The 72,089-nt window shown below is 40.9% G+C and overlaps 1 protein-coding gene across 6 annotated transcripts; it reads left to right on the top strand.

Annotated features, from left to right (window-relative positions):
- Positions 1 to 19,917: 19,917 nt before the first annotated feature.
- Positions 19,918 to 54,152, top strand: pax2b (paired box 2b). Of its 6 annotated transcripts, none has more exons than XM_017717875.2 (10): positions 19,918 to 20,612; positions 22,561 to 22,726; positions 24,913 to 25,110; positions 29,594 to 29,673; positions 30,288 to 30,407; positions 39,723 to 39,898; positions 42,917 to 43,031; positions 48,713 to 48,814; positions 49,885 to 49,971; positions 51,628 to 54,152. In XM_017717875.2, exons 1-10 carry the CDS (start codon positions 20,570 to 20,572, stop codon positions 51,744 to 51,746), a joined length of 1,206 nt encoding a protein of 401 aa, XP_017573364.1. In that variant the 5' UTR covers positions 19,918 to 20,569; the 3' UTR covers positions 51,747 to 54,152. The 6 variants fall into 6 exon arrangements, with proteins under 6 accessions (XP_017573364.1, XP_017573365.1, XP_037399870.1 ...); XM_017717876.2 differs by having other exon boundaries at positions 51,609 to 54,152; XM_037543973.1 differs by having other exon boundaries at positions 22,546 to 22,726.
- The last annotated feature ends 17,937 nt before the right edge of the window (positions 54,153 to 72,089 follow it).

The raw sequence follows: 72,089 nt of genomic DNA, 5'->3' as shown, positions 1-72,089 counted from the left end.
GTGTCATCGTTAGCACCCAATCACAGAGACATGTTTATGATTAGCTGCGTGGGCCCACCATAAGCACAGGAGTCAGTAAAACCTGGCCGTCGTAGGCTACGGTGGAGGGGACAGATTTACCCCCGACCTTGAAAGGAAAGCCGCTCAGACAGGGAGACAGAGTATAACACCTCACTCTGCTGCCATCATTCTTTTCGTCCCAGCACGTCTTCCTACAGAGACACGAGCTCAGATTGTAGGCACTCTCACAAACGAAAGTTCTACCAAGAGTTTGTCTTTAGCTGCAGTTGAAGCTCTATTTAATGTGTCTGTCCTCTGAATTTCGATGAGGCTCTTCATACGCACACATCTCATTTACAAGAATGGTTCTTTGTAGAACGATCCGCTGAAAGGTTCTTTAAGGAACCTTTGTTCCAACCAAGCGGGAACACACATGAGTAGTCAGTTTTCAAAAAGAGTTGATCAGATGTGCTTCGCTGGAATGAAAACAGGCAACCACACCAACCGAACTTAAACTCTAACTACAAACCAAAGAATCCTTTATGGCACCTTTTTTAAGAATTTATGCCAAATTCACTGTAGATTTCTCCAAATCTCTGTCTTAGTGATGCAAAGCCCACACTGGTTTCTGAAATGATGTGCAAATGCTTGAAAACCCCAAGTCAAAGTACATTTTTGTTGATTTTTCTAAGTGAGAAATTTAAACATTTTTATACACTGTTCTATTTCTAACACATTGGGGAAATGTTCCATCTAGAACACGTGTGCTTATTTTCTCATAGAAAAGCAATAGAAACATGTAAAATGATATGCAATATGACATTAAGGAAAAAAGTGCCACAGAGAGTTCTTTGAGCAATGCTACTGACCACTTTTCGTCCGTAAAGATTTGTAGGAGTGACGAGCCTTTTAAAGGTCTGAAGAACCTTACATTATGAGAATTAAGGATTTGTCTTAAAACATTTACATTATGGGGTTCTATAAACGTTGAAAGGGTTCTTTACACTCACCAGTGGCTGCTCTACGTCTAAGGATGTTCAGTGTTTAAGGCCTAATTTTACATTTGAATTTAATGTCAAGTGGCAAAAACTGAAGTGCTGAAAAAGGAACCAAGGATTTAAAACTTAACTTAAAATTTGTTTTTTTTTTTTGTTTTATCACTTTCAACTCAAGCATTTCCTTGAGATTTTATGCACTTCACTAGAGATAAAAGTAAAAATGTAAGGCCAAAATTCATTTAAAACATTTTATGCAAGTGACCACAGAGAAACAGCAATAGCCAGAACAAGCGTGCGGTCACTAAGCTCATCTAATGGAAATGCCTGGCTAAGGGCTCCGGCTCCTGTTTTGTCATCTGTAAGAATTCACTGAGCCTCACTTTTCTGCTAATCTGGCTTGCCTTTAAATTTGAATGGCAAACACCTGACCAAATTGCATGCCCCCCACCCCCCCCACCCCACACTGACATCATCAAATATAATTCAATACATCGAGCGCCCACTGCATGACTGTAAACGCCACAGTCTTCAATTTAAATATACAGCTGGTCCACAGGAGAAGTGCTGTGCACATTTTTAATAACCTATTAAGTTACGGCTTCAATTTCATTCTTCTGAACATTTTCCTTGGGGAGCGCAGCCATCAGCGCCGAAAGATAGAAATTTAAAAAAGATAAATAGTGCCATTAATCCTGAGCGTTTCTCTTCCATTATCCTTGAAAACGAGGAGTTATTTTTCGCTGAGAGCTACTCGTGATTAGCTCCCTGCACGTGATCCACTAGCCAGAAAATGACCATGTATAGAAAATTAAAAATGTGTCATTAAGCGGGATTTAACGTAATATCATTTGTCTTTATATATTCCTCGGCTGTCAAGCCGTAGTCGTGGATGTTGATGGGCCTTTGTGCTGAATGCTTATGGCGAATGACATGGCGAAGAAGAAAAGCAGCTAAATGCTTGCTGGATAATGGGCAACCATCCACTCTCTCTCTCTGACTCTTCCACATTTACACTACATCATGAGTTGAATTTAGAACAGACACTCATATCTGAGTGTTAATTCTACTTCTACTTAAAAAAATCTAACAAAAATAAGCCCTAATCTATTACGTCATATGTGTTTCACCTGCATTCAGAGAGGACACGATACCAAAGTAAACACGAAAACTACACAATCAGTTGCCATCAAGTGATGACAGACGAGGTCCATTTAGAGAGCAGCTTCAGTTCTTTAATGCCCTTAAAGGAGATTTTTGCCATCACTGCAAAAAAAGCGGAGAGGGTGTAGTGCATATACAACGTCCCAAGATCTGCTGCAATTTAAAACATAATGCCCGCATTAAGCCTCAGAGCAGAGAGTCATTAATCAAAGAATAACTCCAATCAGATAATATTTTTCAGTGCAGTTTTAAAAGCAGTGGCATAAATTTGTCTTTCGATATAATTAGTCAGTATCAGTGAAAGGCTGAGAGAGGAAATGGAGTGTGAAGCAAAGCACAGTGTTAGCGCTCACTGTCACTTATTGAGCTGATACAGTATTTGCAGTCACATTTTGCTGAATCAGCGGGGAAAAAAAAAAAAAAAACTTTTATTCCTCCAGCCTAAAGTAATGATGTAGACGGTGCCAAGACAATCCAATCAAATAAAACACTCTAAATGAGTTTTAAGCAAAGTTATTGTTAGTGACTTTATGCTGCTCGATAATTATAGTTAGAAATTGCTTCCATTGGATCTAAATGACAGTCCACCATGTATTTGGATAGAGACTTTACATGTGTGCACTCTATATTGAATATTCTCATTATAAAGTGTCTGCATTCTGCATTTTCCTGTTGTTTATTTATTTATTGTACCCGAGAATGCGTGTTTATGTACCAAAGAGAGCGACAGTTCAATTTTCCATGACATTTGTCTACACTCAGAATTAAATAGACTGTATCTTTAAGAATTATATCATCTAAGTGTTCTCTGCTCTGATTGGCCGCCCTCTATTGTGCCCCAGTGAAAAAGCAGTGAGAGCTGAAAGGCTGTAGCTTCAGGATGAAAGAGTGGACTTCAACTGCTGGAGGCCGAATAAGCTGATATGTATATGTACTGGTTCCTGTAGCACCGCAAAAACAATGCACACAAAACAGGCTGTTTTTGCAGCTTAATTTCCTTTGAAGGACTGGTGTGCACATGCTTCATCAAACGCTTTAGCCTTTTAAAATATAAAGTAATACGGGCAAAGTTAAATCTATGGGGTAGTTCCATTTAAGCAGGTACTAATAGCGTGTGCCAGGTTTTTGCTCACATTCTGTGGCTGTTTGAGAGAAATACAGGTGTAGACTTTCCTCCGACAAAAACACAGCAGGTTGTCCATTAGATTTTAATTGATCATCAGAATGAATGGAGGGAGAAATGGAAGTTAAAATGAGTGTGGAGCCATTCGCTACGACTCTCATTACTGAGTAACTGCATCCATATTCAGTTATTACTCTCCTGTGACTGTGAAAACAAAAGGGAAGTGCTGCAGACTTCAGTGTAACTTACACACCGTCGACCTGCTTCAGAGCTTCGGAGCTTTTAATTCCGCCGGCCCAGCATTACAGAGTGATACTGCCACTAAATGATCTCGGTCTACCTCACATCCACTCCTTTCCTACCATTCCCTCTTCGTAAAAAGCTCATAATGCAGCCTAGTGTCTGTGCTAATGGCTCCAGAGAGTGAAATATCAGAGTGAAATGGTGATCTGTGTTCGACCTTGGCTGGCAACTCGCTTCTCTCTTCATACATCTACGTTATTCCCTCTGAAACGGTTAAAAGGAGAAACTGGACAATTGAGACCTATTCACATCATTTTTGAGCTGTTTCAGATTTTTTTCCTATGTTTTCTCCCCTTTTCATTCCTTGAGACACGATGACAGCCATTCTGAGACCCCAGTGAAGCATCCTCTAATGTTTTGCGAGGTCAGTTTGTAAAAAGAATGAAACTTAAAAGAGAAAAAAGGCTTCGGAAGTGAAGTAGGATTTTTCTAAATTTGACACTCTCTTAACAACGTTATTAACCATCACTGCAATATTGCAGTGATCTGCAGTCTCTACAGACAGAAATAAAGGTTCTGTGCAGGTACATTTCTCATTCATCAATCTATAAACAATGTAAATGTACCCTCAAGGGTACAACAGTAATTTTAAGGTCCAATTGTGAACCTTAAATACGTTTTTCCAGGTGAAAAATAGATATTTATATCTTTTCGGAATCTACATTTTTAAAACAGAACAATAAAATAAAAGCCTGGAGGCGAAATGGGGTGTAGAGTCAACACAACTTAGAACATATAACTACAGTGGATTATGGTTCAGTTATGTTCCCTGACCAATGGTACTGAGATGTAACCTTGAGGATACCACCCCAGTGACAAGAGGGGCACTGCCCCAGTGACAGTTTACTACCCTTTTTCCTCTCAAGAAGATGGTACCACAGAAGGTTATTTAAGCAATGCCACAGAACCACTTTTGGCTCTTTAAAGAACCATGTTTAAGAAAGTGATGTGTGACATGAGGAACCTTTTAAATATGTAAAGAACATTCACATAATATAGGGTTCTGTACCAGTTTCAGGCTTCTTCCTCACCATTACGTGGTCCATTGTGAGGTTCATTTAAGGCCTGTATTTCATTTTTTCCCCTGACGTCTTCTTTTGTCTTTGTAAGTGTATGTATCAAAAACACACATCATTTTTACATGACCATTTCACAAACTCACTGCACCTCAGAATTAAACAGGCGGCGGTCCAGCTGGTGGTCCAGCTGAAACACTCCTCATAACTTCAACGTGAATGGGTGGAGCTAAATTGGTGTAGGCTGTTGGCAGATATATGTGAATGCATTGGTTTCACGACATGACATTATTAAGAAAAATGTTAAATCATTCAGTGAAATGTTCATTAGGCAACCAAGAATGTTTTTCTATGACTTCAGTCCAAAGAACTCTTTTTAGTTTTTAAGTTTTTAATAACTCTTTTTAATTTTAAGTATATATATCATGAAGACAGGAAGAGGTGTGTGTGCATATGTGCTGGTTTTCCAACATTTTCTGGACAAAAGGAAAAACAGGCAAAACCTATAATGTCAGGCCCAACAAAACAACTACATCTTTGTAAGCTCCGTGTTTTATTTTTCAATCCAAAAAATGCAAAAACGGTTTATTTTTGGTTTTGAGCTTAAGGTTATAGTTAGGTTTACGGTTAGGGTAATTTTACTAAACTAGTTCAGAGTTCAAAACACATTTCAGACTTGGACTAAAATGCTTTTGCTTTGAGTGACCCTGTAACGTATGTTTATTTTATTTGGAATACATGACTAAACATTCCATTCTTTCACTAATAAACAGTCATAACACCACTGAAACTTTCCCAAAAGTTGCGGTAGTGAATATTTTGGCTATTTTTGAGCATAACTAACTTGACCAGATGTGCATACACAAAATCATAATATCTTTCATTAAAGCACAAAAAGTAGACTGAACTGAAGTTCTGATCATTCTTAATGTTACATACTGATTTCTTGACTATACATTTCATTTAAAACAGTGGGAACTAACTGCTTACCATGTGGTGCTGAGGGACAGGGATGCAGTCTCACTTTCTGCTCTACAATGCAGGGGTGTGGCTTAAATAAGACTTCGCCTATGGACTAAAACTCTTTGTGTGTCTGTAGTGATATGAAAACATGGAACAGCATTTAAAAAAAGTCTGTATTTAAGACAATAAGTCATGGTAAATCTACATTTTTAAAATTCACTTTTAAAATAAATTTAAAAAGTCTTTAACCAACATTAAAAATATGCAAAATAGAGTTATTTTCAAAAGCTGCTTACTAATTAGCTGTGGCTGATACAGGACCAGGAAGACAGGAGCAGCTGCAGAGCATGTGATGGATCCAAGTATAAGAGCGAAGGCAAAAGAGTCGCAGACACTGAGTGAGTGAGGGATGTAAATATCATTAAATGGCATTTTCAGACCACAACCAAGTCCTCACAACTTCACACACACACACACACACACACACACACACACACACACACACACACACACACACACACACACACACACACACACACACACACACACACTATATTTATTTCCTAGTGGACTTTGCATGTGTACCTCAGCATTAATACTGTTATTTTAAAAGCTGTACCTAATCTTTAACGTTTAGTTTTTCAGGTAAAGGCCTCCACTCCCCTGAATTCTGACATGCTTAATGTCCCCACAATGTCTAAAGTTTTGTTATTTTGTCATCATGAGGACATTTGGTCCCCACAAGGTGAGTAAAACACAGCACACACAAACATACACCACACATTCACAGCCTGAAGCTAATTAGCATTTTTATGTCATTTTAACTAAATGCTCTTTCAGTAAACAGCTTTGTAATTAATTTATCCTTCAAACCTGCCTTTGAGAGCTATAGTGATGTTTTGTGTTACTACTGTGTCTTTCTTGCACAACTAATGTTTAAACATTAATTCCAGCTTTCTTGAGTGTGAGCTTTTATATATATATATATATATATATATATATATATATATATATATATATATGTGTGTGTGTGTGTGTGTGTGTGTGTATGCACACATACATATATATATATATCGCTGCTTTCAGAACAAAACCTTGTATGCCCATTTTTGTCATTTTTCAGTGTTTGACTTAATTTGAAAATGCCTGTTGCCCTTTACATTGTGTGTAAATTTCATGATGAATGGACCCAAAGAAACAGCCCAAAATGACTTGGAAAGACGTCTGGCTCCATTGACTTACATTAAAAATAAAGTAGGTTTTATCCTTCTCCTGTAAAGTGACCATTTTGGAGATACAAGGTTTTCATCTGACAACAGCAAGATATATCAAAACCTCATATCTCCAAAAAGGTCAATGGAACCAGACGTCTTTCCAAGTTATTTTGGGCCGTTTCTTTTAGTCCGTTCATCATCAGATTTACAGACAATGTAATAAGCAAAAGGTATTTTCAAATTATGTCAGAAACTGAAAAACAACAAAAACGGAGATACGAGGTTTTGTTCCGACAGCAGTGATATATAAGCTGTATGCGGAACCTTTGGCCAACTTTCATGTTTTACTAATTTTACAGTTACCGTTTGCTGAATTTAATATTTTAGGGACAAACACAACATAAAATATGGCTTGTGCATTTTATTTTTTGTTTTATTTGACCAATATCTTAAACACATTTCTTTTTCCGTAAGCTGGTGGTCCCTTGATGTGCCCAGGCACTACACAGATTTTTTAAATTCCATCTTCAGTACATGGGACAAAAATACTGGGCATGCTTGAGCAGAGGCTTGGATAAACATGGACATAAAGTTATAAATTAACATAAGCAAAAGCCCTACTTATAGTATAATTATTATACGGTTATGTAATATTGGTGTTTTTCTTAATAAATAAGTGCTTATTTTTTGTTTTGTAATTCTAAATTTCTCAGTGCATAAAACTTTTGCACAGTACTGTAAATAAAATATACAAACACACTCATATGTACATTTTCCGATATTAAAGTAATTGACGGTGCAGAACAACCACAGCACTATGATCAACATGCGGCGACTTGTAAGTCTCCATGTCATCTTCCCATTAAACAGTGTGATAAAATAACCCACAGATCCCACAGTTTTGTGGCTAAGCTGCTTGAGCTAAAAATCAAAGAGAGAATGGTAATAAATTTAAGACCACACAGGAACACACTCTGCTCAGCGGTGTGTGTATGCACTCAGCCACAGACGGCGTTGTGGGCGTTTTGAGGAGCTCCTGTCTGAATACTAAAGCTGTCCCTGTTCTGGCCTGTTCTCTTCTCTGAGAGAGACATCTATCTCACTTTAGAGCCTCAGACACAGGGCTGGATGTGAGGGATGTGTGTGCTGCTGCAGAGAGATGATGCCTATTCTTCAAATCCTGCTCACTTCTCACACATGAGCAACTGTGTGTGCTCTGTGCTGAAACATGTAGCCAACGGCGCAAGAGAAAATGGAAATACTGTATCGGGCTTTATTTGGCAAATGAATAGGCTTTTAAAAGCACTTGTTAGATATGATTCCCTTTTAATGCATTACACTCAAACAGAACTAAGCACAATACAGTACTGTGCAAAAGTCAGAGACCACCTATTTCTTTCATGAATCACAAGTTTTTCATTTGGCAGGAGATATATCTGAGGAGATACTGGATATAAGATATTTCACCTGTATGATGAAGAGGAAATTCGAGGGGAAACAAAAAGTTTGAGACGGGGTTAAAAGGGTTATTAAAAACTTTTGAGAAAACAGGACTCCTGTCAACCTGACAAGCCCTAGAAGACCACCAGAACTGTCACCATTGGATAAACAGTGCTTAAAGTTTTCATCTTGGTGAGAAAATCAAGCTCCACTCCTGCTTCATGTCTGGAAAGTTCCACAGGGGTTTCTGTCTGTCCTTCCACTGTGAGAAGACAACTAGCTCAAAGCTATGGGTCTGAAAGAATGTGCAGTGTTCACACACACACACACATTTTCTAAGCTGCTTCTCCCTCAGGGTCGCGGGGGGTGCTGGAGCTAATCCTAGTGGTCACCGGGCGGAAGGCAGGAAACACTGTGGACAGATCGCCAGTCCATTGCAGGGCAGACAGACAGACATACACAATCACACTCACACCTAAGGGCAATTTACCATGTCCAATTTGCCTGAGTGCATGTCTTTGGACTGTATGTCTTTTGGACTTTGGACCGGAGAACCTGGAGGAAACCCACGCAGACACGGGGAGAACATGCAAACTCCACACAGGAAAGACCCTGGTGCAGTGTTCAGATATTTGTTATTAGAAAAAAAAATAAGAAGACAAAATAGATGAAAATGTGCAAACCAAAGACGCTGCTGGTGCTTTCATAACAATGGACTGACCATCCTGGAGTCCAGACATCAACAGCACTGCGTATGTTTGATATGGCTCGGATTGTGAGCAGCAGAAAATACACCTAACTTCTAAGTCTGAACGTTGACGGTGCGGAAAATGATCCCTGCAGATTCCTTTGAAAAACTGAAAGACTCCTGAAAACAATGGAAGTTGTAATGAAGTCAAAGAACTACACTATATATTAGTATGTTTAGTTGTTCTGCCTTCTGTGTAATTCTCTATTAATTGTATGTTTTCTACTTTTTCCTGACACTGAACAATTAATAAGTTGTTCTTGAAAGCTGTTTTGACCGGAAATTAAACACATGAAGGGTGGGCTTATATGCTGTTGTATTTTCTTCTGTCATTCCTGTACTTCACTTATAGCTCATAGTTTGGTACTGAGGACACACACACATACACATACACACCCTCACACCCACATGGTCTCAGTGGGACAGTGATACATTTAAGGCCCTGTGGAGACAGAGAGACTCTGTGCAGCACATCATACCAAATCAATAATGTTAGTAGAACAGGACAGCCAGATAATCTTCTAACACACACACACACACACACACTTAGTTTCACTTGGCCAAACTCACACACAGCCTGAACCACACACATTCTCGCATGGAAAACACACACATGCCCACACAAAGATCCACAGAGTCTCATCTCAGTCATCTAAGGTACAAAGCAGTACAGTTTACTGTTATCAGTGACCAAGTGGACATACGTACACCAAAAGACCATGAACAGCCTTAGAATGGTCCAGAGCACAAGACTGACCATGTTAGCTACATTCCAAGATAGCGTCCCATTGACTACTTTCGCTTTGTCACTCATTTTATCTTTGCTATCTTTATTAATGAATCAACAATTATGTTAATATTCAGTTGTGTGAAAGTGACTTTGGTTCATTTTCTGTCTTTAATGGCAATAAGAGGTTGATAAAAGTGGGACACCTAATGAGTGAGTGGAACAGACAGACAGACAGACGTCTAGTGTCCACACTAGATTTTTAACCACCGTTGCTATCCACCAGAATCCATCTGCAAACACAGAACGACATTCAGCTTTTGAGGACAATGCCATGTAACGTTGTGCATTTTACCATCGGTCGCAGGTTAATAGGCTAGTGGACAGAACGAGGGTCAAGAGCTTGAGGAAAAATTGGTCTTGTCAGTGGGTGAAGATAAGGCACATTAATACAAACACAAAAGTGAGACCCATTCAATATAATATGATGAATGGAACTCAATTTAAATACAGACCTACATCTATACATCTTACATACATCTACAGATGTTCAAATTGCTAAGCCATATGGTGAACTGCGATTCTCAACAGTGTTGTGGTCATGGTTAGGCTCAGCTCCAAGGAGAAGGCTGGGCTTAGGTTTTAGGTTTAGACTGAGATTAAGGTTAGGGTTACTGTTGGACATAGGCCCAATCCCATTTCACCCCTTGCCCCTACCACTTAACCCTGACCCCTTCGTTTTGCATGTTCCCATGTAGGAGTAAGGTGTCCTGATTCTTGATGAGATTCAAACGGAGGTTTTTCAGAGGTGTTATGAGAAAAAAGCAAGACGGCTATGCGAGCGACCAAAGAAACCCACAAATGTGAGAAGTTTCTCTGTCAAAAAAATTACAATAACCGTTGTATCTTTAGTTTGATGTCTTTTCCGTGTAATATGGTGCTTTTCTTCATAACAGGCACAAAACATCACTAATAGTATACTGATATCTCAGTAGCTGGCTAGCTAACTTTCCTGTTTCACCTTAAGTTCCATGATTTAAGGTGAAATAGGAAGGTTTGAACAAGAAGCAGGCAATTAGCCGATTTCAGCTTCATATCACTAAAGAATTAGGGGTGGCCTATTATAAACAGATTCCCCCAAGTTAACTAAAGACCAGCATTGAGGTTGCTGAACTTTAGCCTCTTCTGCTAAACCTGCAGACTGGCCAAAGACAAGAGAAAGCAGGGTCGCCGACAGAGCACCACTATTTACTATTATTAATACAGTAAATATATTAATGTTTTTCTTTTTTATTATTTACTGGGTTCCATAGGGGCAAGGTGACTCTCAATAACAAGGGGTAAGGGTAAAATTAAGAAATGGGATTGGGCCTTAATGTAAGATTTTGGGTTAGGGAAAGTGAACTGATCAGACAAGAATAAGCTCTGACTAGAACAGCGAGCCAAAATGTTGAGAAGTAAATGAATTATGATATCCTGCTGAGCTTGTTGGCTAGCTGGCACAATCGGACACAAGGCAGGACACAGCACTGCTGTGGTTAGAACGTGTACACTGCGTTAGCTGCTTTTCCGTATCGACACCACAGCGCTGCAGGCAGGTATCCTTGTTGTGTAAAGGCTGGCAGATTGTTTGGGGGAAGAAAAATCTTCAGGCTTCTCTTACAGGGTGATGCTTGATGAAGTCACTGATGACCTTCCTGCAGGCTGGCAGGCTGGTTGCTGTTCCTCGGCCCCGTGTGCGTGTTAATGACTGCAGCCGTGCCACGCGCCGCCCCGCACTCACCTGCGCACAACTGCACCTGAGGCCGCGCCCGCTGAGCACAGGCCAGCACAGCGACAGATGTTTATCAAGCACAGAGAGAGCCGATTGAACTCTTGGGCTCTGAGGGGCTGAAACAGGGCATTATGAGACCACTAGAGCTACTGCCCTGTCTAAACTACCCACGCTGCACACAGACACACTGCAGTTAGCCTTTACTGAGAAAGGTAAGAGATAATATCCAGTCAATGTGTGTTTCATGGCCACAATGCACTGGAACAAACTGGCTTTTTGCAAAGGGTAAACAAAAAAACATTCCGTCTATACATATAAGTCTTCAGACCAAGGATTATGCAAGGATCTGTACAAAATCATCATGTATAGGGTGCCTCCTATGGAGAGGTTACTGTCCCAAACCCTAACTCCTAAATTTAAACTTGTGAAAATAGTGATTACATTTATTTGTATTTTGTTTTTGATTTACTTTAAAGTGAGGATGGAATATTTAGATTTATTGTGAGTTTAATTTAAAAAGAAAAAAATCCAATGTTTTCATGTCACTACCGAAACACTACAGTTCTAGTCCATAGGTGGAGCTTTATTTTAGCCACACCCCTGCATTTTAGGGCAGTAAGTGAGACGGCATCCCGTCCCTCATGGCCACATGGTGAGCAGTTGGATCCCACCGTTTTGAAGTGAATATATGCCAAATTCTGAAAATCAGTGTGTAACATTAAGAATTGTCACTACTGTTTTAACGAATTCTGATTTTAGTGTGTACAACTGATCAAAGCTGTGTGTGCTAATCATTTCCTGGGTAGTGCTTCAGAGTTATGCTCAAAACCAGCTTAAACTGTCGATTCCGCAACATTTGGTAATGCTTCAGTAGTGCTTAAATAAAAACAGGTATTTTAATGAAATTAACAGAGTTAAGGTGCAGAGCTCTTAGTCTGAAATGAGTTCTTGACTCTGAACTAATTCATAAGAATAATTCATGTATCATTGCTGTAATATCAAAGACATGTATCTATTCTTTAAACTTGGCAGCTGCTCTTTATGTTATTTCATAGTAAATTGATCCATAGAAATTATTCAACATTGCTTGTAATAAATCAGTCATAGTTATTTTATAATTTAAGAACATTCTTGTCTTTTCCTGTAAAGTTACCATTTTGCAGACACGTGATTTTGATAGTACAGAAACAACATAATAATTTCATAAAATACTATATTAACAGGGCAATGTTGACATGCAGAACTATATAGTTGAGTTTTAATAGAGTAGTAATTATTTGTAATGATACATAACTAGTCTATTTTAACATGTGAATTATATGATTTTTTTTTCATAAATGAGTGAAATATTGCTGTTGTTGCAAAATCAAGCGCATCCAAAAATGCATCTCTCTCTCCATCGCTTCTTTTTTCTATGTGCAGTGTGAATGGTTTGCGAGATGATGGCACCATATGACACTATAATCATTTGGTAATTAAACCTTTGCAGGTTTCAATATGCCAACCTGGCGAGGGGGCGGTCACACACAGGCTGGACCTCACATGAGTGACCTGCAGATTCTCAGCATTTCCCCTTTTTTTTCCTCTCACTGGACACATTTATTCTTTTAAAAAAAACTTCTAGAAACAGTAAGCCCAAAGAAAAGAACATGCTGAATTTATAATTATCATGAAAATAAAGTGTCATTCTTGTCCTGCATCATCGAATTTTATTTTGCTGGCAGAAACTTCAGTAAAACTGATCAAAATAGAGCCTTCTTGACTTTAAGTGTGATGTTGAATCTGGTTACCCAAACAGCAGAGAGAGAGAGAGAGAGAGAGAGAGAGAGAGAGAGAGAGAGAGAGAGAGAGACGGAGGGGCTGAGAGATAGAGAGAGATGGAGCGAGTGAGAGAGAGAGAGAGAGAGAGAGAGAGAGAGAGAGAGAGAGATGGAGGGGGTGAGAGAGAGAGAGAGATGGAGGGAGTGAGAGAGAGAGGGAGAGAGAAAGAGAGAGAGAGAGAGGGAGAGAGTGAGAGAGATGGAGGGAGTGAGAGAGAGAGAGAGAGAGAGAGAGAGAGAGAGAGAGAGAGACGGAGGGGGAGAGAGAGAGTGAGAGAGAGAGGACAAAGGGAGAGAGAGAGAGAGAGAGAGAGGGAAGAGAAAGAGAGGGGGTGAGAGAGAGAGAGAGATGGAGGGAGTGAGAGAGAGAGGGAGAGAGAAAGAGAGAGAGAGAGAGAGAGAGAGAGAGAGAGAAAGAAAGAGAGAGAATAAGAGGGAGGGAATGTTTGCACATTTACAAAAAATGGTTCTTTAATGAAACCTCCATCCAAAGGCTACAATTTTTGGCACCCTTAGATCTGAGAGTTGGATGTAGGACAGAGTTCCCACATTTGCCACAAAAACCAGACATTTACCGATCATTGGTGAGGTTTACACATGTTCGTACACACACACACACACACACACACACACACACACACACACACACACACACACACACACACCACTCTCACAAGCTTACATGCAGTACTCATTATGGCCAGCCTTTAGCCAGGAGGGATCTGAGAAACAAGAGCAGAGCTCAAAAGGCTGATGTATGATCAGTCTATTAGCATAACTATGGGCTAGCAGGGGTGGTCTCGTACGCCACAGGGCCAAACAGAGAGAGAAGGCTGTACGCCTAAGGCTCAGAAACAGGAGGACTGATTCCCATATTGCAGCAATGTGAGGAAAAGCTGTTCCCCGTCCACTTGCAGGTTCCTTTCAGGACACACAATGACACACACTCACACACATTTGTTTTTATACGTTGTCAGGACATGGGGTCTCATATATGTGTATATATATGACATATTTTTATTTTTATTATTATTAATAATAATGATAATAATAATATTAATAATAATAATGTCCCATTATCCAATAATAATGATAATAATAATAATAATAATAATAATAATATATCCAAAGTGTTTTAACTATAATTACTAATATGAAACAATAACATGTCCTAAACATGAACAGACCAGAAGAAACTGTCTAAAATTACTTGGAAAAATGTCTTTTCACATTAACCTCCAATACAATTTTAGAATGTATTTCCTTTTTCTCAGTTTTATAAAATGAAACATGATACTTTTGTAAAATGTACTTCAACTTGTAAGGACCACTTTGCTGGGCCTCACACTGTAGCCCTGTTTGGTGCTTCAGAGGAGCTCAGTTATTTTTGTCCTCAGAAAGCATGAAAACAAATACAGCCACTCTATAATTCTTTCATTTCTACTTCTGAGATTTATCTTGTTTTTCTTTAGACAGCGTGTGAGAGGATGCCAGTAAGACTGCTTTAGCAGGATGGCGTTCGTTTGCCTTCAAAAACTTATAACAGAGAAACAGAAGCAAATGTCCAAACTCCATTCAGCAGAGCTCACCTTAACATCCATCCATCCATTTTCTAAGCCGCTTCTCCCTCAGGGGGGGTGCTGGAGCCTATCCCAGTGGTCATCGGGCAGAAGGCAGGATACACCCTGGACAGGTCGCCAGTCCATTGCAGGGCAGACAGACAGACAGACAGTCACTCACACCCAGGGGCAATTTAGCATGTCCAATTGTCCTGACTGCATGTCTTTGGACTGTGGGAGGAAACCGGAGAACCCGGAGGAAACCCACGCAGACACAGGGAGAACATGCAAACTCCACACAGAGAAGACCCCAGTCACCCGGCCGGGGAACCGAACCCAGGCCCTCCTCGCTGTGAGGCAACAGCGCTACCCGGCGTGCCACCGTGCCGCCCTCACAACCTAAACAGCTCAGAATTATGAAAAACATGCAAACTGCAGGGCCTATGGGGTCCTGTAGGTTCACTTCAGTTCCTTGGTGTGTGGAAGTGGAACTGATTACCTCATCACAGCAGGGTAAATGGAGTGAGGAGACATGTGGAGGTGAAACAGCCTGTGAGTGAAGGTAAGATGTTACTTTTACACGTGTGTAAGAAACAAAAATAACACAGCTTACTGTTTAAAAATGGCACAAAACACATCTAAAATATTACTGTACAAAGAATGAACCGCAAAAACGAATCAGTGGCATTGGTGGGCTGGTACTCTCAAACAGGGTGTACTCAATAATAACAGGGCTTGTGTCACAATTATCATAAAAAAGTGTCATAAAAAGGTGCTTTTCTTAACGAGACACACTTGTTTCATGTGCTTTTAACACACTAGTTTTGAGAGTGTCATAAAAACTGTGGTGGAAAAAAACATCATTAATAATAATAATAATAACAACAACAACAATCTGATCTAAGTTAATATGTCTATATTATTTGAAATTACGAACAGCCAGTAATTCTAGAGATATATTTATTCTGCTACTGTGTGTGTGTGTGTGTGTGTGTGTGTGTGTGTGTGTGTGTGTGTGTGTGATATCAGCCCACTGCCTCACAAATTCAGTTCTAAGCTGTCAGCTCACGTGTGAAATATCCTCTGAAATATCCTCATTTCAATGTTTAGCCTAATTTATCTTTTCAGGGTGTTGCATTTTATGGCAGCAGTCACAGAAGCATATTTCTGCGGTATTAATTTTATTATCTAAAATAGTGGCCCAACAGCTGTAAAAGTTAAATACTTGAAATTCATGCAACTTTTAATGCAGTAAAGACTCCAAATGGCCAGAAGCAGCTCAGTGCACAAAGTGAACTGCTTCACTCAGCCATTCAAATCATGCACATATGAAAGTGTATACACTTATACATACATATACATATATATATATATCCAGTATAAAAAACCCTTTGCAGGCCCATATGTGCATAAATGTGTGTAAGTACTTGTATGTATGTATGAATGTATGTACATATGCATGTTGGGGGGGGGGGGGTAAGGCAGGCTACCCCTCTGTGCAGAGAAAACACGCATCCAGTGAAGAGCTAACTGATTCACCTTTTAATTTTGGCCCTAAATGGTAAGATCAATGGAAAACAGTTGTAATGATCTAATTAATTATGTCGAAATTAAAGGCGCGCGCGAAATCAATCTGTGGCGGCGTCACGCGCCCTCCATCTGTTCCCTCATGAGCGCACAACCGCACACTCCACATGCTCCACGCACTTCACACACAGACACACACACACACACACACCACACGCCTTCCCACAGATCCTACACACTCCACACACTGATGACGGAGCTGCTCCACCCTCATTACACCTGAGACTATTATTACATCCTTATAAACTGTTTTTGTGTTGTCACAATACGACGCCGTTAATACGGTAAAAATGTGTGATTTGTACCTGATCGTTTGGAAAATTGCAACAATAACAACAATTATTATTATTATTATTATTATTCGTGGTATTATTATTATTGTTATTACTATTATTATTATTATTCGTGGTATTATTATTATTGTTATTACTATTATTATTATTAGTGGTATTATTATTATTATTATTATTATTATTATTATTATTGTCAACAACGTTTTATTTGTTTTATTGTTTAATACTACTACTACTACTACTACTACTACTACTAATAATAATAATAATAATAATATTAATGCTAGTCATCATTAGACAGAGAAGCAGGACAGTTCCTTCGTTCTAAACTAGAGTTCTGGACAGGTTTATCGATCGGTCTGGTCGTTCTAGTAAAACTGAAAATGTTGCTTTTAACGCGAGAAACTAAACTGAGATGAAATCTGCCCCCATGGATAAAGTCTGCAGTGGGAGAGCAAAAATACTAAAAACTGGAAGGGAAAAAAGTCATAAACACGTGAAACAGCGCAACTGAAAGAAATGCAAAAAAAGAAAGAAAAAAGAAAATGTGCGCACCCGCAGAGCATCACGGACAGCAGGACAGGTCCACCACATTTCACATTTCAGCACAGCCTTTATTCACCAGACCAGCGCTGCATGACCGGTATTACTGTCCTATAGACGGGTCTGTGCCCTGGACAAGGACTAAGCCTAGTCCTAGACCCCACAGCGTTCAGAACAGAGATGCTCCGTTGACAGGAGACGCAGCCCAGGACTGGCCTTACCCCCTGTCCAGGAAACAGACCCCATGTCTGTGACAATCGTCCTACTGCACTGTTCCTCAGAGTGAACAGTGAACCTGCACTGGCTTGTGAAATGCGCTTGGCTCCTCCTGCTCCCGGTGATGCTCCGGAGCGCCTCATCGATCGGTGACGGAGCCTTTAGGGGTATTAGAGGTGGCGGAGGGGGAGAGTTCACCTCCTCTGACTGATACAGCGCACTCCGCGAGCAGGAGGAGCAGTGCGCTCCGGTGGAGCTCGCACAGCCGCTGCTCTCGCGCTCCCTATCATATTCACAGACAGGTCCACAGAGAGCCCACAGTCCACGGAGGGGTTCAGCAGACCCTCTGCCACCAGCTTCACTTTAAATTAGAGAAGCTGGAGCCGCTTCTACTGAAAACGCCGCAGAAAAACGGTCCAAACCGCCCAGTGGAGCAGCGCGAGGGCCAGAGCAAGCTCGGCGCCACACTCAGCGGCGATGCGCTGCTTCCCGCCTCTGCGCTAATTTAAATAGTTTTTAAGGAGGACACGAGCCGCTGTAATTGCCCGCGCGCTCAAAGCAGGTGCTCAGTGACCCTGCGCGGGGTGCACGCGCCACCCAGGGGTGGGCAAGGGTGGAGGTTTGGTGGGCCGGGAGTAAATAAAGCGCTGATTCACTCAGTTTGTTTCCAAACAGTTGTAGAGTTTCTCTATAAAACAACAACAACGCCAAGAAAAAGAAAAACACGCCACCGCTTAATTCTCGCGCACAAAGAGGCAAAACGCGCAGAGCACAAGGGCAAGTGGAGGAAGCCCGAGGAGGGGAGGGGCGGGAGAGGAAGAGGGGAGGGGGGCTTCAGACAAGAAAAATGTAGCTTTGGGCTAAGTGTGCAGCGGAGGGTGAAATTGCAGCCCAGAGTGCTGCATATTGTAGCAGAAGCCCCTCCAAAATCATCCTCTAACCCAACCAGGAGGCACATCGGCACGCAGGCCTGCCCCCCTCCCAAACACCCAAACACCCGGGCCCCGAGACACGGGCGACCACCTCACCGGCCCTTCTTGCTTTGTGGGCACTAAAGTTCGCAAAGCGCGCTGATCTCGAGACGCGCTGAACAGGCCTAGGTCGTTTTTCAGTCTGCGGTGTTTTGAGGCAGACAGCGGTGTTTTGAGGCAGACAGCGGCGTTTTGAGGCAGACAGCGGTGTTTTGAGGCAGACAGCGGTGTTTTGAGGCAGACAGCGGCGTTTCATCCCGACTTATTTTTTACGCAGTCTCATTTTGAGGGTCACTAAAGCTCAGCTTAACTGGACGCAGTAAAATGACCAGATATTTGATATTTGTACCCGTTTTTCCACACTTTGCATTGTTGTTTTCTGAAGATCATTTGCATAATTTATTTATTTTCTTTGTTAGATTTTTTTTGTTGTTGCTGTTGTTGCACGAAATCTTTGCCATTTCCACTATTTATTTATTTATTTTGATATATTAAAGATTTCAAGATGTTTATTCAGTGTGTGTGTGTGTATATATATATATATATATATATATATATATATATATATATATATTACAAATTATTAACAATTATATATAAACAAAATAATAATACTTAAATATATAAATATATATATATATATGTATATAATTTTTTTTTAATAGGTCTTCATTAAAACAGGCCTGTATCCGGTTGTTGGAGGATAACAGGAGAATAGACCAGTTTGCAGGTATCGGGCTGGGGAGGGGGAGGGGGAGGGGTAGGTGGAGGGGGAGGGGAGGAGGGGGGGGGGGGTTATCAGGCCCTTTATATCCGCAGCGCTCGTGGCATCATCCTTCAAATTCTTCATCACTGGAATAATCAACTCACTGAAAAGAGGCGGAAACACGTCAGACATTAGCGGAATCAGCAGCTCCTGTCAGCCGCAGCCGCGGCGGATTCACCCAGCGCTGATTACTGACATCAGGCCGAACCCGCCGGGAAGTTTTTAACCTTTTCCCTCTTTTCTTTTCTTTCTTTCCTGGCGGCTGGGTGCAAACTGCACAGCGCCATCTACAGCGGGCTCGCGCGCCACCGGCCAGGAGAAGAAAGGAAGAAATCAAAGCGAGAGGGAGAAATAAAAGCGGGAAAGAACGCGTGACGGGCAGAGACGCGGGTTCCATCAGTGATACAGTACAATTACAACAGCGTCGATAACAGCGGCTGACGTCACTGAGCACACACCGCTTAGTAAACACACCAGGTACAAACACAGCGATGACTTCACACGCCCGCGTGCTTTAGAGGAGGCGCGCGAGGCTGAAAGCCGAAGGTAGAAATAATCACGCAGAAAAAAAGAAAAAGAAAAAAAAGATAAAGACCACCTGAACTTCTCGGCTTTGCCTTCTCGCTGGATTCCTCGTAAACTCCGTCGCCCCCCCCCCCTCCTCCTCCCCCCTCCCCCTTTGGAGTGACAGGCGGAGGGCCCTCCTCGCTGCAGCTGCTCCTCTTTACGCTGGCGAATCACACACCCGCTGGAGTCTCCTGCCTTTTGTCCCACAGCTCATCCATATAAGCAAAGCAAGGAAGCCGCAGCTCCGTACACACACCTACACCCACAGCCCAGGCCCGGGGCTGCTCTCCGGCCAGCCCGCGCGCAGCGCCTCTCCAAACGGCAACGGGGAACGTCCACCTGCGCCTCCTCCACGCACCGGCCGCTGACCGCGGCTACCGACCAAGGCCACCGGGGATTTAGGACACACCGATGGCACGAGCGACCGGCATTTTTTAATACAAGCATTTTTTTATTTATAAACATTGACGACCACCAGCTCCGGTCATGGTCGACACCTGAGCGAGCGCAGGGTCGACTGCAGGCTTTTGTTGTTGTTTTGTTTGTTTGTTGTCTTTTCCTCCCACGTGAGGGAACTCGCTGAAGTTTGCCCGCGGTGTCCGGTCGGAGCTCGGAGGGAGCCGCGCTCTGCCGCCGCCACTTCGCTCTCGTTTCTCTGCTACTATTATTATTATTATTATTATTATTATTATTGTTGTCATTATTTTTCTCCGTAATTATCCACACAAAGAAAGCGAGACGGCGGCTTCAGCTGATTACCTGTCCCTGCTCTGCTGCCCCATGGACATCCACTGCAAAGCAGACCCCTTCTCCGCCATGCACAGTGAGTCCTCAACCCGAACCAGCACCACCCACTCACACCTCCACACATCCACAGCAGAGCCACGGCGCGCCGGAACGGGCCTGCGTGCGGCAGCGGCAGCACCACTCCGCACTAAACACAGAGACGAGCTCCGGCTCAGCCGAACGGCGCGGTAACGACTCCTGTTACTTCACTCCCACGTCTCGAGGATTTCTAAAACAGAGAGAAACGAGCGACACCGCATTCATATTAAATTAAATATTATATTATATTACTATAGAAATACATGCTCGTTCATTCTGGTCTAATTTAAATAGGGATGTGTAACATCGGCGTTTTCCAAAATAATAATAATAATAATAATAATATCAATAATAAAAATATGTTGCACATTTTTACCGTTAAAGATTCCATAAAAGCACAAAAGAGCAACGTGTTATAGAAATGTGTGAACAGTGTGGAAATATGAAATATTATTTCAATCTGTGAGTTAAAATAACCTTCGGTTCCCCAGCGCTTTACACAGACCAACCGACGTAGGATTATATATTTACATCTTATATTTCAGGAGCGAACTGTCTTCAGTGATGTGCAGCGTGAGCGACTGGAAGTCTGAACGGGCTCTAATTACGAACTGAGCCTAAAATAATCGGGCTAATCAGGAGGAGCGCCGGCTGGTCAGGGAGGAGAGGAGAACACGGCTGGAGAGCGCGCCATCATGTCACGAAGGGAATCCGATTTTCGGGAAGTCTTGGAAAGCAAATAAATAAACAAACCAATAAATAAATAAACAAATAAATAAACGGTGTTCATTATTTTTATTTATTTATTTGTTTGTTTATTTTACCACAATCAGGGCGGACCAGACCGTTATCGCATGACCCAATAACAGCTGGGCCCATTTTCATTTTTAATAGTCTTGAAAATAAGATCTGGCTTCTAGAAATAAATCAATAAATAAACAACAACAACAATATAATAATAATAATAATAATAATAATAATAATAGCAATGATCTGTGCTCAGGTAGTTGCCAAAAACAGGCGGGAAAATAAAATCAAAATTGGACTTTAATTTAAAGTTGACTTGACAAAAGTGGGAAAAAAATATTTTAGTACAAAAATATGATATATATGATATTCTAGCGTCTTTATTCAAAACACACACACACACACACACACACACACACACACACACACACACACACACACACACACACACACACCGTTTAATGACCACTTTCAACTTTCTACACTGCTTAAAAAAATAAACACGTTTATATAATAAAATAATAATGAATTTGAGGGAGAAAAAAAAGTAAAGCAAAAAAACCTACAATAATATTGAAATGACTGAAGCCATAGAGAGTTCACTGTGCTCAGATTAAGGCCTTGAATTGAAAAGAAAACAGTAAATCCTTAATAATAATAATAATAATAATAATAATAATAATAATAATAATAATAATAATAATAATAATAATAATGAGAATCAATGCAATAATAGTGAAATTAAACCGCGGTGTTCTGAACGGTTTAAATCGCGATTGAAGCGTCCGATACATCAGTAAACCTGTTTTAGTGTTACAGGTTTGTTTCCACGCTGACAGCGAGCCACCCTTCTCTTTTTCCGCGTGCAGCCCTTGTTCGGGAGTAGGGCACGTGGTGCTCAATTCATTCATGTAATTATTAATGTAATATTTTCTCTGGTATATTTACCTGGACGCCTCTTGTTTATGGCATAAGACAGTGCAGCCTCATGTTCTACCAGGCTTCACTGCTCTTGTCTGTCCTATAGCGCTCATGGACGTGAAGCGGCCTGTGATGGTCCACTTTCTGCTATCATCTGCTGATAGACTCTGAAGTTGGGTTTCCCTGCTCTGCGGTGGTCTCTCCTGTAGGGCACGGCGCAGTCAACCAGCTTGTGTAATGTTATTTTTTTTCCTCTACTGCTGTTGTGTCCCCTGTAGGGCAAGGCGGAGTGAACCAGCTAGGTGGGGTGTTCGTGAACGGCAGACCGCTACCTGACGTCGTGCGCCAGAGGATAGTAGAGCTGGCCCACCAGGGGGTCAGACCCTGTGACATATCGCGACAACTGCGGGTCAGCCACGGCTGCGTGAGCAAGATCCTGGGCAGGTGAGAGAGAGAGAGAGAGAGAGAGAGAGAGAGAGAGAGAGTGAGAGAGAGAGTGAGTGAGAGAGAGAGAGAGCGAGAGAGAGAGAGAGAGAGAGAGAGAGAGTTGTGCTAGTGCATCTCTATACTTGCAATAAGAAGAGTAAGTTTAATTAAACCATCAAACAAGCCACGAGAAGGTTTGTAAAATGCGTTAAAACCTGCGTTCAGCGCGTCATTAAGAACGCCGGTCCTACAGTCACCAGCAGAATCAGCTGTAACGCCGGTGTAACTGAAGCTGACTGGGCCTGAAATACTGCACGTCTTTCAGCCGTTGACGCGGTTTACTAATTGTGCAAATTGTGCGTTTACGTGCATGATTTTGGACCCTGGGCCAGGATGTGGGCAGAGGAAAACGGACCTTTAATAATATTAATATTAATAATAATTCACTTGCTTCTTGCTGCGCTCACGGTATAAAAGCTTACAGAAGAGGCCATTTTCGCTTCAATTTAAATGGCTTTAATAAATAAATAAATAAATAAATAAACAAACAATCTTTATGACATAACACTGAGCCTATTTGGTACCATTCTCCTCAGACTGAAGATGTTCTAAAAGACAAGCCAAGCCCGGCAAAACGAGCAGAGCTGACTCATAACTGTACTGTCTGACTCATAACCATATACTGTCTGATTTATAACCATACTGCCTGATTTATAAATGTATGGTCTGATTTATAACTGTACTGACATATAACTGTACTGTCTGACTCATAACCGTGCTGTCTGACTCATAACCATATACTGTCTGATTTATAACCATACTACCTGATTTATAAATGTATGGTCTGATTTATAACTGTACTGACTTATTACTGTACTGTCTGACTCATAACTGTACTGTCTGACTCATAACCGTGCTGTCTGACTCATAACTGTACTGTCTGATTTATAACCATAGGACCGGTTTTATAAATGTATGGTCTGATTTATAACTGTACTGACTTATAACTGTACTGTCTGACTCATAACCGTGCTGTCTGATTTATAACCATAGGACCGGTTTTATAAATGTATGGTCTGATTTATAACTGTACTGTCTGACTCATAACCGTGCTGTCTGACTCATAACCGTATTCTGTCTGATTTATAACCATACTACCTGATTTATAAATGTATGGTCTGATTTATAACTGTACTGACTTATAACTGTACTGTCTGACTAATAACCATACTGTCTGATTTATAACCATACTGTCTGATTTATAACCGTACTGTCTGACTCATAACCATGTTGTCTGACTCATAACCGTCCTGTCTGACTCATAACCATACTGTTTGATTTATAACTGCATTGTCTGACTCATAACCTACTCTCTGACTCATAACCGTGTTGTCTGACTCATAACTGTACTTTCTGACTCATAACCATACTGTCTGACTTATAAATGTATGGTCTGATTTATAACCATACTGTCTGACTCATAACCGTACTGTCTGACTCATAACCGTACTGTCTGATTTATAACCCTACTGTCTGACTCATAACTGTACTGTCTGATTTATAACCCTACTGTCTGACTCATAATCGTACTGTCTGATTTATAACCCTACTGTCTGACTCATAACCCTACTGTCTGACTTGTAAATGTATGGTCCGATTTATAACCCTACTGTCTGACTCATAATCGTACTGTCTGATTTATAACCCTACTGTCTGACTCATAATCGTACTGTCTGATTTATAACCCTACTGTCTGACTCATAACCGTACTGTCTGATTTATAACCCTACTGTCTGACTCATAACCGTACTGTCTGACTCATAACCATACTGTCTGACTTGTAAATGTATGGTCCGATTTATAACCGTACTGTCTGATTTATAACCCTACTGTCTGACTCATAACCGTACTGTCTGATTTATAACCGTGCTGTCTGATTTATAACCGTACTGTCTGATTTATAACCCTACTGTCTGACTCATAACCGTACTGTCTGATTTATAACCCTACTGTCTGACTCATAACCGTACTGTCTGATTTATAACCCTACTGTCTGACTCATAACCGTACTATCTGATTTATAACCCTACTGTCTGATTTATAACCGTGCTGTCTGATTTATAACCCTACTGTCTGACTCATAACCGTACTGTCTGATTTATAAATGTGTTGTAATGTGCTTGTTGTGTGCACCGTGGCTGTAGGTACTATGAGACGGGCAGTATAAAGCCTGGAGTAATCGGAGGCTCCAAGCCAAAGGTCGCTACACCCAAAGTGGTGGATAAGATCGCGGACTATAAGAGACAGAACCCCACCATGTTCGCCTGGGAGATCCGGGACAGGCTGCTGGCGGAGGGCATCTGCGACAACGACACCGTCCCCAGCGTCTCCTCCATAAACAGGTAGGAAACACGGCGAGACTCAGCGCTGAACGCGGAGACGCGCAGAATCAGAGAGGCCTGTGACCGCGGAGTCGCATCTCAGCCTCGCCGTGCAGGACACGCACCCAGCGAGGAAGAGGAGTAATAAAAAGATGAAGTCGGTGAATAAATGAGCAAACAGAACAGAAAGAAAGGCAGAAGGTGGTGGGGGGTGGGGGGGGGGGGGGGGTGGGTAACATGTGGGGGTAACAGTGGTTTAACAGGCTGTTGTTTGGTTCTCTGTATTAAACGCCTCGTTTTGCTGCGATCGGACTCTGAGCGTCGTTCATGTGTTGGCGTGAAGCGGCTCGCGCCTCCGCGCTGCCAGAAGACCCCCACCGGGGCAACAGAGCGCGCGACAGAGCGATTGTTCCTCACGAGCCTGATGGGAGATATATAAAATGAAATAAAGACTATTTATTTACTTAACCGTCCAAACAGACAGACAACCAGCCAGACAGACAGCCAGCCAGCCAGCCAGCCAAACAGACAGATATGCAAATGAATAAAAAAATAAACGGCACGATAACAAACAGACAAAATGAGAAAACAATCAATCAATAAATAAATAAATAAATAAATAAATAACGCCCTGCGTCAGTAATCCTCAACTAACAAATAAGGGGCAGTAGTTGTTCGCAGGGGACGATGCACTGTCCCTGTTTAGCAGCGCAGGCTGGTCAGATACAAGCGAGTCTACCACAAACTACTCAACCAATAATTCAGCACCCAACACTGATCAGTCTAGAACTAAAAGTCCAGCGACTGGGCCGAGGCTCTGCATGCGGAGGTGGTCACTGATGAGGAGCAAAAACGTGGTGGTGTAGACGCAGTAAAAGATGGAGAGAGAGGAGGGGAAGGCGCACTCTTCCATAAAGCCAGCCACTGCGTTACATTTTAATGAGGCCACGCCGAAGAATAGAGCAGTCTAGCACAAGAACAGAGAAAAGCACGAAAAAAGCCTTCATTTCATGCCCCGTGGTCGCCCAAGAAGACCCATCTGAGCAGCTTTTCACACAAATGTATGAGAAATTCTACATGTAGGCCACATTAATATAATTAAAGGCGGCTCCTTAAACCTTGATGAATTTTGATTGAATTTGAGCTGGTTATTTAGAAGTGAGGGACTAAGTCTTTGATTAGGAGTAAAAATGAAAATGTGACTGTAAGGTAATGTGATTGTGCAGCTGTAACCGAGCTGTGATTAACTCCATTATTCTTCAGAAGGCAGAGAGAGAGGGGGAGCTTCCTAACTGATGAAACACAGAGCTCATTCCAATTCTGTGTCTATATTTTTAATAATAATAAGAAAACTTGGTTGGTTCATTCATGCATGGAGGTAGAGAGAGAGAGACAGAGAGAGAGAGAGAAAGCAAAAAACAAACAAAAAAAGAAAGAAAGGGACATACCATGTTTCTTTCTTTTCTGCTTGTACCATTAAAAGCATCAGCTATATATATATATATATATATATATATATGTGTGTGTGTGTGTGTGTGTGTATGTATATATACATACACACACACATATATACACACATATATATATATATATATATATATATATATATATATATATACATATGTATTATATGTCTATATATGTATCCATCTATTAGTGCTGTTGGAAGAAAACCTTATATTTCCATTTTTGGCATTTTCAGTTTTTGACATAATGTGAAAGTGCCTGTTGCCCTTTACATGGTGTGTAAATTACATGATGAATGGACTGAAACAAACAGCCCAGAACGACTTGGTAAAAATTCTGGTTCCACTGACTTACATTAAACGTAAAGTAGGTTTTTTCCTTCTCCTGTAAAGTTGCCATTTTGGAGATACGAGGTTTTCTTTCGACAGCAGCGATTCACATATAGCTTCACATATTGCACTGCACTGAATCCAGTTAAACATGCCTAATTATATTTTTTTTTACAAAGAAACATGCAGCTGGTGAGGGTTCCTTAAGCACTGACGACATCCACGATGCTCAGAAAAGCATATTGTGCTATGATTTATCACAATGATGATAACTTCAACTTAAGTTTTACATCATTCGTTTATATTACGCATCTTTCACAAAGAAGGACACTGCAGCCGCTGTGCCTGTTTCACTGGCGTGTGGGTTCAGAAAGCCGAGCTTGTTCCTGCTGATAGTGAGAGGACGTTTTAGCTTTAAGCACTTTTCTTTGGCATGCATTATTAACTCTTGCTGAGGTCCTGTTGCACTGAGGTGTCTGCTCCTCTAGCAGCCACACACAGCACTGACCACAAGACATCCAAACAAACCTCAACGGCACTCAATATTATTGATTCACATGTAAGGCAATTTTAATATTTCTTCAGGGGATTTTCAGCTGTGGCTGTGTCATTAATTCATTCTCTCAAATTACTTCTTCAATAACAGCAACACGGATCCTGTACAAAGCTGCTGGATTTACACAGCCCACTGCAGTCAGGGGGTCAAATTACTCTCGTGGAGAAAAAGAGAGAGGAGGAAAAAGAGAACAAGAAGCTAGGAATAAATATTGATACGTGATCACTGCTGAAGCGATGGCCCAAGGCCCAAATTTTAGCTACAACTGTACAAATTTCATCCAATGTCAATATGAGCCCAGCCATCATTTTAATGGGTACACTCTTGACTTTTGAATAAGACGACCGCAACACAAATATTACAAGGCAGCCGCCAAAATAAATTAGAAAAGGTTTTTGTGATCAATATTATCTATGGGCTAGGAAATGAAAAATACTTAAGCATGTAAATGGTCTGGAGGGCTATAGGTAAACATCTGCAAAACAAGAGCAAACAACGAGTCTCATTCACCAACCGTTCATACGAAGACATGTCTTCTTAAAACCCACTTAAGCAGTTTTTATGACGATTCTGACATTCACTACTGTTTTCTTATGTGGGATTTGTTCCTAGGTGAGAACAGAATCTACGTACACTCAAGAGCACAAAGGTGTGAACAACTCCGCAGTTTAAGAGCACGTCACGAATCTGACAGGCTTTTTCTTAGGACCTTTCACAAGAACAAATTTAAGGAGAAAACTTAGGAAGACGTTTGATGAATGAGGCCCGCTGTCTGTATAATCCTACAGTGCAATTAGTTTTCTTACTACATGCGTAATAATAATATATTTATATTAATAATAAGCAGTCTTACATGGTTCTTGGCTGGGATGTTCAGAACAGTTCAGAACCTTTACGATTATATGGGAGCTCTTTAAAGTCCACACAACCAAATGCGCAAAGTTTAAAGAACCTTTTATGGCATCGCTCCAAAGTTTTTTGGCAGTGTACACTATCGGGAAAAAAAGGCCATTTTTTGTTTACGAAGGTATAAACAGTGAAAATGTACCTTAAAACATTCAACAATGATTTTAAGGTCAAATTGTGTGTTAAATTAGTTTTAACATTCAGTTTCCTAGGAAAAAGGTGGACAGTTGAGCCTTTTATACCATTTTATAAACATTTTATAGAACAAATGTATGTAACCAAAAAAAAAAAAAAACTGCTATAGAACAATTGTTTCCTAACTAAAGGCATTAAAGACCCCAGTCACATGAAGAGTACCACCCCAGGGACAGTTGAGTGCCTTTTTCCCCCCTAATACAGACAGTGTGTGGCGTAGTTCAAATACTGGCCAAAGGAAAAAAAGAAATAAAAAAAAAGATTTTTTACCAATAGAAATGCGGCAAAATGACTTAAAATAAATAAAGTAATAAATAAAAGAATATTTTATTTATGCGGATACGACATGCAACAACCTCATTTCTGAGCCCATTTTTGCATATTTGAGTTACAACAGACACAGTGTCTCTGATGATGAATGAAGCGTAAGTTTACAAACGAGCGTGACGGCCTCCTCTCTCCCCAAAGTGCCTCTCGGATTAAAGGAATCAGATGCTGGTGTAAGCTTGTGCAAGAGCACTGAGGAACTATTGCTTTCCTGTCACATGTAATTTATAGCCTTCTATTTGCATCCGTTTGCCCATGTGGCTAATCCAGAACTTTTTATTCCTGAGTTTGGATCAATAAAACCTCATCCACACCAGCTCTGAGGTTTTCCTGGAGAAAGAGAGGGTGTAGAGAGAGGGGGTGTTTGTATGTGTGTGTGTATGAGAGAGAGAGAGAGAGAGAGAGAGAGATGATTAGTGCAGGGCAGGTAAGGATAGTGAAGTCGATCATTGAGGTGAATTGATGTGATTTCATGCTTTGTTTGCAAGATCACCCAAAGCCAAAGTGCAGCTCGAGCTTTTCTCAACCTCTCGCTTTAAAAGGTACATCGACTCCATTTCTAGCTTGGCCAAAAACTGCACACGCCTTTGCGGATGCCTGCTCCATCAGACTGCCTCTGCTACCTAGAGAGCCTCCCGACAGCCTGAAAGAAGCTGATAATGTGCAGTTACCAGAGAGGAGCGTTCAGACTGCATGTCTAACCCGTGCTGTCTTCACTCCGCAGGATCATTCGGACTAAAGTTCAGCAGCAGTACCACCCTTCACCTGACGGAACATCCCTCTCGACGCCAGGACACACTATAGGTGAGCTCGGATTGCTATAGTTTTGTATACTGGTTCTAGACTTAATATGACCCTCAAAATAAAGTTCTACTTTGGAGATGAGGTGTCATCTGTGTCCTGTAAACTCTCTCTGTCATCTGACTGTATCAGATTTGGATTAGAGCTTGCGTGACATCTTGGTCACCTCTTTTTCCTCGCTTTTTATTTCAGCTTTATTTTTAAACTGCATTTGAGAAGAAAGAAATGGTCCAGAATTACTTGGAACAAATCACGTTAATTCACGTAAATGAAGTTTCTTATAAAGTCGACATTTTGAAGAGGCTAACTCTAACCCTAACCCTAACCCTATTAATAAAAGAATTTACCAGCTTGATTCAAATACAATATTAGACCTTAGAACCACAGTTACACAAGAGCAATGAAGATTTTTGTCATTGAGTCAATAAAAGCTCAGTTTGCATAGATTATAAAACTGAAACTCTGCTGATGTTAAACTGACAGATGCAACCAGTTGAGGCTCAGTATGAAGAAAAGGTAATAGAGCACTGTTGAGTTGAGTGGACATGCCTAAATCTACAGGTCCTTTTCAGGCATTTAAATGTCCCTCAGTTTATCCCTCTCCCCTCCCTCTACAGTGCCCAGTACGGCATCCCCTCCAGTCTCAAGTGGATCCGGCGATCCTGTAGGCTCCTACTCCATCAACGGCATCCTGGGCATCCCTCGCTCCAACGGAGAGAAGAGGAAAAGAGATGACGGTAAGCATGCGGGGTTCCTCTTTTCTAAAACTGGCTGCTTTAGATATAACTGCGAGTCTTTGTCCCTGATTTCCTTTTTCATTTTCCCAGTTATTCAAGACTTATTTGTAGGGATTCTGACCTGACGCTGAAAGAGTTGCTCGCAGTCTGACCTTTAGTGAGAGCTGTTGTACTGTGTAAGGAACTGAGGTGTGAAGACGGTTTTTTCCTATTCTACTGTTAAATTACGCAAAGACCCCAGTGACATGATGAGTCTATGATCCTGTTTTCTAATAACAAAGTAAAAGGAAATGGAATTAGTGCAGTCACACGTTCTGTGCTGCACCTTAAGACTGTTAGCCCATGCTGATTTATTATTGGCATTAATTCCAATTCTAAATCACGTGAGCCCAGTGTTCCCACTCCGTCTGTGTTTCCATTGGTCTAAAAGTATGAGGAAAGGTGACGTAATCCAGTGTTTTGGTTGTGACGCCGTGACCTGGTGTCCCTATGGTTAATCTACTCTGCTGTGATTAAGAGCGCTTCAGTAATTACGTGTCAGACTGATGCAGCCAACTAGCTAACTCAGTGAAACAAGACAGTAGAGGCGGTCTCAGGAAGACGTTCAGCACAAGGGTCCCCTCATTTCCTCCTGTCCTTCTGTATTTTACAGGACATATACACACTTGAAGCACTTCTTCTGTATCCTATTAAAGGGTACCCTTTTAAGGGGTGATATAACCCTCTCTGTGCAGAGGCATTGCAAGAATCTGGAGCAGGATTAGACCCCTTGGAATGGATGAAAATCACCCCAGATGATAATGATATATAAGCCTAATGACTAATTTGAGCACTGCAGAAGTAACTGTGGTTTGCATTTGACCATGGTGCACCCACAACTGCATTCTTTCACACAAACGGTTTGACAAGCTGTGCAGAATGTTAGAAACAAATCCCATTCAGTGAGAAATGATCCATCAGAGTAATGAATGCGCTCGTAATGTTGCATTTTCCAGTTAAAATGCTACATTACAAGCATATTGATGACAACTATAGGGAATTTACCACCATGTTATTGTTCATAACAAAAGTTCAATAATCCAATTAAACAACATTCAAATATACAAAAATACTATTATTCTAAAAGTGTGCCATTTACATATACATGCAATATTGTTATGCATACTAATATATATATATATATATATATATATATATATATATATATATATATATAAGCATACTGTAGATGTCATGAAATTTTTATATATTTATTATTATATTTATTAACTCTTCCGATATTTTTTAGGGCTTGACAGCCTCTTTCCACCATTCATTTTAGTTTAGATGCTCATATTTATGTGCTTAGTCTTGAAAACTCATCTTGTTCAAATAGCAGAATTGAATAATGCTGAATTAATTTCATTTGCATTGATTTCTCAGACGTTTTAGTGATTGTTTCAACTGACCCCTCAGTCACCACCTATGTGGTAAATGGTAACATTTGCCTTTCCAGGACATAACAGGAAACAAAAGCTTGCATAAAATTATAAAATATATTATTCTTGCTCAAATACTGTAAAAAATGATTTAGCAAAAAGCTAGATGTGTTAGATTGTGCCTGACTTCCCCCTGAAAGCTTGTGCAGCCTCACAATAATCCTATGACGGAAAACAATTGTGAGTGGACAGAAGCTCGAACTCTTTCTTTCTATGAAGTCACCATTTATGCAACGTTCAAATGGTGCAATGTGGAAGTGACATTCTGATGTTTGGCTGGTAAGGGGGTAAATGTACAGGGGGTAAATGGCTTACTGTATGTAGCCCATAGCTGCTAAATCACCTCACAGAAAAGGACAGCACTCAGTGTGAAGCTGATACATACAACAAATGCATTTAGTAGGCATATGGTACAAAGCTCTGCGTAAGGGGGTCATTCGCCTGCTTAGAGAATCAGTCACCATGGGTTACTTCCATTTGTTCTGTCTCAGTTGGGCACGGCAAGGGCACAGCACCACATTATAGCTGAACCAAGAAAATGATGGGAGCTCGGAGACTGAAGATTCGTGTGTGTGTGTGTGTGTGTGGTCTGCGCTCTCCAAGATGACTGACTGTTTCAGGGGTTTTCCTCCCTCTGAAATGACCCTCCTGATGGGAGGCTATTTTCGTGATTTAAGTGTCGGAACTGGGGAGATGCAGGGATGGAGGGAAAGAGAGATGGGATGGGAGCATAGAGAAAGAGAGGACAGAAGGTCCAGGGGGTTTTATGCACTCTTACATCAATGGATGTGACACAACCTACATACACATATATCATGCATAAAGTAAGTTCAGGGAAATAAATGAGGCGTGTTTTTTCTTTGTCAGGTGAATATCTGGTCACGCAAATACAAATAAAGCCATTCAATCACTCACTCAAACACATACACGGTCTCTAAACAGACTGAACAGGTACTACTGTCCTGCATTACTACATTACTCAGCATTGTTTTTAGAAAAGCTATAAAAGTGATCAGTGTTTTACTGGAATAAAGGTTGTTTTGATTACTTGATTTTAAAAACTTGAATAAAAAATGAATCAGCTTAGTTATCACTTTGCAACTTGAATGATAAAAGGGGAAGGTTATCATAAACCCATGTTGAGTAGTCTGAAGATTCTCCACAAGGGGGAGCTAGCAGGAACTCACAAAAACACACATGTTTATAGTTACACATTTCAAGGACATGGCATAAAATGAAAAGTTGTGGTTATAAGTTGCTTGTGTGTGCTTATTCGATTCATCGTTAAAATGATCAATAAATCATTCAATAACTAATAAACACACTAGTGACAGCCCTAATTTGAATACAGATATACTTGTCCATGTCAAGCTTTGTCCATGCCATGAGCAGAGAGCATGCAAATTTCTGTTTTCTGCAATTTATGAAAGCCTCTTTTGGATTCTTTCATGAATGATTCGTTCTGACCACAGGAATTAGTTAGATGTTGTAGCCTAGATAAATGCATTTGCAACTGTTTGATAGCATTTGACCTGTTTCTGACCACAAAGCAGACCCAGGCTGCGCTTTATTGCCTATATATGCAAGCAGAGCCAAACACAGCTAAAGCAGAGCAGACTGTATATCAACAATGTGCAGCGCTGCGAATGCTATTTACAGAAGGCTTGTGCTTAAGGGTTGAGTATATAAGCAATTCAGAAGAAAAACGATCATATTTATTTGATAAGAACATCCTTTTACAACCTTGCACTATGCATAACAATGAGAGCTCAGATACACAGTTATGTACTTATACATGTATGCATATTTTTCATAATTCAACACATATTTCTAAGAGCGATTATGTACACTAATGCACTGTGACCAGCGAGTCCTGCTGTCAGAAACAGGTTGTTCTTTAAAGAAACCAGTAACAACTTCTGCACCTCAATTAAGGTCAGTTCAAGACATGGTTACACTGGTGGGCCTTTTTAGGACCATTTAAGAAAGATGATGTGTTTTCTGCTCACTTATTACAGCACTAATGATTTAAATGTGTCTTTCTACTTAGGTAAAGTGCTTTAATTTTCTCCTCACTCCTCACATTATGCATGCTAACAAGTACTTGTGGTGTGTTTTGAACTCTGTACATGGGTCATAGCCCTGCAATATTTAAGGGACATATGTTTAAAAAAAACTTTGAATGCTGAAATTCGTTGTGCGCCTGGAGGGAAACTGCATTAGGATCAGCATTCTTGCACAGCGATGCTGCACACACACAAACTTGATGTATAGTCAGAGTTGTCATTGCCTATATAACTATAGGAGAACATCAGCAGAACAAGTAGAGAACTCAGCACACAAGTAAGGGCCTTTTCAAAGTGGAAGGAAGGGAAAAAACTGTGAGCAGTACTCAGAGAAAACCCCGGCGAGGGTTAAGAGCTGCCGTGTCAGCGACACCATAATAGATGGTCTTAGCAGTGGCGGGGGTTTGTTTTCAGGTTGCGCTGTGGCCACACGCCAGCTAGGGCCATCAGCTGCTACTGCTGCAGCCCCCCTACAGCATGGCTGGATCAGCAGCAGGGTCCGATACTGCTCCCCTTACACATGGAGCAGGAGATAATGCACCGTGACACGCGTTATGTACACCACAGCTCCACCAGGGACAGCCACAGGGACACAGGTGTCACCTCGGCTATTAATCTGCCACCACCACTGTATTACTGCAAATTAAAACCACTGAGATAGAGTCAGAGAGAGAGAGAGAGAGAGATTGGTGGTGTCTCGGCACCCATGACTGTCCGAGCAGCGAGGTGGAAGTGACATTTAAGGGAATTTGCAATTCCGCCGAGAAAAGCAATTACCTCACAAATTAACATCTACCATCCATACTGCACCCCCACCAACTCCCCATAACCCCTCCACCAGCACCTCATATCAGAGCTATTACTTTAGCCCTGTCTCATACGCTCGGGCTATTAAGGAGATGAAAGATCACACCGGTCACCCTCATGCACGGCCCAGCGCTGGACCGCAGACTCAAATGCTGCTCAAGTGCTCTACTGTTCTGATACTGGCTCGACATAAACTCAGCAAGCATAAGGTCAAGGTTGGATTCACTACTGCTATGTCAAGTTCGTTCAAAGAGAGAGGAGCAACAAATCATCTGGATTCATTGGCTGAACCACATGAAGGCAATCAATTGATATTCATAATGATATCATTTTCTCATTTGTAAGAATTTCAAAGCTCCTCCAGTTCATCAACAAATACATAAAAATGCTACCAACAAAAGGACAGACATGCAATACATGAATCCACTTTAGGGAGCTTTAAATGAAACAATGAACAAGCCATGTAGCTTGTACATCAGGTACACGTGCTTTTTCCAACCAGCTATGATGTAAAGGACCTTTCACTAGGAATTCAATTGAAACCATTCAGTTGAAAAGTTCATATGGAAGGGGCATATATCAACAATAGAAAACACAAAATATAAACAATATTATTAACAAGTGGACAGTTCGTAGAGTAGATAATCAATCAGGTAATGCTTATACAAATAAAGGTAGTGAAATTAGCTGTAAGGCTACCTGCTTCTCTAAGCGCTGCTGCACACTGACAGACTTTTTTTTGGCATAGCTCAGTGTGCACACAGTGCATTTTCACTTATGCAGTTTCTCCCTGTAACTTGTAATGACATGCAATATGACTGGTGTGGAAGATAAGAGAAAACTCAAGTAGAGGGGACATGTCCAAATCACCCACCCCTAAATTTGCACCAATGTCAGAAACTACATAAATACGTATATTTTAAGGACGCACAATAAAATGGCTTTGGACAGATGTTTAGATTTGACCAATATTTCAACAATGATATTTCATGATGACATGTATGTAAAGAATATAGGATGTTCGCATTGGCCAAAAATTTCACTATCTGTGCACCCCAAATATTTTATTTACCAACAAATTGACGTCATTTGAGGCAACTATGTTGCTCTTCCACCCCTGACTTTGCACCAATGTATGGACCCGTTTTTGGCATTTGTTTTTCAGCCTACGTGCCATATAAACTAACTAAATGAGAACCCAGCAGTGCTTGGTTGGGTATGTGTAGGCCTACAAAGTGTCCACAGATGATCTGCTAAGACTGCTTTGACTATACAGCACTTGAACCGACATTTTGAGACTTTTTGGTTTTACCGTGATGCTATGAGACCAAATCAAAGCCTCCCACTGTGTTGAAGACACCTCTTTGGCATTCCTATCACTCTCAATCCTTTTCCACTCAATTCTGCCGCATTCTTCCTATCACAATCTTTTGCCCCATTCTATTATCATCTCTCTTCCTCTTTACCCTCCTGTCTCTCTCAGGGGGGTCATGACCTGTGGGTGTGCATGCCGCAGTGTTTCAGAGCCACTCCTGCGCTCTGATAGAGTGGCCTCCCTCGTTACCTCAGCTCTAATGCCGCTCCACGTCAAAACGAATCCACTCCTCACAGTGGCAGATCAATACGGCAGCAGCAGGGCAGGGGAGCGAGTGGCTGGGGGCCGGCGACTCAAAGCCCACAGCCATTCTGGCTCCAGGTGAAGCCTATTACATAAGCACTGATGGGCGAAACGCCGGCTCCATCGCTGACAGGTGTGAAGGTGTGCTGTTGTCTTGATCACATTTTGAGCACCGCTTCAGCAAGAGACATGATTACTCTAGAAAAGCAATAAGAGATCCAGTGTAAAAATAGGAGGGGGGGGGGGGCATTCAGAAAGAACGTATTGCTCTTCATTCACAGGTTATGATGTACTCAACAGGGCTGGTGTTATCAAGTTGCACTTAGGTGTATAAAAGCAACTGTTTGGGGAAAATCCTAATTTACAGAATCTTTTCCCTCATCTTAAACGCGGCCTATTAGCCAAAACATGCCTGATGTCTAAACTTTGGCTTTGCACTTCAGCTATGAGCTAATAACTAAGGTGAGATCACCAATTAGCACTGCACACTTGCTTCAAACAGCTTCAAGAGGGTTGTTTCTACTGCTTTAAGCTATGCAGCACAATTTTATACAATTCTATATTGTTTATAGATAAAAGCAAGCCGTACAATGTATGAAACTGCATGAATAAGTATATTTTAGGGATGCACAATAATATCAGACATTTACTTCAATACAATATTGGCTTGGACAGATGTTTAGATGGGATATTTCAACAATGATATTTGATGATGTATTTATTGTACTTGAAAGGAGAAAATTGCTTAGGATTTGATTACTGAGCTAAATCTCCTCTATAATGAAATAGTATATTTGTCTGTAAAACCAATGCAGGAGGACCTAATCTCAGTTTCAGCTTTTTATTTCTAAACGTTTGCGTATCAGTATTTGCAGACATGTAATTAAAGAATATGGTATATTCGCATTGGCCAAAAATTTCAGTATGAGTGCATCCCATATATTTTGAATTATTTACCAACAAATTGACGTCTTTCGAGGCAATTGTGTCATGATTTAGGTATTAAACTTGCTCAGAAATGACTGCTGAGGTATTAGCTTCCATTACATTTTACCCACCCTTGCCAAATAGTTCTAGTGCCAAACGAAGCAAAACCTGGACACCAAACGTCTTGGCGAATCTGTTATATTTGGAGTAATGGGGGGGAAACGACTAGCCGGACTACAGGACTGAGCATTCTTAAACAGCAGCCGTGATCGTGTACAGCTTCATTGCTGGATGTAGGAAGCTGTTCTGCAAGACATTTGATAGCCGCAGTCAAAATGCCAAAGCCACATTAGGCTGAGCAGTAATAGGCTTGTGTGAGTTTGTGCGTGTGTGGTTTATCTTGCGTGTGGGAAGTTTGTGTCACTGGTGTGAATGACAAATGCAATTGTATTGATCAGGTTTGTGGCCCAGGCCCTGTAATGGAGGGTAATTAATGACTCCATTTGCCCCAGCACAGAGCGTTCCAACTGCCTTTAGGACCCACGGGGCCTGTCTGCTGAGAACGCCTGCTCAAAAATACACTGCTCTAAATATTTGTGTGTTTGGGGGCTGAGGTGGGGGAAGAAAAAAAAAAAAAACATCTGACTACAAAAGACCCTCCAGGTAAAAGCCATAAGCTATATATAATAATGTCTTCCCAGTCAGGAGAGTTTACAATCTGGACACAGCAGCAAGAAAAGAATCCAGGCAATCATATTTAAATTGCTTTAAGCCATTTGTGACTCCAGTGTCTTCCCACTGTGCTACGAGATCAGGTCACAGATTTGTTCAGGGAGCATAATTTGATGTACACACACACACAGTAGAGGTTTGAGATATTGTGCGTATGATGGACCAGGCGCTCCTGCCTGGGGTTGTGCGATGAGGAGAAGGTCAGGGAGAGGAGCAGAGAGGCAATAACGTGTCGAAATGGAGCCGGCAGACAGACATGATTGATCAATTGAATTCAGCGGCAGAAAAAAAGAGCTGGATTAAGCTCAGCATTATAGGCACGATGAGCCAGGCCATGATGTTCATCTCTGCTTCATTTCAAACTCCATCCCCCCACCCACACTCATACACTCAGCCTCCACATGCTCGTGCTGGCTCTCTCTCTCTCTCTCTCTCTCTCTCTCTCTCTCTCTCTCTCTCGTGGCTGGGCAATCGATAGGGCTCTTGCATATCATACATCATCTGTGCTCGTGAGCCACTGAGAGAACATAATCTGCTGCAAATTTAGACTGGCAGCTCCGTAAGGTAGCTATGACTCATGCCAATGCCAGTGTGTGCGTGTCTATGTGTGCGTGTATGCACGTGTGTGTGAGTTCAGCTCTACACCAAGCTGCCACTGTTCTTTTGAAGAAGGCAGCAAAAGACCTCTTTCTTCTCTAAGAGAGATGCTAATCAGGTCAGAGGCTATGCAGAGGAATGGCTGCGTTTGCAAATTGTTGTTTAGCCACTGAAGTGACCGAACAATGCCAGTTTCATTTGACCTGCATCAGCTCCACCTCTACCACCACTGAATAGGGCTGTTAAGGCTGGTGAAAAAAAGGCATGTTTACAAACTGCATCCATCCCACCCACACATCGTCTTAGGGCCTGTCGCTGGAAGAAAACCTTGGTCATACTTTACCTAAAGACCAGCACTGATAAAGCTACACGACACCTACATGAGCCTTTCGTGTTAACCAACGTTAAGCTATGTAGATCTTTATACATTTTTATTCCAACAAACGTTAGATGTGATGATACTTGCTGAGATAAAACAAAAACTGGGAAAAAAAAAATGCAATATTCACTCATATAGCACTTTTTACAACAAGTGTTGTCACAGATCACAAAAAATCCAGGTCCTAGCTTCAGATAAGCAAGTGAATGGTGACAGAAGCAAGAGAAAACAGCCCAAGAAACCTTCAGAGGAACCTATCCTGTCCAAAACAATAACACTTACACCCACAAACACATAAATATATATTCTGTCGTCAGACCACATAAACCACTGAGTCCTGTCAGACGACTATGAGAGTATGAGAAACAGATCAGATGGCAAATGAACAGTCTTGTATAAATAGTGGCGAGCATAAATGCTTCTAGTTCAGGCCTGAAGGTCACCAGCAAACTACGGTATGTGGACAGTTTGTAGTTTTCCAATGCAACCTCAGCTGTCATGTATTTTCTGCAGAATCAGAAACATCTGACAGATTTTACTACTTTCTCTTTATCTCATTCTCTTCCAGTGCTTCAAATGTTCAAGGTATTAAACCTGTGGTTGTTTCTACGATGTCGGTTTCTCTAGCTAAATGTCAGGAGAAGTTTGATGAGAGGTTTGTTTTTCTTGCATTAACTAGTATTATTCTATTCTCTCGTTCTCTCTCTGTAGACGGCTCAGAAGGTTCAGGTCAGAACAGTGACTCGCAGGGCAGCGTGGAGAGCCTGAGGAAACACCTTCGAGCTGACGCCTTCACCCAACAACAGCTGGAGGCCCTGGACCGAGTGTTCGAGCGACCAGCCTACCCTGACGTCTTCCCCACCTCAGAGCACATCAAGCCTGAACAGGTGAGAGGCCTTATCCATTACTGGTCCTCTTTGTACACTGATGGAAAAGACCAAAGACAGTAATAATAATAATAAATAGCACGGCACAACCAAGATTAAATAAGGGGCCAGATACTGGTTGAATATGGATTCACAAGATTCTGGTGTAATGTTGATTAATGAAAACAATGAAATCACTCATATTAAGGTAGTATCATACATGGATAGTGTACCTGTGGTGTGTACTTTCCATATCATCATGTATTACAGGCCAGACCCTGTGGATATACCGGATGTCTGTTTAAAGATGATTAATGCTAAGAAAAGTGAAATCACTCCTATCAGGAGGATTAGGACTTTGATCAAGACCACATGCAATTCCTAGCCAATCTATAGCCGTCATGCATAGACATGGTTTTGCTTTCTCGCATGCATCACTGAACATTTCTGGCACCCAATAAGCTGATAGGAAGAGGAGGGTTAAACTGTGCTAATGAGCTTTAAACTGCCTAGAAGAGAAAAGGACAGGGGCTGGGGGGGCAGTTGTTAATTATCGACTGTCATTCTGAAGGTGCATGGACAACATTGTGTGGATCTCCAAGCAAAAACTCCCCAGACTTATTTATTAGAATAAACAAATAAATGAACGATACAAAAAAAATCCAAGCTCACTGTAATCGAGATGAAGGAGAAAGCCGCCTATGTGTTTCTTTTCCGTTCATTTGTCATGAATTATTCAGCTTCGTAGTGCCATTTCATTGATATACAACTCTTGAAACCCTACAAACAGCCAAAAAACAAAGAAAAGGCATTAAATAAACACATCTGGATGAGTGCAGTTTCAGGTCAACAATAAATAAAATTAACAAGATAAACATAAACATCATTTGATTGCCCTTCTGAACGTATATGAATGTATCCCTGACCCCGCATTCAATATTATGTTTAAAACACTATGAGGAAAACGTAAAAATGATCAATCTTGTGGTGCTACTATACTAGCATGACACCCTTTGTGTACAATTTTTCCCCATAAGGCTCACTCTACAGTGCTGGCTTTATTACAATGGATAACCTTTATTTACTTTCAACAGACTATTAAACAATAAGCGACTATTAATTTTCCCTTGAAAGCAGAAGTCTGAGCCATAAAGGGAATGACCTAATTGAGTTCATTTTAATTTGGGGGCGATCGCGTGGCATTACTTCAGCGATTAATCAGGCCGACAGCACTCACCTCCAGAAGAAGGCCTAATTTGCAGCTAATTACAAAACTGATTTTCACTGCAAGATCAATACCAAAACGAATTGGAAATGACTCGCTATCACAAAGAGCGTCAAAGAGGGTGTTAAACGTGTGTGGTGGTGGTGGTGGTGGGGGGGGGGGGGGGGGGTTACTCAAGGAAAAGAGGGGAGGGACAAAAGGATGAAAAATTGGCCATAAAATGTTCCAGAAAAATCAGCTTTAATTTGTAGCAATATTAATCAGACCACTTTCTTATTGGTAGCCCCCCCCCCCCACCTCCCTTTTGTTTTCTCCTCTGGTGTATGTAAATGCAGTGATATTAGTTAGGTGCCTGGGTTCTGTCGGGGGCATTAAAAAGCCATTTTGGAGACGCTAAGCACGATGGCCTCTCCCCTCCCTCACTTCTGCCGGCCATGTGCTCATCCTTTTCATATCTTTCTCTTCCCTTCGTCCGCGGCATCTGCATTAGAATACCGCTGTTCTGCACCGGGGCCTCTTAGGAAAAGAGAGAAACATCGGCCGGGGCATCAGCGAACAGTTGTAGCAGACAATTAGAGTTTATCTGTGATAGAGACAGACATGGCTGGGGTCAGGGGCCTCCCCTGCGACACAAACGGAGCTCAGGGCAAACATTATCAACACACAGACGCCGGAAGTCTCATTTTATTAAATAACAAAAGGAGGGTGAAAAAAAAAAAGAGCTCACATCTGTTGATACGGTCTGAAGAGCCCGTTTGCAAAAGGAGGCCACTGTCATGCTGAGAGCGTTCAGGAAAACACAAGCAAGAAGAAACAGTTAGACCAAGAACTGGCTCTAATACAGGTGCCCTAAAATGACTCGACGTTGTATGTAAACTGCACAGCGTAAACAGTAAACAGGTAGACTAGACAAAAGCTGTTTGTCACATTGAAAGTATATTTTAGTGATTTTCAACCTAAGTTCTGCCTAAGATCTGCCACATCTGTATCAATTATCATGGACAACAAATCTGATGTACTTTTAGAAAAAGAATTGAATTTCGGTAAACTACAAACTCATAATAGAAGCCTCTGGACAGTCCGGAAGGAGCCTGAGAAACCTCCACTCACCCCACTTTGTTGGTACTACCACAAAATATTCCCTCTCCAAAGAATTCTGGGAAAGAATCATTAAGATTCTTAGTTAATTCAAAGCTTTATTTATTTACTTGAAGAAGATTCATTCTTCATTTCAGAGGAATGTTCTACAGTGTTCTTCAACGTCTTTCGTTTTTCGGCATGAATTTGATGGAAGTCAGCAAGTGCCCAGTCCAGCCGGCAGGGAACGTTTCCATAACTTTGGCTAATAACAATCTTTTAAGACAACCTTTTAATATCATGTCCAAAGAACGTTTCAAATAATGTATAATATGAACTAAGACAATGTTTTAACTGCAACATTCGGAGGATGTTTTAGGACAAGAGATTATGTCACATGATGATATTTTTAGGGGAAAAAAAATCCAGCTGAAAACATTAATAGAACATGTTTATAATATTATTAGATTAATATTCTAAAGATTTTAGAATATTAATGGTTTTAGAACAAAAAATATTAAAACTGTATTTGGAGTCAACGGGTTCTCTTTTTTGGTCAGGTGCAGACAGAAATCAGGTTGAAAATGCAGGTGTATTCCTTGAAGGCCTTATGCCATAAAACATCCTATATAAACGTGATTTGAAGTTGTTTAAGAACACACACTCCACTCTCCCACTCTACTATAACGGAGTAATATACCTAGAGTTAAGCCTTACTCTTTTGTCTGTGTTTCCAGGCTAGTGAGTACGCCCTCCCTGCACTGAACGCAGGACTCGACGAGGTCAAGCCGAGCCTGTCGTCCAGCAGCTCGTCGGACCTGGGCCCCAGCGTGTCACAAAACTACCCTGTAGGTAAGATCACCTGAACTCTCTCACTAACCACGTAACACACCACACATTGAGCTCAGGGAATGCAAAATCTCATCATCATGCACAGCCAATTACTTGCATTGCTCAAGTATTAATTAAAATACAAAAATCAAGATTTTATTAAATCAGGTTCTCTGAGCTGAAATGTTGGTGGAATACTGCTCAACTTATTCATGTAGTGTTTCTGTTCCTTCACTGACAATCCCCCCTGACTTCCACTGCTATGACGATCTGTAAGCAAGTCTTTAGTCGGATGCTGAGCTCCTCAGCTACAAATGGCCATGAAATAAACAGAATACAAAATCAAATTTTTATTACAGCATGTTCTCTGTGCTGAAACGGTGGTGGAATATTGCTCAACTGACTGTTGAACATAATGCAGTGTTGCTATTCCTCATTGACTTCCATTCTTAGACCGACTCTTACAGCCTCTAACTACATTACTAAGCTACATGGCTATCAAAATAAACTAACTCGATCGTAGGACACTGAAAGCGTTATATGAAGGAACTTGAATCAGCTTTTAATAGCTCTCCAGTAGCTTGGCAGTGTCCATGGATGTGGACCATAACAAGCGCATCATTAGCTGAAACATGCTGAGAACGGCAGGGATTCATTTCTGCTGAGGAGAAAGAGACAGAAAGCAGTAATGACTGGCTGGATAAATGAAACTTTGCTCCTCTGTTGCGGCTGTTTGAGAAGGACAAGACAATGTTGACGCTCATCCTAAGCGGAGAAAATGGGCCTTTTTTGAACGACAGCTATTTTTGGAAGGCCTTTGAGAGTTCGCGCTCATTCATATGATCAAAGTTAAATAGGTTGTGTGGGCATCTTTGACTGTGTACACAGCGTGTGTGTCTTTATTTCCCCCATGGTGACTGCTAACACTAATAAGCTGTGTGTATGTTGTAATCAGGTGTACGGTTTGTGCCTGAGCTAATGGCAGTGCCACCGTTTACACTCGAGTGATAAACAGCAGACAGAGACTCAAGCCAAGCAGAGGCGGCTAAATGATCTCCCGCGTTTAGGCCCGGATCCAATTTCCAAATGAATAGTTCCTTTACGAGGGAAAGGAGCGCAGATTATACTCATCCTTAAAATGTTTTCCAGCGGCAATTAAAATGGCCACAGTTATTGATCATGTTGATTTTAGGCGGAGGGAAATTTGCATAATCTATTAAAAATGCATGATTCATGAAGCGGCGGGTGCCAGAAGAGCCGGGGATTGTTGGCGAAGTGTGAATACTTTCCAGATAGAAATCTTTTGTGTCCCCTGCTCATCGTATTAAGCCTCTACACTACCTTTGCAAAGGCATCGGAACAAACGAGAGAGGGATTTAAACTTATTCATCAAATTCAGAGCCAAAAAGTCAACCCCAGCCAACTATTCGACCCCCACACTGCCAATTTACTTATTGAATAGCTCCTTATGAACTATTTCAACCAATCCCAACAAGGGTTGATGGGATATATGCCTTATATGATGAATTCCTTCAATAGAATAGGCTTCTGGCTCTAATGCAGGCCTCCACAGAAGTGCTTTGCTAGAAAGCTGAAGCATTGAAACTGAGAATAATTCACTACTGATTCATTATATGGGCTAAAAAAAAAAAAAAGGGATGAAACCTTATATTCCACATTCAACCAAGATGAACTCATACAGATGACACGGTTCAGTGCTACTGTAAAACATGCGCTTAAAGGAAAATTCATCTCTCGGCAGCTCCAGTCATTACTTACAGAGGAAAAAACTAGTCATTAGTAAGTGGGGGAGAAAAAAAAAACCCAAAAAAACCCCAAAAGATCTTTCTAAGCACTGCATAGAAACATTTCCGATTATAAATTTAACACACGCTGAGGGCCGGTCAGAACAGTTCACTCACTTCCAGCTCCCAGCACCTCCTCTCCTAACAAAGCACCTGTCTTTGTCCTCACCCGGGGGCGCCCACGCTCTCAGGCTCAAAAATTAATGCTTATTTCGTCTTCACAAAAGCAAACTAACCTTTGAGCACACATTTGATAATGAACGACTTTCACCACGCAGCCAGGGAATTAAGGCAATTTGGCTTTCCAAACATCCTTTGCTTAGTCGTAATTAATTAGGGTGCGGGGGCTTTTGGCTGGTGATAAATTGCTCCAACCTGAGTTTAGAAAATGGAGGTCAGAAGATCCCTGCGCCGTGTTGTTGCAAACATGAAGGTGTCCCTGTCATGGGAAACGGAATGCAACAGGGAAAAAAAGTGTTACAGCACATCCCACTAGGCAGTTTGTTATTATTATTATTACTATTACTACTATTATTATTATGCTCTACTTTCACAGTGCTTGAAAGACTCAGTAAATGAAAATGTCTCTCTCAATGGATGTTGACAAATGAGTTAGGAATGGGGGACTTGTTTGTCTTTCATCTCAGTAATTACAAATCAGCTGAATCAGTTTCGACGGGACAACACGCACAAGTATCAATGTCATATTTAAGATTAGAAAAGGCCAAATTCAGAGTTTTAGCACTAAAAATACGGTTTATAAACTAAATCACGTAATTCTTCATCGCTCAGTCTTGTAGTCTCAGCGGTTTGGCTTGCTGTTAGTTATGAACAGTGCAGTAATGAACAGCCTGACTTAACAAAAGGTCTCTCTATGCTGGTTTGCCAGCCGTTTTGAAATCCCTTTTCTGCCAGTGTTTTCTATTTGCTCAGCTTTTGGGCAGTTACATTTTTTACAATGATTATTTTATTTATGCTCTAAATATCAAAACTAATCAGGTCTCTGTACCCCTGACATTAATCTTCTCAGCCACAGTCTGTTAAGAGTCATCTGCCCACTCCGTTGCCATGGTCAGAGAATATGATAGACGTATATATATCTGATTGTTGCATGCATATTAATTAGTAATGAACAGTATATATCAGTAATGCTGGGATAAAACTCGCAACTCCAAAAAAGTAACGTTACAAGAGAAGCCGTAAAAGATTTTTAACCTTAATGTAAGTTAATTTAACAAGATTTCATTCCCGAGACATTTCGAACCGTCACTGCTGTCATGGAACTTGAACACAATAAACAAGGTTTGTTTAAAAAATCCTTGTCACTGCCTTTTCCAACTCTCGCCAGGGAAACACTGCTGAGCCACATTTAGACATGACGTAATTATTATTCATTTGGATTTTATGACTGGTTACTTCCAGTTAAGGTCAGGGAAGACCCTACAATTACTACAAAAAGCTCCTCTCCAGGATGGCTTACTTGGGTTCTCCTCAAATTGCGCAGGTGACGTAGTCCAGCTTTAAATGCAAACCAAATCTGATTAACTGACGCGAAGATCACACAATACAAACAATGTGTTTTTAAAAGATTGTACTGTTATCTTACTGTTGTTATAGTCAATAAAAGATTTGAAATGTTTGGACACTTTTACAAATCAAGGCAGTGTGTAGAACAATTTGTGATAAGTGTCAGGTCACTAACAATCAAAGGCCTAAGAGATCAAATTCTGGACTGCTGGTTGAAATATGTGCAGTCTTTGTCTGTGTGTGTTTAAGAGAGGTTTCTCCTTTTTTCTTGCTGTTCTGGAAAAGTTTTACAGTATTTGAAAAACAGAACAAAAAAAGAAGGAAAAAAAAAAAGCAGTGGCCGAAGCTTTTTTTTCACAGTGCTCTCTGTAGAATAGACTCTATGGTCAGTGATTGCCATAATGGTTCCTGGCCCGCTCATTAAAGTTGCACTGGTGACCGACTTTCCCCTCGTCGCCCGCCACCTCTCCCTCGTTCTCCCTCTCCCCTTTTCTCTCCCTTTCCAACAATGCCGTTAAGGGGCCCCCGACTGGCCGCCTCGGCAGGCTCAGGGCTACACGTGGCTGCCTGGGACAGCCAAGCGTCAGCCCCAATTACAGCTCTGAATGCAGAGCTCCTCTGTGCTCTGTAGAAGAAATGACCGTCAGGCTGGGACAGTATGGGCCAGTACGGCCCCAGATTGCATCTGCTCTCATCTCTGAGTCATAGATGGGACAGTACCCAGCGCTTAAAAGTGTCTGATTATAGCAGAAATTAGGGGCTCTCACTCGGGCAGAACTGGAGGGCCATGGCTTTATGTTTCACATGACGCTGTTTAGGTTCCGTCTTGTACTTGTCACACAGCAGCTGGTACTGGAGGGAAAATGTGACACATTGAATTTAATCGATTCACAATGTTTTCACAAAGATAAAACATATTGCATCAACATAATCACTGCCAAATTTTAGCTGGCGTGGAAAAACAAAATACATGCATTTTGATCATTATTTCTGAAGATTTGTTCTTTACTCAATCATTACAGAAATATGAAAACTCTCCAAGATAAATATACTTTAACTTCTTATATTTTCATTTAGACTCTCACAGTGTTTGCAACAAACCTCAAAAGTCATACGATTTTTCTTGTTTTCCCCACTTCTCTCTTTCCTGTTGAGTTCCTGTACACATTTTTTTCAAGTTCAAAAATGTAACTTAACTTAAATGGGTTGATATCGCCTGTAGATCCCTGCACCACATTCAGAGTTTGTTGAAAAGTGTTAGGATAAAGAAGATTCACATGTAATTTTGTGTTACATCATTTTGACTTTTATAAATATATGCTTTAAAGTAGGCACTTCTTTTTAATTCACTCAAGCACGGTTGGTGCCATATTTACACTTATCATTCAATAAGATGATTTAAAATGACTTTCTGGATGTATCTAAAAGTGGGATGAATTATTGAAAAACAAATTGCTCCGGGTGAATTTTAAGGGTGGAATGTTTGAAATGTGTTTTTGTAGCTTCCTAGCAAGAGTATTAGCTTTTTAGCTTTCTTCTGTATTTGTCAGCTAGTATTCCCACCTTTTGATACATAATCAGAAAAGGGCTTTCCAAGTCTTTATCCACTCCTGAACATAAGTAAACTGAGACAGTAGTGTGCTGATGTAATATATTGTAGCATCCCACTTCTGACACCAGTTCATCAGCACAAAATAAGTTTTAATGGTGAATGCTCCTTTATAGAACAGGCTGTAACGATATATAGAACCACTGCTAAGTGCTGCTGGAAAGGCTGAGATAGCAGGTCGGTCACTTCTAACCATACAAATCTCCATGGTAGACATTTAGCCCACAAAACTACCCCACAACCCAACATAGAATAGCATCTGTGACACATCAGCTCCTCATTATGCTAACAACAACTTATTTACACATTAAAGTCTGTCTTACTGCAAATGTGGCGCTCCCCATGAGCCTCCTCGCATGGCCACTCTGCATGGCCAGACCACCTGCACTCCCATGGCAGAGCAAGCCAGTAGCGGGATGCTGCAATATTTCATTAATGACAAAATTATGTGCACATCTGAATCAAGTACATTTGTCTACTGCTTACTTACTACAGATTACTTTGTGGTTAAGAATAGTACCACAAATAGTATTAATAGTAACCTGTTTACCTGTTAACATTCCTAATGATGATAATGCTGCTCACATTTACTTCAGGATAAGTCTTTAATGTGCAGAGAACGTGCAGAGATGTGTTTTGTAGCATTTACACAAGATGCATTTTCTGCCAAGCACTTTCCACAGTCATGTCTCAAACATTATAACACATGAGGGGAAGTCATTTGTCAGGGATTAATAGAAGCTGTTATGCTCTGTGTGTAGGTAGAGATATGGCCAACACAACCCTACCTGGCTATCCACCTCATGTGCCCCCTACAGGGCAGGGCAGCTACCCGACATCCACCTTGGCTGGAATGGTTCCTGGTGAGTAACCATAAAATTTCTACACACTTCCAATCACTAAACCGAATCAAAATGGATCAATTTCAATGGAAAGTGTGATGTTCTTTGTTCCATAAAGCACTGCAAACATCTAGACCATGAATTTACCACTCACATGTTCTTTTTCACCTGCTTTCTTAATTGTATACAAAGGCTCAAAATCCACGGCTAGAGCTTTTCTGCAGGCTTTTCTCTCCTCCTGGCCCTTCCAGAAAGAGATTAAAGCCAAGAAAGCCATTCTTCACCTTCTTCATATAAAAGATGTTCTTTATAGTCTCATAAAACCAGAAGGTGGTGTTATCCCAACACCGCAGCCCACTGCCACAGTCAAACTGACCTCCTGCACAAAGAAATTCCACTGCAGAGAAAGAAAGAGAAAGTTAAAAGAGCACAAGAGCAAGTTGTCACCAGGGAGCTTATACAGCCAGAAGAGAGAGAGAGAGAGAGAGACAGAGAGAGAGAGAGAGAGAGAGAGAGAGAGAGAGAGAGAGCGAGAGAGAGAGAGAGAGAGAGAGAGAGAGAGAGAGAGCGCGAGAGAGCGAGAGAGAGAGAGAGAGAGAGAGAGAGAGAGAGAGAGAGAGAGAGAGAGAGAGAGAGAGAGAGGGAGGGAGAGAGAGAGAAAGAGAGAGAGAGAAAGAGAGAGAGAGAGAGAGAGAGAGAGAGAGAGAGAGAGAGAGAGAGCGAGAGAGAGAGAGAGAGAGAGAGAGAGAGAGAGAGAGCGCGAGAGAGCGAGAGAGAGAGAGAGAGAGAGAGAGAGAGAGAGAGAGCGAGAGAGAGAGAGAGAGAGAGAGAGAGAGGGAGGGAGAGAGAGAGAAAGAGAGAGAGAGAAAGAGAGAGAGAGAGAGAGACCGACCAACAACAACAACATTGATTTTAACATGAGATTACTGTTCACCAGAGAGCAGCAAAATCAGGACAAATTTCCAGCCAGCAGAATAAAGCAGCTATTGGTCCTGTCTGTAACTCCCTTGATGATTCTAAATGTACAGCATTCCTTTATGATAAAGTACAAGCACTGTGTCTTAATGGTCTTATGTGTCTCATCACTGCAGGGAGCGAATTTTCAGGGAATCCCTACAGTCACCCGCAATACACAACATACAACGAGGCATGGCGCTTCAGCAACCCAGCCTTACTAAGTGAGTATAAGTGTCATGACAGAAAAAAATCATTTTAACTGTAAAAGATGTTATTACTATACACTGTTAGAAATAAATGTGCTTTGCAGGTACATTTTTTTGTTCATCAAGGTACAGACAATGTCAATGTTCCCTCAAAGGTACAGCAGTGGTTTTAAGTCCAGCTGTGTACTTTAAATAGGTTTTTCCCTGGTGAAAAGTTTGAATTTCTACTTTTTAATAACGCAATATTTTAAGACAGAATAATTTCAATATAATTTCAATGGATTATGGCATAAATATGTTCCCTGACTAAAGGTACTGAGATGTACCCTTGAGGGCACCACCACAGAGACAAGAGGGGCACTGCCCCAGTAACAGCTTCATACGTGTATTTCTGACAGTATAACAAGATCATTAACCTCTTCAACTCCTTGAGACCACCGGTGGTTCCAAAACGCACTTCGTCATGCTCTTCATAATGTTCATATTTCATAAGATACATTCAGAAGCTAGGCATCATATGAAGCTGTAGCTCTTCTCTCCAGTCTGATAGACGGTGACGTCATTTTAAACCCTTATAATGAAAGAAGCTGAACTCCGTTTGTTTTTCTACTGAAAGTCGACCCGTTTTTCCCCCAAGTCTGGGCTCTAAACTATAAACAGACGGCGTCTCTTCAGTGATCTGCTCTGGAAACATTACTTTTATAAAACAACACAAAGAGTGTCTCAGTTTTTTGGCTTTCAGCAGTAAACTGTAAGCATATAACAGTATGTGTTGATCAGAGAGCACATTTACTGTTCATTTGAGGGGAGCTTTTACATAAATGAAAAAATAATTAATTAATTAATTAAAATCTGCATTTATTTCATGCAGTTACTGAATAATTTGTCTTATGATTTGGTGTAAATTCAGACGGACAAACCAAAATATACCCTGGAGAATAAGAGGTTAATACAAAATATGGAAATAATTAAAGGGAGAAGTAAACTTAAGGCATGAGCTATTGTTAAAATTCAAGTCTGAAGTTGGAAAAAGAAAAAAGAATCAGATCACCTAAACGGATTCTGCAATGGAGTGAATCCTTAGGTAACACTTTATTTGGAGTGGTCCTTTGTAGATGATTAATAAATCCTTAAGAGTTTATTAGCATGAGATCAGCAACATATCAGTGAAGTTACAGTAGTGCAGCATCTAAATAAACTGAAGTAAATATCTTGTAGATGTTCTGTTGATACATTACTTACATTAAGTAGATGTGCTGTTAATATGGAACTTCCACTCTGCAAAACCTAACCTTACCAACCTCAACCCAAAACCTAAACCTAACGCTGGCCTTAATCCTAACCCTGACCTTATCCTCAACCCACAACTTAACCCTAACCCTGACCTCATCCTCAACCCAAAACCCTCACATGTTTTTGACATGCTACTGAGAGTCTGTTGAGTGTGTGTTTTACCTAAAAGGACCACTCAAAATAAAGTGTCACCCATCCTTAAAACGGAGCCCCAAATTCCGGGTTTAAAAACAAAGTACCGATAAAGATGGTTTGTTTCTGACCGTACGGATGGCAAAATCCCTCTTTGGTTAACTGTTAGTTTCTGAGTTTACGGATGACTCATTGAAATGGGACGTTCCTCTCTCGTTAACTTCCAGGTTCCCCTTATTATTATAGTGCATCCCGAGCCTCTGCCCCACCAGCTGCTGCCGCTGCCTATGACCGCCACTAGTTACCACGGAAACCAAACCAGACACCACACCCACAGCCTCGGACTTCATGTTGTGCCAGTGTGAGCGGAGCAGTTGATTGGACGCAGGCCACCTTCCGTACGTCACATGATGAAGAGCGAGCCAACCAGGACGCCAGACGGCTAACCCACATTCAGCCATTCAAATCCAAGAGGCCAACTGTTACAGTGGGTGCACACATCTCAAAGACTTGACTAATAAATCTTATGAGTATTAATACGAAAAGGGAGGACGGCGCAGGAGGCAACTTTTTTTTTTTTCTTCAGTTTTTATACTTCTGTCATTGTGGAAGAAAACATTCCTTTTCCATGACTGTTGCATGGCAGTTTGTTCTTTTCCTGCTTCTCTCTCCCTCTCTCTCTCTCTCTTTATCACACACTCTCTCCCAAAACTGTGCAATGCAGCGTAATTTATCTGGACTTCCAGCTAGCATGTAAACTGCTTCTTCATCATTACAAGCCATGGAAAGATTACTAGCACACCCCCTCTGTGAAAAACAATCAGTCATGTAATGTGAAGAGAGAGGAGACAGAAAAAAGATTTATCCAGACAGACCGACTCCAGCTCCCCTCTGACCGAGCTGGAGAATTACTGAATATATATAGATACATATCTTAAATTAATTTTTTTTTGCATTTCTTTTTTATAAAGTCAAATGACAATGCAGTACACGTGATTTATTTTCTTATGTTTTTTGGCTACATTTTCTAAGGTCAAACAAGGCATTATATCACTTTCATCTTACTTTTTGCACTACAGATCATTCAAGCTTCAGACATACTATACACCAACACTGACGAGTCCACCCAGCACCCAATATTTGTGAATACGATGAGGTTTGAAGGGATCTAGTCAACATTCACTGAGCTGGTAGCGAATTAATGTGACTAAAGGCCAGTAACCCCACATTATACATCAGTATGAACTCCCTGTGTGCTTGGCTGCCAGGGCTTTGAGTGCTAATTTAAGCATTTGTGCATAATCTATCACTCAATCTATCGTCATTACCGCCACGAGCTCCTACGTACTGTACTTCTGAGTGGCCACTGTTTAAAAGGAGCATTAATGGGGGGGTATATCACTCTCTACCGATCCTACATGGCATCTAATGCTCCTAATGTGTTTACAGAACATTTCTACTCCTGACATTTTTCAAACTATATCTTTGAAATGACAATACGGCTTGTGCACTACTGTATTCTTTAGAAGCTAAACACTGGCTTGATGCTTATCTTACAGTTCCTGAGCAGAAGGAAAGCCCTGCTATTTAGTATGACCCAACATAATCAAAGGCAAAAGTGCTTTAAGTGCAATTTATTTTTATTTACAGCCCATCCAACACAACCCCAGACATAGAAGCTAAAGTACATACAAAAGCGAGGATTTCAAATATCTGACGAGGAATAAAACAGGCGGTACTTTTATCACACTTGCCAAAGATTTTTTTGTTTGCTGTTTTATTTACAGTCTATTTTATTGTGATGACAGTATTATGGTAAAGTGTTTTTTTTTCCTTTTCTTTTTTATGTACACCTATGCAGAGTTAAACAAAGCTGTCATATGCATATAAAACTACTGAAAGATTGTTAGTTTTTCTTTTCATTATTTATGTTATTTTTTGCTATTTTGTGAAAGGTTGTTGCTTTATGAAATGATCGTGTGAATACATTTTCCCCCTCTGTAAATATATTCATGTATAAAAATGAACAATAATCACTCCTCTACCATCTCATCTGTCAGTTTGGTGGTAACATATGGAGGAGTAACATTAAAACAAGACAACTGGCCTGTTGAACTGAGTCCCAAAACAGGATGATGATAATTCGGCTTTGCCTGATAACGTACGGTTTTAATCCATTCTCACATCTACTGCTTGGAAGCCGCTATGCACATTTAAGGTGAACGTTTTCTAAAAGTATATATAGAAAATCAAAACCATTCCCACCTAAAGTATATAAACCATTTTTAAACATTTGCTTTCTAAACTTTTCAGGTTTTTTTTTTTTTTTTTGAGTACTCCTTGCAGGTCAGAACGAGTCTGAGCGCTAGGACGGACGGCCGTATGCCGACCCTTTTGAAATGACCACTGACTGAAACCGGAAAATAAATTTACCGCTTAAAATAAAACCACTGAAGGACCTAACCGCTAGTCAACAACCTTTTCCTTCGCTTTGAAATAAACGTGTCATGTGGGTTTCTCTTGGGATCCGACAACTCAACCAACTTTCGACGCTCCTGAACAAATCCTACAGTCAACGTTTTTCCAATAACTTATTATGAAAGGCATAACTGGCACTTCAGACTGTAAAGGAAGACTGTGGGCTAAGGGATGTCTTGATTGTGAAGAGATGTTTTCAGTTCATGACAAAGCTGTATGACTCCAATCATTGTTTAAATATGAGTCTGAATTTTTGTGCTCATGAGAAATAAATTTTATATGTCAAATCGGAACATATTTGAAACTCATTTCTGAACGTTTTTCTTTCTTTTCTTTTTTTTAGTCACCAAACATCAACACCATAAAATACCAATGTCCACTTTGAGTTTTAGAAATGTTATTAAAAGAGATTTCTTTCTTTTTAGGAAAGAAATCATTAGATTTCTAAATAAAAGGGGAATTCCACCCATTTTCCAAAATTTCTACATAATTTAGTATTTGAGATGTAAAAGCCATTCAGAGTGGTTTGCTGATTACTGACAGACTTTACAGTGGTTTATTATCCAAACCCACCCGTTAACATAAAAATCTCTTCCGATATTATATGTAAACTTAAAGATGAGAAAATAGCAATAAAGCTGCCTTTGAGGACTATTTTTCCTCACAATGCCCTTCACATTCCTCCTCACTATGAATGTGCTTTAAAAAATATATGTAACTTAACCCCAAAACTATCCTACAATGTCTCAGGCACCAGGCAGCATATTCATAACCATTTTCTGTAATATTTTGTTTGTGCCTTTAGAGGCACTAAACTCTTCAGACGTCTGGTTCCTATCACCTCCATGAACCATTCTGACTCTCTGAGTTTCTCTAGAAAGGAGCACTCCAAATCAAACCCCTCAGAATGACTTTGTTGACATCTTAGCAAATGAATTATATGAGGGGGGGAGGGGTGTAAACAAAATTCGGTGGCCCTTTAAGTGCAGAAGCCGTCTGACCGCAAGCCCACAGATGAAATTCCCATTTATTGCACCTTCAGTTCAAATCACTTTCAAAACCATTTATGAATCCCCGTTGACGAACAATTCGAGGGCCTGGCCGAGGCCTTCCCCCTGGGGCTATATAAACAGCTAAGTGCTTAACGCAACAAATTCTATTCATGCAATCCAGAATGTAATTAGGAAATTTAAAGCTAAGTAAATGAACTCCTTTAAGGGCAGGAGAGAAAGAATGATGGTGGCGTGGTGCAGCGAGGGCAGGAGGAAGAACGCCAAAGAATGTTTTCTTCATGATTTGGATCACTGAGCACATAAAGTGTTTAACCTCTCCATGCATTGGAAAGCAGAAATATTATTTCTAGAGATGGGGCCAAATTCAATTAGCGCAACTGAACAAGAAGAGAAAGCCATTTATGCAGGAAACCTCACACAGGAAGCTATTTCCGCTCTTTAGAAATGTTTTTTTTTCTTAGCCTCTTAATCCTTCCAGCTTCTTGGAGAACTCTTTTATGCGCAGTTATTGATCATGAATAGGGCCAGGATGGGTAGATTAACATTGTAAGATTGCTCATGGATTTCCATTGTGCGAAGGAAATGATGCAAGACGTCCTTGTGCTCTCTCCGCTTGAATTAGTCCACTCGCCTGGTTGGAGACTATTTTCATCTCAGCGACTGCAACCTCAACATTGCGCTTATTCCCTAAACTGGACTAAAAGGGAAAAAAAGTCTTGCTCTTTGAAGAAATACACCATCAGAAATGCGAATGCCATCAGCAGTGAATGAAAGGTAGTGGGGACCAATTAGCCTGGTGTCATTTGCATAATGGTAACTGACCCTTACTATATTTCATTCATCAATGCCAACATCAGTACATCTGAGTAAGTTAAGAGCCTAGTGAGAAATCTGCTCAGTTGAAAACTTCAGGTGAATATGAATTCGAACTGGATATACATATTTCATATTGTTAAATTCATTTTGATCTCAGGTCTTAAATGAAAATGAAATTCGCATCTAAGAAATGAATAATAAACAGTGAAGGTGATGCTCATGTATAACATCTTTACCAAAAAGGAATGAATATATTTGAATTTAAAAAAAAAGAAAGAAAAGAAAGAAGAAACAATCCCATGTAGCTTCTCGTGAAGCGTCAAGACTAATAAATGCTTACGTTTCAATAATTCACTGATACATTACTTAAACAAAGTAAATAAATAAGTAAAGTTTAAAGCTGAAATGAAAGCATTTAGAAAAACATGACAATTATATCACAACTAACAACCAAAGACAAACTATTATACAATAATTAAGTTGATCTTTATTTGGTCGTGTTAATTATGTATTACTGAACACAGTAATGCCAGTAATTTACTGTAAGTATACAATATTGCAATGTAAGATATTTTTACAGTAACTTCACTGTAATTTTAAAGCATTTAAATCACAGTAGCCGCCGTAGACGAGCAGTACGCTCCTTAATTATACTAAATTATAGTAATTGTAGTGAAGTTGTTTTGATTGCTTGTACTATACTGTACACAGTTATTCACTGGTATGAACTACCACTGCATTTACATCAGTGACACCCAGTGAGTGACTCTTTACTGCAGCACTGCCCACAGCAATCTACTGATTCACTCACTCCAGCTCTACATACAGACCATCAATACCAAAATATCCTTTACTTTTCTATTGTGTCTAATGCATCCTTTCTTTCTTCTACACACACATTAAATCGTTTTCTAAAATGTTTATTTTGTGAGACAATTTTTCGTTACAGTGGTGGTGACATGAACCAGGGGTCACAATGTCTACAATGCAAATATAGCCATTTTATTTGCTGCCTAAAATGCCCAGTGAACCTATATATATTTTTAATATATAATGTTGTTAACAGTAATAAATAGTAGTGAGGATGAAAATTAAGTTTTGAAAAATAGGCTTGGGGATTATTTTGCCTTATGACTCCCAGTCTATACCTCTCCACCATGAATGTCATTTAAAAGTTACGTTTTAGGCCAAAAACTACTTTAAAACAGCATCACAGGCATCATCCAGCATGCCTGTAATCGTTGTATGTAATAACTTGGTGATGTAGCTTTTTAGAGGCATTAAAGAGGCATTCAGATGTCAGGAAGTTTCTCTAGAATGGAACTTTAAACCTCTCTGAACCTTGTTTTCTTTACATCTTAAATATTTAACTATGCAGAAAATTTGAAAAACCAATGGAATTTAAGGTCACAGAATGTTACTGTAAATTACTGTAGAATTACAGCACTTTTACAGAGTATTCTAAAATATTAAATCTAAGGAAGACCCTTCTGTAAGCAGTAAAAATAAACGTTTGACTGTATGTCCAAATGGAACATTAACAATACAAGAATCATTAGCTATTATTGTCCATGAAAGAGGGCATGAAGTTGTAAGACCATAAAATCATGACAGTGATTGTTTTTTAGCTCTAGTTTACATTTTTGCATGCATCATTTAAATGACTTAAAGTGATTCATTAAAATTAGAAAGTTATTTCTGCAGGTTGACTGAGCTTTGTGACCTCTCTCATTATAATTATTACACAATTCGTTTATGACAGAGACAAAAAACATGACATCAACTAACCTACCAAAACACTCGAACCACACAGGCAAAGTATCCCATGTTATCCGCTGAAACTTTGTGTATGCGTGAGATTTTCTCACTTTGAAAACTTTTGTTTTGTTCTCGCAGCCTTTCTCTCCTGACAGAGTCGGCCCCAGTCTCCTCCTCTCTCATTTTCTTTTCTCTGCCTGTTGTTTGTTTCATGGCTCCCCTGTGAAGCTTCACGGCCGGATGTTCCGTCAGCTCCGAACTGTCGTCTATGTTTGTCATTCAGGCCTTGTTAGTGAGAGGGGGAAAAAAAAACCCACCTGATTTCTTCCTTCCCTCTGCCGAGAATTCCCTGTGGTAAAATTATTCCATTTAGAGGCAAAGTTTTTTTTTTGTCACTCCACTGTCTAAATTGGCATATCTGGCTCTTTCACAGAAACCAGTAAACTGTGAACCTGGATGCAGCTGCCAATCAAGCGCAGTGTTTCTTCGGCACGCCAGATGACATCCGGAGCAGGGGAGAGAAGGGAGAGAAGGAAGAGGAAAAAAAAAAAAAAGAAAAAAAAGACAGACACAGATTGAGACGGGGTAAGCTGATTGGCTTTCATACAAGAGGCATTACAAAAAAGCACCTGCCACTGTCAGGACTCCTCAATATTACAAATACACACAAACACAAACACACTCGTACTCAAACACGTACTGCAAGCATGAAAATGCCTATAAAGAGTGCATTGTAGACACCAACTCAAACACATTATGCACTACACCCCAACACAGCCCACTGTTACACAAGTTTTACCACAACGACTGGTTCCTTACAACATCAGCCAAAGAGGCCTGAGGTGTGGTATTATTATAATATATTTATTATTATAGCTCAAATATCCATTTATGTCCTCATTTACATTTGTATCCTAGACTAATGTCCTGAAAAGTTTCCATTTAGGGCTGAATGACTTGCAGGTTTTGTGACTAATATTTTTAAATTGTGATTATTTTCTATAAACTAATGAATGTCCAGGCTTGTCCAGGCTTTTTTTTGGCCAAGAAGACCAGCTCCTTTTTTTCTGGCCTGAGGCTTGAATGCTTATCGTAGACTGCCAGATGGCCAGTTTGCTGTGGTGACGTTGTCATGTATGGATCATGAGTATTTGGTCGCTTCTGACTAGTCTAATTTCCAAGAAGTTCACAATCGTGTGTTATCATGTTAAACTCCCCCAAGTTAAAACATACAAGCTATAAATTGGTAGAATGTGATTTTTAATTTCCTTTTTCAATGTAAAAACAATTTCGGCCGTAGATCCATCACAGCCTCGACAGAGGTTAACCCCTTAAATGACTGACAGTCCCAAAGTTTTATTACACACTTCTATGACCCTAGAATCTCTTAACCAGTTCGCAAGTCCCTGTAATTAATAATAAGCCTTAGAAAGTAATAATCTCAGAATATAATCAGCCTGGGATTTTCAGGGGTTAATTATCATAAAGGCCTACATAGTGTAGCTGGACTTTATTGAACATTGTAGGTTAGAATCTGTGTAAGTTGATGTTATTTTTGGCATTCATTGGAAAACATTGGATTTAGAATAAAAGAATGTCAGCTGTAATTCGAGGGGGAACCAGCCATTCGGGGTGTACTTTGTGTACTTCTGGTGCCGGTCCCAAGGCCGGATAAATGGTGAGGGTTGCGTCAGGAAGGGCATCCGGCGTAAAACTATCCAAAACTATCATGCGGATCACAAATATGATTACCATACCGGATCGGTCGAGGCCAGGGTTAACAACGACCGCCTCCGGTGCTGTTGACCAGCAGGGTGCCGGTGGAAATTGGACTACTGTAGGTCGAAGACCATCAAAGAGGAGAGGAAGAAGGCGGGTTAGAAGACAGTGAGAGAGAAGGAAAGGCAGGAGTGTGGAGGTTAGAGTAGGGACTCTGAACATAGGGACAATGACTGGTAAAGGCAGAGAGCTTGCAGACATGATGGAGAGAAGGAAGGTAGATATTCTGTGTGTTCAGGAGACCAGAGGGAAAGGAAGCAAGGCCAGGAATATTGGAGGTGGATTCAAACTGTTCTATCTATGTAGCTACCTGAGGACTGGGAAACTACAGCTAAGGTGGTGAGAGAAACTGGCAAGAATGTGTTGGGTGTTTCGTCTGGTCAGAGGAAAGAAGACAAGGAAAGTTGGTGGTGGAATGAGGAAGTCCAGGAGAGTATTCAGAAGAAGAAGGCAGCTAAGAAAAAGTGGGATAATCAGAGAGATGAAGGAAGTAGGCAGGAGTACTGTGAGGCTAGTCGCATAGCAAAAAGAATGGTGGCAAAGGCAAAGGCTCAGGCCAATGATGAGCTGTATGAGAGGCTGGACAGTAAAGAAGGAGTAAATGACTTGTATCGTTTGGCTAAACAGAGAGATAGAGCTGGAAAGGATGTACAGCAGGTTAGGCTGATAAAGGATAGAGAGGGAAATGTACTAGTGAGTGAACAGAGAGTGTTGAGTAGATGGAAGGAGTACTTTGAAGAACTAATGAATGAGGAAAACGAGAGAGAGAGGAGGACAACGGGGAGATAGATAGTAGATCAGGAAGTGCAGAGAATTGGTAAGGTGGAAGTGAGGGCAGCTTTAAAAAGGATGAAGAATGGAAAGGCAGTTGGTGCAGATGACATACCTGTGGAGGTATGGAGATGTATAGGAGAGAAGGCAGTGGACTTTTTAACCAGGTTGTTTAACAAAATCCTGGAGAGTGAGAGGATGCCTGATGAGTGGAGAAGCAGTGTACTGATCCCCATTTTTAAGAACAAGGGTGATGTGCAGAGCTGCAGTAACTACAGAGGTATAAAGTTGATGAGCCACACCATGAAGGTATGGGAAAGAGTTGTTGAAGCAAGGCTAAGGCGAGAGGTTCAGATCAGTGAGCAGCAGTTTGGTTTCATGCCCAGAAAGAGTACTACAGATGCAATTTTTGCGTTGAGAGTGTTGGTAGAGAAGTACAGAGAAGGTCAGAAGGAGCTACATTGTGTCTTTGTGGATCTAGAGAAGGGATATGATAGGGTGCCAAGACAGGAACTGTGGTACTGTATGAGGAAGTCAGGTGTAGCTGAAAAGTATGTTAGGGTGGTGCAGGACATGTATGAGGACAGTGAGACAATGGTGAGGTGTGCAGTTGGAGTGACAAATGGTTTCAAGGTGAAGGTAGGGTTACATCAGGGATGAGAATGAGAGGGAGGCAGGTGGAAAGGTGAAGATGCAAGGAGTAGAGGTCGTAAAGGTGGATGACTTCAAATATCTTGGGTCAACCATCCAGAGCAATGGACAGTGTAGAAAAGGGGGTGAAGAAGAGGGTGCAGGCAGGATGGAGTGGGTGGAGACAGGTGTCAGGGCTGATGTGTGACAGAAGGATAGCAGCAAGAGTGAAAGGGAAGGTTTACAAGACAGCAGTGCGTCCTGCTATGATGTTTGGTTTGGAGACTGTGGCTCTGTCTAAAAGACAGGAGGCTGAGCTGGAGGTGGCGGAGATGAAGATGCTGAGATTTTCGTTGGGAGTGACAAGGATGGACAAGATTAGAAATGAGCAGATCAGAGGGACAGTGAAGGTGGAGCAGTTTGGAGATAAAGCCAGAGAGGCCAGGTTGAGATGGTTTGGACATGTGTTGAGGAGGAATAGTGGATATATTGGTCAAAGAATGTTGGAGATGGAGCTGCCGGGTAGAAGGAGAAGAGGTAGACCTCAGAGAAGGTTTATGGATGTAGTGAAGGTGGACATGGAGATGGTGTAAAAGTAGAGGAGGCAGTGGATAGGGCAAGATGGAGGCAGATGATCCGCTGTGGCGACCCCTAAAGGGAGCAGCTGAAAGAATAAGAATAAGAAGAAGCAGCTGTAATTCGAGGGCGTTTACATTAATAGTGGGTGAATCATTTGAGACTCAGCTTCCTTTTTTCCACAGAGTTCCTTTTTTTAATGTATCAAGAATTATCTCAAAACCAGCTGGTCAAATAATCATCTTAAAAAAGCATTTTCATGTTTAGTAGTTGACTGCAAATCTGTTTGCAGTTCTTACCAATGTGTTGTTGCTACTTAATAAAGTACCAAATAGTTGACTTCAGCACATCTAATGTTTTGATTTTCTCTGTGTTATTCCAATGTTTTAGCCTTTTATCTCATTTACATGTGGTCCTCATATAGAGCGACAACACACACAGAACCTGGACGCAAAATGTCATCTTTAGACCTGCTGACATCTCATAAGTCTGAGTTAGTAATGCAACACACACAGAGCCGAATTAGGAAACAACTAGGCAAGTTAGACGTCCGATCACTTATGATCACCTAAAATGAAGGGATTTTGCATATAATTTTGATTCTTTGATTCCTGTTCGATTCACCATATGATTCGAATCCGATGTGCTGAAGTACAGAGATAGGACAACAGACCATGTGTCACTGTCCAGCCTCTGCAGTGCATGCCTGTAGGAAACGTGAGGTCCTGACTTGAGCATCGTGCCACAAACCACTCGTGAGTGAGATACACCTGCAACAATGTTTCCATGTCCAACCAGCAAGGGTAAAGGAACATGCAGTAAAGGCCAAGTGCTTCTCTAGAATGACCAACTCAACCTGTTTCTGTAGGTCTTTAATTGAGGGAGTAAATTAAATGTGTGGCATTAAAGGCATCTGGTATTGAGCCGAACAGATTTGAGCTTGCAGCGCAGCATTTAATTAGAAACAAATGAACACTTCGCTTTTCAGCTTACTATCATTCCACATCATCAACAGTATTGTGAGGACGTGAAAAAGTGGAAGACTGTTCCAAGTTGCATTATGTAACAAACATGAAGCTTTCATAGGACAGAGCTCCCGAGGACCATGCTTACTTAACTGCAGCATAGCTTTTGGAACTCAGTGCTTGTAAACACATAAGCACACCACACAGACAATGTTTGCACTTAATTCATCAAGTGATGAGACAAAAATGTGTTAAAAATAATGAAAATATGTGCTTTTGGCAGCTCATTCCCATTAAACTGACTTACAGTAAGAACAATTCTTTATGTAATGATTGTATTATTTCTCTGTAAAACATCAGAAAACAGGTACATTCTTATTCATCAAGGTACAAACACTGTAAATGTACCCATAGAGATGCAACAACGGTCATTAGGTCCAAATTTTTACCTTAAAGTTTTTTAGTTTGTCTGTATATTTTCATTGCCTGATGTTTTAAAGCACAAGGCTGTTAGAAGTCTATGCAACTTGAAATGTGGTACAATTATGTTCCCTAGCTACAGGTATTGAGGTACCATGAGGGCATTACTCCAGTGATGTGAGGGCTAACCCTCTCAGACAAAAAGGTACGAAACTGTTACTGGGGTGGAACCCTCAAGGGTAGATCTCAGTACCTTTAATCAGGGAAAATAACTGTACCATAATCCACTGAAATGATATTTTCTAAGTTGTTTTGACTCCACACACTCCATATTTACAGGTCATGAAAAGTTACAAATATGTCCTTGTCACCTGAGGAAAACAATTGGACCAAATTACTGTTTGACATATAGGTTCATTTAACATACTGTGAAAAATGTAAACATACAATGTGGCCTGTGCAAAAGTTACGGCCCATTTTATATTTATTTCTGACATGTTCATCTCAAATACCAGTTGGAAACTGTGCACTAAAATTTGCATAAAAATGCCATAATTAAATGTGTCCCCTGCTTTCACTTAGAAAAGCAACGAAACAATTAAGTTGACCGGGGTCTTCAAATATTTGCCATACGACTGTGCAGAACAGTAACTACAGCTCTTGTCCATTTGTTGTAGACATAATAAAATGCATTTCTCTGCTTGTTTCTGAGCGCTAACGGACCTGGCAGAGCAATGGAACAACAAGGACTCTCACAGCACAAACGGGTGCTGTTCCCACAACACTAAAAACTCATCATACTACAAAGCCATCTGATTTTCACAGCCCAGTGCACTGCGAATAAGCATTTAACAGCCTTCTATCTGCTCCTTGTTTAAAACAAGGCAGTTGTTATGCCACAACTAGAGTTTGTCGCATCAGCTCGTCTTCAGTACTAATCCCCGCCATGGTCTCATTTGCTACGGCATCGTGCTGGAAATGGAGGAATCAGCAGCACATTTCACATCTTCATATCAGGAAGAGCTCCGTGACATTACCCAACAGCAAATCTATCTGCTGCTTTATGTTCTGCATCTAATTGGATTTGGCAATAAATTACAGCGGTCCCGGGGATCCGTCACATCCTGCCCGGGTCCAGGGTGGCAGCCGGGCGGCCCAGCTTGTTATGATTCCTGAGCAGCAATTATGTGTGATTTTTGACCAGAGCCAACGGGGCTGTGCGGGAGACACTGAGCGTACACTCCTAATGGCCCAACATTGATGGATTGAACATAATAAATACAGCGCCTGAGCAGAGGTGAGTGGAGGAGAGAGAGGCAGAAAAAGAGAGGGAGAGACAGCGCGAACAGCTTTCTTATGCCATTAAAATAAAATTCCACAATATAGACATTCCGATTAAAACTAGCAGAATCTCTGGCAGCATACCATAATAGCTATAGGCCGACATGAGAGAGAAGGCAGGGTTTCCGAAGGGCTAACTAAAAGAATAATAATAACTATTTTTGTTGTTTAACTCTTTTTCTTGAATAATGTGACAGCATAGTGCTGTTGTTGGATGTATACAGTCGGGCAAGAGGGTAAGAAAACCTACATTTAATTCATTTACAAATTTTCCCTCTTTTTTTTTGTCCATGTCCTTTTCTCAGTTAGGCTTCTTGACAGCAACACATCCTTTAAGACCCATAGCGTTGAGTTGCCTTCTCACAGTGGAAGGATGGACAAACACTTCGGAATTTCTTCAGATCTGAAGCGAGAGCGGAGCTTGATTTTCTCCTCTCCCCCTCAATGTATAGCTGCTGGTTCTATTGCCTACATTGTCAAACACAAAGCACTTAAACATTCAGCACATAGGATCCCTTCTGGCCATTGATTAAAAGTGATGCAGCAGTAACGCCACGATGACCAGCACTGAATCTCAGCTGTTTATTTATTTATCTACTCTGTACTATTACTTACGTACCACATACTTATTGTCTGTTCTTTTTTCACTTCATAATTTGCCATATACAACAGTTTGGGCACCCGTGCTCAAATGATATTAAATAAGTTAATCATCTATGAGAACACAGTCCTGCACATTATTCATATTTTGCTTTATTTAATATATTGTGAGGGAAAAAGAACAATAAAATATACAATGTGGCACATTTTATATTTATTTCCAACATGTAAATCTAAAACAATAATAAAGATATGCATGAAAAAATGTTAAGCATCCCCCAACTGTTAAGCAAGAATGGAACTTGATTTTCTTCTCTCTTCTCTTACAATCACTGCTGTAAGTGCTGTTTATCAGGGAACTACTTTCCTTTGACTTCTCCTTCCTTCTGCAAAGGGTTCCTTGTGCTCATAGTGCTATTTAGAGCCACTTTCTCTACTACAGAACCCTGTGTGTACCTTAAAAGTAATCTGCCCAATTCAGTCTTGCTTACAGTTGGGGATGTTCCCTGGAGATATATTCAGAGACTTTGCCTCAATCCCATTTCCCCCCTTACCCCTACCACTTAACCCTTATTCCCTCTATTTTGCACTTTTACATCTAGGGGTAGGGTGTCCTGATTTTTGTTGAGAAAGAGGGGTAGCGCGAAGTGTTAGGGCTACATGGCCCTCCAAATGGAGGTTCAGCAGAGGCGCGCTTAAACGGAGTGTTATAAGGAGAAAAAAAAAGTTTTTTTTTTTTGTTAAAAATGATGAAAATCATTGTTTTATCTTATTTTAATGTCGATTCAATGTATTGTGGTCCTTTTCTTCATAACAACCACAAAAAAATCACTAGTATGCTGATGTATCAATAGCTAACTAAATTCCCTGTTCCACCTTAAATGGTGCAACAATTGTATTCCGGAACCTCAGGCATCAGAGCTGCTGCACCGTTTGAGGTGGAACGGGTAAATTTGAACAAGCTGGCGACTTCAACTTCTTATGACCAAAGAATTAGTGGGCGACAATAAACAATGGTCGCACCCCACCTTTGAAGACATATGATCCCGTAAATGTAACTATGTGTTAATGTAGCTGAACTTTACCCTCCTTTGCTATGCAGACTGGCAGGGTCACCTACAGAGCAGCGCTAGTAGCTTGTAAACAAATTAATGTTCTTTATTTGCCGGTTGTCCCATTTCGTAGGGGAAGATTTCAACCACTATCCCTTGTAACTCCATTTCAAGTGGCAAGTTGACACTCAAAAACAAAGTGTAGGGGTAAAAATAAGAAACAGTATTGGGCCTTTATCTTTTTCCCCTTTGACTCATTCAAATCTGCTGCCAGAGTAGCTGGGGTGGGTGCAGGTCCACACCGGCTTATAGTAAAATGTATCAGCATGTGCAACTGGAGTTCATCAGAGTAGCTTTAAAACACAGCTAATGTATCCATTTTGTTCTTATTCATGTATTTTCTTGCTCAGAAAGTTAATTTGTAACACAGAAGCTGTTCAGCTGCGTTAGATCATGTTCTGTACATACAGTCTGGGCAAAAATCTGAGACCACTCTTCATGTAATTCATTTCTAGTTTAAAAGGCCAAGATTTACAAATCATTTCCGTATTTCACAAGTCTGTATAGACGAAATACAGGATTATCCCCTTGCACAACTAAAGGTTCTATATAGAGACATCTACATCACATACAGGGACTTTTCCAGCAATCGGAAGAACGCTTTCATGAAGCAAAGAGCGCTGTAAGGATGAAAAGAATTGTTTGAGTGTTCATGGTTCTATATAGAACCATTTTCTTTACTAAAGAACCCTTGCAGAATCATAGCGACGTTCTCTCCTATCACTACAAAACCCTGCAATGTCAGGAGAAAAGAAAGGAATCCCTCATACAGCTGATATGGATACTGAGCTCACTAACAATTATAATATGACACATATTATATTGGTTGGTATATCGGTTGGTATAGTGTAGTGGGTAAGACCTTCTATGCTGTTCAGTCCCCCACCTGGGTGAGCAACATACACTATACCAATAAGAGTCCTTGGGCAAGACTCCTAACACCACCTTCGCCTATCTGTGTAAAATGATTAAACTGTAAGTCGCTCTGGATCTTTGCTCTTCCAAATGTTGTAAATTCACACATCAGGGCAAGCCTAGAACACAAACAGTAGCCCAAAACAACTGATAATCCCTTTGACACTCATTAGAACAAGGAAACACAGACACAAAGCAAAATGCAGTGCTATCTAGTCCCAAAACTACAGTACAGTGAAGCAGAACAACTAAATACAGTGACTGATATGAAACACAGAACCACACGGACGCAGTACAGACTCAGTGAACACAGCCTGGCTGATGTGTAAAGACAGAGCTAGACTGAATGGGAGAAATTTATAAAAGGTATTAATGTGTTGTTCATTATTGTTTCCCCTAATTTTAATCCAGCTCCATCTGATGATGCTTTGGCAACACTGTTACTAAATATGGTCAGGCAAATGAAGCTTACTGAATTGAGGAGGGGGGGGCATTGTAACTGTGCCAGGGTTTTGGCCAATCCTGCTGGAGCCCGTCTTCATTGCCCATCGCTGTTAAATAATCGTCCCTAATGGCTATTGTGTGATACATGATGCAATTAAAGGCTAATGTTTAGTGCGAATGTGATTATATCAGACAATCTGATTGGCATTCAGGACTTCACGTTCCGACATCACGCTGCCCTAACAGTCCAATCAAACACAGCTCTCGGGGGCTAGAAATCCCCCGATGGACAGGGAGAGTAAGGGAGCAAGAGAGAGAGAGATAAAGACAGAATGGAAGAAAGAAAAAGGGGGAGAGATGTATTCAGCGTGAAAGCACAAAGAGAGAAATATACAATAAGAAAGAAAGAAAGAAAGACACAGGAAGAAAGAGAGAGAATGAAAGAGTGAGTAAGAAAAGCAAGAGAAAGAGAGAGAGAGGGAGAGAAAAGTGAGAAAGTAAAAGAGGGAGAGATATATACAAAAGAGTCAAAGCACAGAGAGAAAGGCAATAAAAGAGAAAGAAAGAGAGAGGGGAAGAGAGTGAGAAAGTGATAAAGAAAGTGAGAGAAAATGAGAGAGAGAGAGAGAGAGAGAGAGAGAGAGAGAGAGAGAGAAAATGAGAGGGGCTCTCTCTATAGGAGACTCTTCCCCTCTGTACCCCCTCTCCTCTCTCCTGATGCCCCTCCCCCTCTTCTCTACCCCGTCACTGTCAGGGTAAACTCATGATGAATTGCCCTGTCAACAGAATTCATTCAGGGACCAATTAATCCCGCAGAAATGAACTAGAGCCATCAGACACGGAAAAACTCAGCGCAGAGCAGAAACAGGGCTTTTTATGGGAGAGAGCGGTGCATGGGTGTGTGTGTGTGTGTGTGTGTGAGAGAGAGAGAGAGAGAGCATGGAAGAAAGAAGAGGCAGAGAGAGTGCAAAAATAGCACACTACTGGAGGAAGGGAAAGGATGGAGAACAGGAGAGACAGAGAGCAAGAGTGTGAGAGAGATAGAGAGAGAGCGAGAGAAATTGTGAAAAACAAAAGTGCTCCAATGAAGTGCCTGTGCCTAGGGACTGCAGTGAAAGTTAGCCTGACAGGAATTGGTCATTTAATGCTTTGGTGCTCTGAAGACAGGTCCTGTCATAGCGGCCAGTACTGCAGAAATCCCCTGGTAGCCCGTTTATTAATTATACTGAAGAGTGAGGGGGCATCCCACTGTCTAACTCCAATCCCTGTCAACCCCATCTGCTGTCATTTCCCCCCTCTATAAACACTTCCTTCAGCACCACTCTGCAGCTAACAGAATAGAACCCAGACACATCTGCTGAAAATAAATGCACGCCTTTTTTTTTTTTAAAGGAAAAATCTTACAGGCCCCTCATCCGAGGCAAGGGAGAGTGTAGCCCAAACGTTTGACCTCATACCTACCGCGCACATGATGACACAGCAATGTGAAATATTGAACCTTTCTTAAAGGGGGGGGTAATATTTGTTTATTAAACTCAATAAATGAACAGAAATTGTGCACTAAAAATTGCAGATGTTTCACATTTAAGGCATTCCTTGTAGAAAATGTGTTAACCTATTTTTTTTACTTCTTACTTATTTTCAATTAAATCCACAAAACTTTTTCCATACAACTGTATATCCAGGTTTTAGATTATATTTAATTTTGCATTAATAAAGCTGAAACTACGGAGCCCTGCTGGTGACATCCCATATAATTAAAAACAAAGCATAGTACCTTATGTGGGATCAAGATCCTAAAGCATGGCCCCAACTTAATGTGAGAAAATTATATAATTAAGTCATGAAACTTAAGCGTGGAAACAAGATCATGACTTACTAAGTCATGGCCACACATTAGGATCTTATGCCTTCCTAAGCTGTGGCCACGCGTTATTTTTATTTATACAGGACATCGCCAGCAGGGCTCCATATGAAGCAGTGTCTCTTGTGTAATGACACTGTGTGCTATAAGAACGCCTTTTCCAACCTGACATTGTTTTGATTGATTTTTTTCAGTTTTTCTCTTAAAATGACACCACAGGACACTTTGCACGTGACTGTAAACGTCATGTTCTACATTTCCAGAAAAGAAACCTACTGTTTAGTTACTCATATTTCCATCTATCAATACTGCGACAATCAGTATTGCTGTGTGACGGCAATACCAGCACACAGGCACAGACTACGATCCACTTTGGATGAGACTTTTATTTTGGCATTTTGAATATGCATTTGCACAAATGTGGAAAGTAAACTCAACAGCTTTGAAAGCGACATTACCTTGGATCCTTCAGTGGCTCTTGATTGAGTTTGGGCACATTTCCAAAAGCATAACCTTAAGCAGGGTCAACCTTTCAGGGCACTAACCAGGTCACAGTGTGTGTGTATGCCCCTTCCATATGGCCAATGCCACGAGTAAGAAACACAATACAGCTGCACCCCAACACTGCTGCCAAAAGTTACTGTAGATCCGGCCCATTGTGCCAGAGTTGATCAGCAGGTGAATATTTCATAAGTTCTTTTCTCTTCACGGCAATTGACACTGTGGGTAGAGCGGGGGCTGGCAGCTGGGAGACAGAAGATCGAGGCAGGTATTCCCTTACCTGGAGGAGAGGACAGGCCTGCAACCCAAGGCCACATACGTACGTCATTACATATTGTTCCTGCAACATACCAATGATGACACATCGAAATCTCAAAACAGCTGCCCTGTACATTATGAGAACAATTAATGATGAGCAGACAGACAGAAACAGTCCAAAATCACTAAGGACAAGATCTTGTTACTAGTACTGTCAAAGTTAACATGTTCGTAATGTGCTACTGTAAATTATTAATGGCATTCACTTTTCTAGTTTGACCCTTCAAACCATCCACAGTTCCATGCTGAATCCCATTAGGTCCCTGGAGGAAGCCTTCTTATTAAAATACCGCTGTTATAGGGCTCATATTATGAGTTTCAAAATACATTGTTCACCACACGGTTTTGAATTATTTGTTTTTGTGATGTCACAAAAACCAGCACATATAAATACGTCCACCTAATCAGCCTACAGCTATTTGGCTCCGCCCATCAATGCTGAAGTTATATGTAGTGTTTCAGCCTGGACTGCTTTCGGAATGAGGCACAGCAGGGCAAGTGACAGAACATGAACAGGTCATTTACATACATGACTCTTAAAGGTACAGTAACACTAACAGCCTTTACCGAAAGGATGAAGACAGCTACTATCATGCTGTGAATTTGTTATTGAAGCTGCACATACTGCTGATACAGGGATATCAGTAATTCAGCAGACGAAACTGCACAGTGCTCATGGGAAAGAAGCAAACAAAAGCAACAGCAAAGTGAAAAGCAACAGTTCCCCTTAAAACAAGACATAAGGTCGCGGTACAATAGCAACATGCCACCATCCCAGCAGCTGGAACTGCACTCACTGCACACTGGTCAGTCATGAAACTGTGTTCACCTTATTTTCAGGTTCATCCCACATTCATGTGTCTTATGTTCGATTCATGCGATGAAAATAATGTTAGTGAATGAGTAAAAGTAATAAATACATTCTGATGAAGGTTATTTTGTCCACTATTACAAAATGCACCGTCTCTTACATCAGAAAATGGAAAATAAAATCTCTCTCTAGTTATTAGTTCACATTGTTAATGTTAAAATGTCTACGAATACACAATCTGGTGAGGGAGGGGGACATGGCATAAATATGATATTTCAAGATATTTTCACAAAACTGTATGTGCATCACTTTATGTAGTTTTCTGAGGTTTGATAAGCAGAACACAGCAGAGCCATGTCTAAAAAAAATACAATTAAGTTAAATGATTTTTATTCAACTTTACACACACTGCACCGAATGAAATGCCCGTCCCTGCAACGTGGTCATTAAATTTCACGTTTCATTATGGGAATAAAAAAGTATCTGGAAACATACAGTATTATGGGGAATGAGTGAAACCTGAGAGTAACTGAAAATAAGAGGAAAGAAGAATAGAGTGGGCTGCCGAATATAATTAATTAAACAAGTCTAATTAGGGATGAGGGAGCAGGTGCAGTCTGTGGTGTGACAATGCTGACAGGGAGACAGCGATGAGAGAGAGAGAGAGAGCGAGAGAGAGAGAGAGAGAGAGAGAGAGAGAGAGAGAGAAACAAAAAGAGTCCAACTAAAGTACTGCCTGACAAGAAGAGCAACAAAAAGACAAACCAACTTTCTCCAGTTTGTGATATGAACTCCTGGAGGAATACAGAGTGAACAGTGAAGACCTGCTCATAGTGGGGGTTACTCCATGCCTCTACAACACACACACACACGCACACACACACACACACACACACACACACACACACACACACACACACACACACACACACACACACAAACCTCCTCGACGAGCTCCTCCTCTCCTCACTGTCCTTGCACAGACATATTTCTTATTTTATTTCCCTTTTAAGGCCAGAATACGCCAACAGGACAAACACAAACATTCCAACATCTGCACTTTTCCTAAGAATATTCAGAAAAAGGAACCAAACTAGAGAGAATCTGAAAAAAAGAGCATTCTTGAGCCTTACAGCAACCAAAACACTGGTGCGGCACAGCAACCAAATGCATGTGTTTGTCTCTATTTGCTCCTGTTTGACCTCTTGGGGTATTTCCATTCAGCACCTCAACCTCAAAACATGTGCAGTCATATGCAAAGATCTGTGTGCCCTGGCCACTGACATTGAATATTAGCTAGCTAATGGTAGGTATGTAGCTACTTAAGGTCATTTAAGGCTTTGTAACCAATTTACAAAGAGTTATAAGAACATTCAGAACTACTTATGACCACGGGCTTCATAAAAAGTGTTACCCCTCTATCTTCATGAATTCATTCATTACATAGCAGTAAACACACCAAGTCAGAAATATGAAATGACTTATCAAACGAATCCACAGAGAACACAGATTTATCTGGTAGCCCTCCTCTTCCAGCTCTGGATCAGAGTTTCTAGAGAGCTTTGAACTGACTCTGACTGAGGACCTTTCATTTTT

The sequence above is a fragment of the Pygocentrus nattereri genome, chromosome 13 (assembly GCF_015220715.1).
Source record: "Pygocentrus nattereri isolate fPygNat1 chromosome 13, fPygNat1.pri, whole genome shotgun sequence".
In the NCBI taxonomy this organism is placed as follows: Eukaryota; Metazoa; Chordata; class Actinopteri; order Characiformes; family Serrasalmidae; genus Pygocentrus; species Pygocentrus nattereri.
This window is presented reverse-complemented; position numbering and strand designations above follow the sequence as displayed.

Coding starts and splice junctions, on each gene's coding strand:
- pax2b (XM_037543973.1), top strand. CDS start 20,570: ATGGACATCCACTGCAAAGCAGACCCCTTCTCCGCCATGCACA. Junction 22,727..24,912: donor GTGAGCAAGATCCTGGGCAG/GTGAGAGAGAGA, acceptor CCGTGGCTGTAG/GTACTATGAGACGGGCAGTA. Junction 39,899..42,916: donor AGCACATCAAGCCTGAACAG/GTGAGAGGCCTT, acceptor CTGTGTTTCCAG/GCTAGTGAGTACGCCCTCCC.